The sequence below is a fragment of the Diadema setosum genome, chromosome 19, assembly GCF_964275005.1.
Source record: "Diadema setosum chromosome 19, eeDiaSeto1, whole genome shotgun sequence".
NCBI classification, from domain to species: Eukaryota; Metazoa; Echinodermata; class Echinoidea; order Diadematoida; family Diadematidae; genus Diadema; species Diadema setosum.
The window spans coordinates 31,709,681-31,762,890 of NC_092703.1; the positions used below are offsets into that span (position 1 = coordinate 31,709,681).

The 53,210-nt window shown below is 39.2% G+C and overlaps 1 protein-coding gene across 2 annotated transcripts; it reads left to right on the forward strand.

Moving 5' to 3' along the window:
• Positions 1-5,436: 5,436 nt before the first annotated feature.
• Positions 5,437-48,524, forward strand: LOC140242544 (uncharacterized). 2 transcript variants are annotated; one of them, XM_072322284.1, is made up of 5 exons: positions 5,437-5,662; positions 13,649-13,736; positions 20,170-20,283; positions 42,511-42,628; positions 45,023-48,524. In XM_072322284.1, the coding sequence occupies exons 1-5, from the start codon at positions 5,622-5,624 to the stop codon at positions 45,835-45,837; spliced, it is 1,176 nt and encodes a 391-aa protein (XP_072178385.1). In that variant the 5' UTR covers positions 5,437-5,621; the 3' UTR covers positions 45,838-48,524. The 2 variants fall into 2 exon arrangements, with proteins under 2 accessions (XP_072178385.1, XP_072178386.1); XM_072322285.1 differs by lacking the exons at positions 5,437-5,662; positions 13,649-13,736 and adding an exon at positions 16,929-17,137.
• The last annotated feature ends 4,686 nt before the right edge of the window (positions 48,525-53,210 follow it).

Sequence of the window (53,210 nt, forward strand, 5' to 3'; positions counted from 1 at the left end):
AATGATAATAATAATGATAATAATAATAATAATAATAATGATAATAATGATAATAATAATGATAATAATAATGATAATAATAATAATAATAATAATGATAATAATGATAATAATAATGATAATAATAATGATAATAATAATAATGGAGTAAAAAATAAAATGGTACACAGAGGAATAGATTGATATGAGAAGGGGAGGGAAGGGGAGAGGAAAAGAGATGGAACAATGGAACGAGGTTGCATTATTATTTAATTTTACTATCATTTCAGACTAAAGAAAAAATACATTGTACTTAAAATACAAAGTATAAACAGAGAAAGAAAAAAAAAACAGTAACGATGCCTGTCAAGAAGTGAAGATGACGCTGGCAATTTAATAAGCGAAATAATGACGTTTGACTTCCAATTATCTCGTTTTCGTCAACAAATCGACAGGCGTTGACATCTAATCAATGGATAGCTTCCGGCTGGGTTCAAGCTGGTTGCCGTGCGAATTTCAATGACAGCTATAGTGTAGCTCTCCTCGCAGACCCAATTACGCTGCACCCGTCAGCTTGAAAGTCTGCATTCCAACGTGAAAAAAGTAGCCCACAATTAATTTAACGTTACAAAAATGCATGATATTGAAATGACAGAACATGCAAAAATGCGTGGCTTAATACCTCTGCCGTACTTACACTTAGCGCGTGTGCCTTTCAGGTAGTCAAACAAAAGCATCTTCTTTTCAAGATAACTGCAATGGGTACTCGTATATCAAAACTTCTTTACCAGTTAATGCCGAATGAGTGGTGAGTTTGCACCTAAACTGACTACTGGCTTCGTTGTCTAGTATGTGTAGGTAGAAATTGCCAGATCTATTACTGCACCAGCGTGTAGGTATGAAACAGAAGTTATCATAATTATAAAGCGCCTATATAATCATTAGCATACTGTAGGGCTCACACCCGTAAATACAATGGAATGTCCCAGACCCCGGCCTTCACAAATTCGTACCAAAGATACCAAAATAAATGAAGAAAAAAATTTATTAAAAATCAATGATGTAGTTTGACAAAAAAACTGAATAGCTGTAGATATTGAGTATGAATTCCTCTACAAATTCCATTTTGGTTGGAAGATGAAAGCTTTTCTGGTGGAATTTGAGGGGACTATATTTCATTGGGTACGTGTACGGAAAATGGGTGATTTTTTGAGTGACAAGAACTCGTAGTCTGGCTTTGCGGACCCCTGGACAGAATTTGGACTGAAGAATCCACCCTGAAAATTTGATGGATGAAAGGGTATATCTCACTTATCCAGGTTAGTGAAGCTGAAACACCTCATTTCTCCCAGCTATTTTACAGAATTTTTTGAAATTTGATTTTTAACACACATCCCTATGGGGAAATATTTATGGGTGTGAGCCCTATAGAGGATGCATGCAATGCACACAAGTCTATGGGAAGTATTCATCCCATACAAACTCTGCTCGTTTATGCTGATCTATTGTGTCAGATCTCTTCCTCCCTCCCCTCTTCTCCTTCCTCCCCCTCTACCCCTCTCCTCTACCCCCCCCCCCCAACTCTGTTTGGCTACAATTTGTTTTCTTATTATGTTGTTGTGGTACTAGATCTTTGTACATAGCAGTCATCAGTATCACACAACTTTGAATGACTGTACTATTTTAATGTATTTCTTTGTTTTGGCTACCACTGAAACAGGTCAAAATTCATAAAGTTAGTCTGTTTGACAAAAAAAAAAGTCTTTTCAAGTACTTTGTAGGCAATAATGTGATGATGACACCCCCATAATCAAAGATTACTGCCTGCATCTAGGTATTCATCTTATATGAAGAACTGATCAACACTACATTTTTATTTAAAAAAAAAAAACCTCAAAGGGCATGAGTTTCACAAGTGTCCCTTTGAGAAGCTTTATAATCCTTGAATGTGTAATTTCCCATATGATGTAGGGGAAAATATCATCAAAAACACATTTATGATGTTTAAAAGTCAAATGAGAAATATGACCTCCACTACAGGGCTCACACCCGTAAATACAATGGAATGTCCCAGACCCCGGCCTTCACAAATTCGTACCAAAGATACCAAAATAAATGAAGAAAAAAAATTATTAAAAATCAATGATGTAGTTTGACAAAAAACTGAATAGCTGTAGATATTGAGTATGAATTCCTCTACAAATTGCATTTTTGGTTGGAAGATGAAAGCTTTTCTGGTGGAATTTGAGGGGACTATATTTCATTGGGTACGTGTACGGAAAATGGGTGATTTTTTGAGTGACAAGAACTCGTAGTCTGGCTTTGCGGACCCCTGGACAGAATTTGGACTGAAGAATCCACCCTGAAAATTTGATGGATGAAAGGGTATATCTCACTTATCCAGGTTAGTGAAGCTGAAACACCTCATTTCTCCCAGCTATTTTACAGAATTTTTTGAAATTTGATTTTTAACACACATCCCTATGGGGAAATATTTATGGGTGTGAGCCCTGTAAGTACGCCGAAGCAGAAGTAGTGATGTAGCGCCATCAACGATGAAAGGTGGCTATAGAATAGACTCTTCGGTTGACGAAGTTGTAAAATTGTCACCATGACTGTGGCAAGTGATTTTTGAACGCGCACGCACAAACACACAGACACACAAATCCATACAAACACACCCACACACATAAACACACACACACGCACGCGCAAACACACGCACACACACAAATAAACAATACATACATAAAATGACCGTAATTCAAGTGTGGGGTATGCCGCGACTAAACTAAGTCTTTTTCTATCTGTTTACCGAGCAGTGATTAAAAAAAAAAATCGAAATATCACATTTGATGCATTATTATATGTAGGGCAGTTGACGTGAATGTATCACAAAACATCTTATCATGTAAAAAGTTTGCTATAAAGCCTAAAATATAAGCAGACATCATTTTCTTTTTCACTGAGTTATATGTGTAGAAGGTTTATTTTATTTTTTTTTTATTAGAACTATTGTTCACATTTTGTATATATAACAATACTTAACACTAATTATACTGATTGAAATCTTTACATTGATTGTGTCTATCTCTAGCTCACGGTATCGAATATTTTAAAGCACTAAAGCTGGGTTTTTGTCATCTACAAATGGTAAATAATGCCTTTTGGATACGCCATGGTGGATAACTAACAACAACAACGACGAAAAAAGAAGTAGGAAATATTTATTACTGCGGAGATTGAGGAAAAATAGTGATTGCTTTGGATGTGTAAAGGATAAGCTAAGCTAAAACAGACAAAGCAAACAAAACGAAACAAAATGGAACAAAACAAAACAAAATGAGACTAAACTAAACTAAGCAAAAGTAAAGTAGACTGTATTAAACCGAACTTAACTAAAAAGTATACTAAAATAAACTAAACTTTACCAGAATTGACAAACATCAAATAAACTACATTGAATAAAAAAAAAAAATCAAACTGAAAATAAAAGAAAACCGCGTGGGAATTTCGAACAGAAGTGAATCCCCTATTTCATATCCTAATAATTAACAAGCATCGGGACTAAACTAACACTTTGAAGGAAACGCCAGGCCAAAGAGAAGACCATTATCGATCAAAACAGCAAAGCAAAAAATAACAACTCCGAAATGGCCACTGGGAGAGCAATAAATGTTTATGTGCACTCAAAAACGGGATACATGGCTCGACGTCCCTGAGAGTCACTAGACAATGACAATACAGTGTCCTTTTTTTAAGAGAAACTAAACATTTCAGGGCTTATGTTTGTTTGCTTGCTTATTTGTGTATATTATGTGCATTGTGTGTGTGTGTGTGTGTGTGTGTGTGTGTGTGTGTGTGTGTGTGTGTGTGTGTGTGTGTGTGTGTGTGTGTTCAGCAAAGATGAGCAAGAACCATCAAGAGTCTTTCAAAGTCACGTGATAAAAACGACAAATTGAAACTGACGCTGGAATAGATGTGTATATCTTGCGTATAACTACAACCGCTTTGACAAGTACTAATAACAATATTATTATTATCATTATCAGAAGGTACTGGGTAAAAAGCATAAATGATAAACGTTAGGTGTTCAGGGATTTCACCAGCTGGAAAGAGCATGTCCGTTTCGTCCAGTATTGTGCATAATTTGCAAGTTTTGTTCTTTCATTTTGTTTTTCATTACAGCAGGGGACGTTCATTTTCCCTGTACAATGTCTGATAGTTTACTCACAAGCAAACATCAGCCTATCCATCCCCACTACGTATTTGTGAACTAGATTAACTTTTTTTTTTTCACGCATGCGTGATGATTTCTGATGATGCTATAGATAGGCCTACTATAAAATATGTATTATGATACACTGTTATGAATAATTCTACATGGGACCGTAGGAATAAAATTAGTGGCGATATAAATTGACTCACTCCGCTGAAAGCTAAACCAAGAGTGGATAGAACGTATAAGATATGATATTCAAGTATCAATAAACGTCGAGGATGTTAAGCTATCCTACCAGGGAGGGGCTTCCCACCTCCCTGATTCTACTGAGCCATTGGCGATAGGTTTCGTGGGGAATGAATATTATACTGAGTGCGTGTCTAAAACCTGAGACTACCACTCTCCGGAACGAGTCAGGCACGCGTACCACTGCATTCTGACCGCGGCAGTAACAATAGGAAGCTATTGGGCGTCAGGCCGCAGAAGGACAGTTAGTCTATAAAATAAACTGTTGTAAATATCATCAAAGAAAGAAACGGCAACAACATCGTTTTTGTTTCAGATCTTCTGGGGCAAGATAGCTCAATGCGATATCAAATGCTGATTATGATCTGTGCAGAAAATAGAGGGGAAAAGTCTCGGTGGAATGCAACTCTTATGAAGATCATAGCGTCAGTTCTCTGTGAGAGGGAAAAAAAATCGATCGCAGTGGAATTATAAAGCACTGGGGAAAAAGACTGAGAAAAGAACCATGAATTAGAGCGTTTTCTCCCATCTCCCACAAGGCAAGGCACACGCCGCGTTATTACAAAGCCGAGTGGGGGAGCGTGGGTGGCTGGCGAGTGTGCGATCGAAACCAAGACACGCTGTCTTTCCCTCCAGACGCTGCGAAGCAATTCATTTTCGGTTGCGCTAGTGGCTTGGAGCAGACGGTACGCGATTTCCGTTTGATCGCAGTCGATTTATCCAACACATGCACTCGGGTCTTTGTCGGGGGCCCATGTCTTTTTCCAACTTGCGTACGGACAGCTCGTACGCACAAGCCGTAGGAGACCGTCTGCTATAGCTTGAGCTATCCCCGACGACGACACTGGCCTCAAAATCATCGACAGCCTGTCAAAAGTCAGCAAGGAGGGAAGAAATCCGTCGATTGATTTACTTTTCGCATTGGCAATTATTTTGCACCAGAGATTGTGCGATTTGCCCGCTCGCACAAACTGCTCATTAGCAAGGCGACGGATTTTGCTCCCTTTAAGTGTCACTGTTCGTTCGGATCTTAAAAGTATATCGAAATCACATTTCAGCAAGTGCAACATTTGCTGATCACTGCATCTTATCTTGCAATCAACTGTCTGGTATATACTCAACTTGTGGAGGTAAATACCGAAAGTTCTTGGATTTTTCTACGCTGCTCCTTGTCATGGCAACGTACGAGAGACACTTGACGAGTCGGAGACTAAGGTAACCTTTCATTTGCTCTCCTCCGAGTTGTAACAATAAGTCTAGAGCTATACTCTTCACTCTCATGTACTGGACGTAGAAGTATGATAAGTGACAGGTGTTTATTGATGGTCAATATCCAGTCTGTATTCGTTCTTCTTTCTTTGTCTGTTCCTCTGATATTAAAGCTGCATGCATCTGATGGTTCATGGTCAGCTTTAATAAATCTTTGCATATTAGTATTTATTCTCGTCTTTCACTCTCAAAGTAACGGGACACAGGGTCATTATGTCCGTCTAGCCCGCCAGCAAACGTGGGGATTCTGATAGATGAATCGGTTATCTTCGTATTTATGGTACTGAATTACTGAATAATGTTAATTATCTGCTGAATTACATTTGACTGAGAACTGCACCTCGGAAGAGACGAAGGCAATTAGCCAATATAGTATAGATGTATCGTAAACCACAGATGATATCCGAGCTTTAGCGGAGAAGTGACAAGTTTGTGCTAGGTATTCCATGCAAAGTACCCGGTCATTCACTACACAAAAGGTTCGGTCACAAAGACTTTTATCGTTTTAGGAGCGACTGTTTCACTCACTCTACACCGCTTCATTGTGTGGTGCCACAGGGCCTAAATAAAAGGGTAGGCTCCTGGGTCCCCGCAAAATTTAATGAAAGGTACAGAAAGCTCAAATCAAAACTGTATTTCGACTCCATTTACAGCCAGGTATTTTTTTCGACCACTGATGTTGCACACTCGGCACATGATATGGTCTCTCACTCGGTATACTAACTTCAGGGGGGCATTTCATGAAGGAACTTGTCGTATAAAATATCTGACAAGTCAATTATATCCGACAAGTTTTGAGAAAGTCTTTAGTCTGATTGGCTGATTTCTCTGAACTTGTCGGATATAATTGACTTGTCGGACATTTTATCCGACAAGTTCCTTCATGAAACGCCCCCAGAAGTCGCTATACTTTGTAACGTTATGGTTCATTTACGTTTACGCTGTTCGAGTTGCTAATGCTGTACCAGTAACGGTAAAGGACATTGTGTATGCATGTCACTATAGGAAGGGCTGCATCTAATTCTGTGTAGACTTCACACCTTCTTGTGAACGTCTCCCATGCATGATACTCACGTGAGTTGATCTGGCCTTAATAGACGGTGTCGACGGCGTCTAATGTCATCACCACCTGTCCCGAGATTATCAAAATGAGTGTTCGATCAAACGTTCAAATCAGTAGGAGTTAACGACAATTCATTAGCACGTGTCGCTGCTCTTAATGTTCTGCTTACATCCTTCTATCGATTCTGCGTGGACACCCTCTTCTATCAGTTTGTTACTTTCGCCCGAGTTTATGTTCTCGTCGTTATTTACTTTTTACACTGGTAAAAGAACTCTGCCTTTTACACCTGGTTTTTTTTTTTTTTTTTTTTGGGGGGGGGATGTTTTTATGGCTGTGTTGGCTTTTGAGATGACACTTCTTCACAACTTTATGCTTTTATTCTAGGCTTCTGCTGTTATTCAATAAGAATGCTCCCTCGGGCGAAAATAATGGCGATACAATTATTAGATAAAATAAGGTATAGAGCCTTTGAATTCAGTGTCTGTTATACAAAACAATTTCTTACGCAAGTGTGTACAGACTGCTGTTTGCATTCAGATAACAGAAGTATGCGACAGAAAATATTACAAATTCATCTTAGAAACACACGCAAGGTATCAGTGGAAAAGATGCCAAAAATCTTTGGAGATAGAGTTGAATCCTTGTGGGCGTATTTTGTCGGAATAATGAAATCCTGCACTTACAACAGGCTAACAGCGCTGGAGTAGGAACGACACGCGGAAGATCTTTTTCGTTGTCTATATAATAGGAGAAAATGATTACCACGGTAATGAGCATCGAGAAAAAAAGTGACATGTATACCGGGGAAGGAGGTGTGTATGTACTGTTTGTATGTAATTTATGGACATCTCTTCACAAATTGCTCTTAGCAACCTACGTGTGCGTCGGGATGAAATTTTCTGTGAATAATACCTGACGTCACACGTGGATGCACGCAAGCGAAGCAGGAAAATCTTGGGTGAACAATCGTGCATTGCTGTAAGTGAGTCCAGGTTGAAAGATATGCATAGATCAATAATGATCATAAGAGTAAAAGCCCTTTGTTACGCACGCAGTATTCCGTCGAACCGTAAGGACGCTGAAATATTCAACCTCTGACGCACAAAGGGAAATGATTCTACGAACATTCTTCCCATGTCGATTGCAAAGTGATTGATCTTCCCCTCCCCCATTTCTTTATCTGCCCCCCACATTTCTCTCTCTGTCTACAAAATACAATGTACGTTGTACTAAACTTGTAGGCTTACATTGTACAACCGGAAAGATGTTGCCATTCTGGTAGACGCACGGAAGATGAAACACACGTCAATTAGGATTTTTAATGGATCTCTGTCATCTTGAGCAGAATGCCCATCCCAATTATATCGTTAACCTTCGATGTACCTACTTAAATTTCACCCTCATCAGGGATTTATAAGCAAGCGAAGGGAGATTATATTCATGTTAACTCTCCGTTACAAGGTCTGTCGGTATCAGATACCAATACTGGTGCATCGCGAGAATAAAACTGGCTGTTAACAATTACCAGAGAGCACATTATACTACTGTATTGTTCTTATATCGAGATAAGGGCAGAAAAGTATTAGAAAATGGAAGAGCAAAACCAGTGGTTGTGTCGCTGTAGATTAGATAGGAGGCTACACTGTGCAAGGTTCCAGGGCAACTTTCCTTTTCACATGTTACTATGTATAGGGGGCTACGCATCGTTGTCGTGTGCGGGGTTTAGTTTCATGTTTCGATTTCAGTGTGCGGTAACAGGTTTTGGGCCCATAACTGGTGTACCTTCTTTGTTTAACTCAGTTTTTTCCCTTTTCTCTCGTTAAGACACATGCATATTATATATCCCGTAGGCCATCTCGGTATTGCAGTATTCCGTGACTCATCGGCGTTTCAAACTCGACATTTGCTCACTTACCTGAGGCACGAATTGCATGTGGTATTCTTTCCCCCTTTGTTTTGTTGCGCAGTCCGCTGTATCGGAGTTGCTTTTCATCATGTTCATTGTAATTGTTGGCTTTATTTGAGATAGCGAGTGGAAGGATCGAGTGCCTTTGGTTTGCATTTAGGCAAGGTTATCAGTTTCATCAATCGCCTAATATGCCATGTGTACCCCTGCGCATACTCGCATCACCTTGAAGCTATGCTCGGGCGGCTCGTAATTTCAGCGAGCGACGGTGTCCTTAGTCTTTGTCTCACGCCGGTTTGATTTTCTGTGAACCTATCCTGGACACACCATTTACATCAAACCAGGAATCAATACTCAATAATCAGATACGTACACTGTAATTATTGGTACTGGTTACATTCATATAAAAACCTATGATGCGCCCCTACATTCTCGGAAGAATGTGTAGATCATGTCATTACCAAATTGAAAAAGGTCTTGGCGGTATAGACTAATTCTACCCATTTCATCTGAAATATTTAACAGAACTTGGGCATGAAAGGGAATCGACTTGCACAAAATTGATAATGTGCGTTGAACCAAAATGTAAATGGCTAGAAGTATCCAAATTACTGATGTATATTACTGATGAGTGTGTGTATGAGGTATACGTATATTGAAGCGATCAAATTGCGTGTTGAAGAAAAATAATGTAGGCCTACTGATTTACATCAAGCAGTTTCTAATCATTTTTTTCTTTTACATTAAACAACCAAAATCGGACCGCAGTTCAAAATATGAAAATTGACATTTTGAAGGCTTATGATATCTACGGATAATTTAGTCAGATCGAAGTCTGGAAGTCATAATGCAAACTATCAATCAATCATTTAGAATTGTAAATACATGCACCTCCACATGCATAAGCACACACACACACACACACACACACACACACACACACACCGTGTGGTGTCACATTCTGCACTGAGTAACATCATGATATTAAACGGATCACCCACACGGCGTGAAGTGTACTCGACTGCGGGAAAGCAGGGTGACGAAACGTGAGTACAATGGGTTGTACACTGGAGCAATAAACAGTACTTTCTATTGAGAACTGTACCGCCCGCGAAAAGATTTGCTGGTTCATCATGTATGCACATTATACATGTACCAGCATAGTTAAAATCTCTTTTATTGGCATGGGAAAAATCTTCTGCTCGTTTCAGTATACAATATACGTAAGGCCCAGACAGTATCTGGAGAATTGTTTGCGTCCGTCGGTCTCTAGGACAACGATCTAAGTGTGAAATAAAAACAGGCGCTTTGACAACGAGAAAAATATTTGCTGGAGACATCTGATACGTTTTACGCAGACTTTGATTTGTCTGCTATGAGTTTGTGCATATTACCGACGTCCATACACGTAGGTTTAATGTCCCGAAATCTTTAATAACAACATCAGTTCAAACTTTGATAGTGCGATAATAGGTCCTACTCCTTGTGGCACGAACGGCGACATGCCAAAACTGAGATCGGTGTCTTCAAGCTTCCTGTTATTTTGTTAGCGCTATTGTGGTTATCATTTGCCCCCAACATCCGGCTATTTATCACATTAATTATCCCTTCCCCGGCAATCTCGCTGAGATAGCCTACGCAAACAAACCTTCATGCCCACGGACAGAAGGTACATTTTACTGTATTTCTATCTTCCACAGCGAATGAATGTATTCTGCAGTAAAATCTGGGTTGGCTCTCAATATCATTCTGCTCCATTGGAGCAAATTAAAGGGACATTCCAGACGATTTTCATAATTTCACATCATGTAGTACATAAATCGACAACTCCATGTATAGATTTGTGGAATTTATTGTGGTTCTTGATCAGAGAAACAATACTTTGAAAAACCTGAAACAAATTACACTGAACAAGGATGATGACATAGGAGGTTCACATATTTCAGAAATGCAGCAGTGTAATTCCATTACAATGCCGTTTGCTTGCGAGTTCACCTGTATATAATCTATGCATGCCTTCTTCTTTTGTTCTGCTTCCTTGAGCCCCAACTCGTGCATTCTTATGGTGACTCTGCCATGTCATCATCCTTGTTCATTGCAATTTTTTCTAAATTTTGAAAATATTCTTATTCTTCATCCCAGTTATCATAAATTCTGAAACTCTGTCCTCAGTATAACTAATTCATAGTTGTTCAAATGCAAAAATCTGAAAATCATCTGGAGGTCTCCTTTAATGTAGGAATAGGATGCATAACTATATCTTGGATCAAGGACGTATCTGATCACCGCAAGCAAGAAAAACGTTAACAGTCTTGCGGTCAATCATAAACTGCAAGACAGCATCACTTCACAGTCAAGTGTTATTTCGCTACGCCAAAAGTTTCCATGCTTTCGTGCACATGGTGCATTATGTGTCAGGTGTTTGTAGAGAACTTATAAGTTGCTGCCAGGGTTGGGTTAGGGTTGTCTGTTGCATGGGATTATCATCTTTGCCGATACTTCTGTGATTACCATGGTAACTTCGTCCCCAGAACAAGTTACTCCGAAGTTTGCCCAGGAGGAGAGGGGAGGGGAGGGGAGGGGAGGGGAAGATGAAAGGGGGGGGGGGATGCTGTCGCAAAACTTAATATTTCCCCCAGTAGTCTATGTAACAGACACTATCATTTTGCCCAGCACTGCAGTGTATAGACTGGTAGATATCAGGCTGGTAGATATCAGGGAGGTGGAAGAGAAATTCTCTCTTATACCACATCCCTGGTTCAAGCAGCTTTTCCATACCGAGAACGATGTCACCCCCCCCCCCCCAAAAAAAAAGTAAATGATTACATCAATCAATATACATATCGCGAAGATTGGTAGGTGAGAGATTGAAATCCGCGCAAGACCTAAAACAACTCTAACAAACACACTTGAAGAGACCAAGAAAATGTGGTTATTTTTTGCCCCAGCGTGTCATGTATAAGAATATCAGATTATCTTCAAAGTGTTAACTCAGCGAGCCAGCTATACAGGACCAACTTTTCTTTTGAAGTTATCAGACACAAATCAGCCAATATAAGGAGGTACGTATAGGACTGGCTGTGTCGCAAAAGCTGACTTTAGACATCAGAAAAGTGCATTCACTGCATGTGTGCGTCATGGTTCGTAGACCACTGACCAAGGCCCATTTGTGACACGATGATTATAATGACGGATGATTTAATTGCACTTTATAGCTCTACTCATTTACGCTAATTAATTGTACTTTGCAGTGTCGGCAAGTCGTATATAGCGGGTGAGGGAACTCTGATTAACAAGTGCAGGGAGGAGCGCGCGGGAATTTGATCTCTGTACACGCTATTACTTAAAGAACACTTTAAGCCGTCTCTGGCAGCGATGATTACACATGTAAATGGTTGCCATGGTAATGCATCTTTGACGATCTCTCTGACTCCCTCCCACTCTTTCTCACTCCATTTTTTATTTTTTTTTTGCCTTCTGTGAGTGCTCTCTTGCCAATTCGATGTGGCATTATAATGTGATCGATTAGACAATCCCATTGGTAGTTTATACGGGGTATAAGTTTCATGAGACCTTTGAATAAAACCTGACATCATTATTTTCTGTTGCTATGCATAAGTTGAATGTGTAATGGTGATTTTCATCCCCTTTTTCTCATCCACATTCCTTTGGGTCCATGTCTCCATTTATTATACTTTTCGTGACGTGTAATTGTGCTAACATTTTATCACCTTTTTGTCAGCACAGATATAGACTGGTCTGAAAAGCAAAGACATTCTATTGCGCAGGAATTAACTCTAAAATCTTTAAAAATATATCTCCTACAGATCTGCAGCAGACCGAAACACGTTTCATCTACAAAATGTCTGCAGAAAAACATACTTCTTTTCTGTTTTCTAGAGAAGCCTTTACGTCGCCTTTATAGGTTTTGATGAATGTTGTTTCTTTCAAACATTAAGTTCATACGACATGTACGGCGTCTTTGCAAGCTACTGAGGGAATTCCCCATCAGTATCCCTTTGACTTATTGTGGGTTTTTACACTTTCATTGAATCATATTTCTCAAATTTCATCGATAAACCTGGAAACACTCTCTGCCAATTACATCAGCTATCGGAAATCCTTCTGCAATGTTATATATCCACCTGTTTGTATTATTCAAAGAGTGTGGACAGTTCTGGTTGAGGTGAGGATTTAGCTTTTAACGTTTTTGAAGATACAATATTCAGAAACCACTCTATGAGATGTCAAAGAGCATGCACTTCTAAGTGGTATCAATAGTTTATATGATGAAAATCGGTTTTGAAATGGCTGAGATATCCAAAAATAAAGTGAAACAAAGAGATCCTAATAAAAGGCGTGGCCTGTCGCCTTTTATTGTTATCACTTTTTTGGATATCTCGGCCATTTGAAAACCAATTTTCATCAAATAAACGTTGAATCCTTAGAATTACATGCTCTTTCATATTTCATAACAGGTTGCTCATTATCTCACTTATAGGAATGTTCAAAACATGAATCCCCACCTCAACCAGAACTGTACAGTCCCTTGAAAGTCCAAACTAAACTTTCGTTTCTACATCCTAAATCTAATGTCTGTTTATCTGGGGTATAGTTGAACGCAGAATGATTTTTCAATATGATTTGCATCCAAACTCGTTCATGGTTCGCTGCTTTGAACCCGACAAATCATCCAAGACAATAACGTCCCCCAATATGTCCTAGCTTCAGAGCTACAGTTCTATTAGGGTGCGGGTATTGTCCCATGTATACACACATATAGTGGAACAATTGTAATCACGCCAAATATTCTTAGGGTCAGTTTGCTGACTTGTCGCGCATGTAAGTGTATTAAAGCCCCCCCCCCCCCCCCCACACACACACACACACAAAGTTTATAGCATATTCTGTCGGGAGTGAGCAGAAATTCACATTAAAATGTTGCACTTTCTTATCTTCACAGAAGTGGCTGCGTGCCGGTGGCAAAGGACTTAATGCCTTCAAAGGGAGACAGTCGCCGGTCGGTGTGTCGGTCAGCGAGAAAAGTCAAGGTACAGGTGATTCCGCAGATTTCGCAATATTTCCGTATTTCAATGTTTTTCCCCTTTGATCCACTTTAATCTGTAAGCATATCAATGAAAAATAGAGAGAAAAAGAAGAAAGAGAAATGTCTACAACTGTATCGCACAATGGTCTGTCTTCATTTTTCGTATTTTTTTTTCCGTCTTCAATTCAGTCACTTGTCTTCTCGTCGTCTTCGTGCAGTCTGCTTATCTATACTGATCTATCCATCTATCTGAGACCATCTCTATATTTTTTTTTGTATTGTGTATATGCTCTGAATTATCTTTTTTTTTTTTTGTATAGCTTTTGGTGTGGTGGCCAGGCAAATTAGATAATTGAGCCTCCATTCCAACTCTGTATTCACTGGTCAGTCCAGCAATCACTTTATTTATTCATTACAGTCAACCATCCATCCATCCATCCATCCATCCATCCATCCATCCACCCACCCACCCATCCAATCTGAATTTTGATCTCACAACTTTCTTCTAGATGCAAACGTATAATGATTAATCCTCCTGTAGAGTCACGCTTCGATAATCAACTTTGTTTCCAACGTAGGTTGACACAGTCCATCAAATCACAGCGTTCAAGATTTGTTACATTCATCTAATGATATCTAGATATTATGTTCGAAATCCTTCTTCGTCAGAAGTCACGTTATTCTTGGCACTATATATGCACAGATATAGCTCCTGCTTTCTCACACTTCCTCTGCATCACACAGCAGTTTAAAGGGACGGTATAGTTTTAGTTGAGATGGGGTTTCAGGTTTCCGACTTTTTTAGTGAGATGATGAGAAACCTCTTATGAAAAAAAAATAACAAACGTACAATTATAACTGGAAATTAAAAGTTTATTTGCTGAAAATTGATTTAGAAATGGCTGAGATATCCACATTTAAGGTCATGTTTACCTTTGGGAGCAGTGATTAAAAAATGTTCAAGATATCACTTTTGATGCATTATGTGTAGGTCAGTTGTATCACAAAACATCCTACCATACAAAATTTTTGCAATAAAGCCTAAAATATAGGGAGATATCACTAATTTTCCCATTAAACCATAACTGTAGTAGTAACTACTTATTACAACTATTGTTCATATTTTATATACTTAACAATACTTAAGATCGATTATACTGGTTCAAATTTTTACATTCATGAGTTGGTTGTTTCTATCCCTAACTCACATTTTAGAACTATCTTGAAGCACTAATGCTGGGTTTTTGTTTCATCTACAAAATGATGGTAAATTATGCCTTTAAGCCAACTCGTAAGAGGTCCTAATAAAAGGTACACGGAATCATCTTTTATTAGGACCATTTTGTTTTACTTATATCTTTGGATATCACAGCCATTTCAACACCGATTTTCGTCAAATAAACTTTGAATTCCTCTTAGAATTGTATGCTCTTTAATATTTCTGAAGTGGTTTCGAATCTGTCAAAAAGGTTAAAAGCTGAATCCCTAATCTCAACCAAAACTATACCATCCCTTTAATCATATGCGATTCCTTATCTTTCTCCATCCCCTTAGTCGGAGTTTACCCCAAAACAAGAAAGATGCCTTCATACCTGTTTAAGATGCACACTGGACGATTCTATACATACTTCACCAGTTTCCCATGATTGCGTTTGAACTTGAGTACCAGTAAATCTGATAAATTGCTACACGGAGAGGAAGTGGCATATAAAGCAGGCGATTTTATGCAGCATGCCCGTTTTGTTTGCACTCAATACACTTTTCTTCCTTTTTTTTTTCTTAATCCGCTAAACCCAGGTCCTCCATTCGCGGAGATTTCGTGTCGATTGTCCGGTGCGTGTGTGTGTGTGTGTGAACATAAACTCCCGAATATCGCACATTATGCGCGGAGCCCGTGTAATTTGATACTTAGCGCTCAGCCAGTGTAAATTATTCCAGGTGAGTCTGAATGCGCGGGTGTTCATAGGTCGCAGGTAAAAGCACTGCACTGAATATTCCATTTGCGACACTTATTCCAAGCGCTTGCTATCTGCGTTTGCAGAGCACCTGTCAGTATGCCTGCGTATTTCTAACTCGAACAATCAGCGCTGCATGCAACCTGCATGAATGACATTGTGTATACCATAGATATTTTGACAAAAGTTACTTGTATTCATGTTGGGTGTTTCATTGAATATGATGTGTTTTTTAAAGGGTGTGTACAGTTCTGGTTGAGGTGAGGATTTAGCTTTCAGTGTTTTGGGAGATATTCAGAAACCACTCTATGAGATGTCAAAGAGCATGCAGTTCTAAGGGGTATCAAAAGTTTATTCGATGAAAATCGGTTTTGAAATGGCTGAGATATCCAAAAACAATGTGAAACAAAGAGATCCTAATAAAGTTGTGGCATGTCGCCTTTTATTATTAGCACTTTTTTTTTTGGATATCTCAGCCATTTGAAAACCAATTTTCATCAAATAAACATTGAATCCTTCTTAAAATTACATGCTCTTTCATTTTTCATAAGGGGCTTTTCATTATCTCACTTATGAATGTTCAAACATGAATCCCCATCTCAACCAGTACTGTACAGTCCCTTTAAACTCCTCGACTTGGCACAAAGCAGAAAGCAAATGAAACGAAACAATTTGGTCATGTCTCGTCAAGTGAGCTTATCTCCAAAACTTCGTATCGTACAGTATGTTGTATACTTTCTCTCTGCTTAGAAACGGTTAGCGATGACAAATTGTAAAACGGGTTTTCTTGATATTAGCCTTGTTTATGATAAACCATGTGCACGACGCAAGGGGGAAACGCATGATGCAATGTTTTACTGTAGCAGCATCTCGAGGGTTTAGAACGTAGACTAAGTACACTGCCATACACTGTATAATCGCTTCCTCCTGACTGGGAAAGAGGCAGAATTCATTCATAAAACAGGTGGTGAGATGGGCTTGAATGTGAGGGGGGGGGGGGGGGGCGTGTAGGAGTGGCTGTGGAGTAGGGGTCGCGCGTGGGTCAGGGGATTCAAAAGAGGGGTGTGAGGCGTTTGGTATAGCTCCTTGGTAGAGGGGTACACCTTGGGGAGGGGTAAAGGGTGGGGTGGGATTCCATTGGTGTTGCAAGTCCGTACATGCTCGTCCTGAAAATGCGCGCAAAGATAAATGGACAGCCTGTTTTGGGTAAGCAAGCTCTATAAATGTTGGCAGCCAATAGTTTGATTTTGACAGCACGTGGTTGTGCAGCTACATTTTGTACATTCTTGGTGAGACAGTGCGGTGGAACGCACGAATATCTGGAGTGAAACAGTTCTCAAACCGGATTAAAAAACGTTGATTAGAACTTGATTTTGCGATCAACTTTTAACTGGAGCTAAAAGTTTTGGAGTGTCGTCGTGGTTCCGTCGTCAAAAGTTTATGATAGCAGGTAAGATCATGGTGGTCGATATGGAACTTTTCAATACTTTGGTACGTAGCACCTCATACAAAAGATAGATAGCCCGACAATTAGCCAAATCTATTGCAGTTTTCCAGTTGGCTTTTATTTGCAATGTATAGAGTAGTTGTTATCTTATTCTTGCGCTGTTGTGTGCGTCTTGGCTCGACCCAGTCACTGAGCGTGCAACATTGCATGGCATCCGTGCGGGATGTGTTTGATATTCATAGATTAAATGTCGTAATATTGCTGGACATGTTCTGTCAGCGTCATCTTGGTCTGAAAATAACAAGTAGGCCTACATATTGGTCAATACATAAGTCTATTGCCTCCACTCCGGTTAAAGGTAGGGAATCCCATTTGCACGCCTTAAATGAAGAGTTGTATATTTACAGGGGTATGTTGAAGAGAGTATCATTTTAGAAACTCCCATAAAGTACTGAAAGTGGAAGGTAACATTTAGTACATTTTTATTGACCGTTAGATTTTGAATTTAATTTTTTTTCGGGGCTCACCGTAAATTCCAGTACATTACTAGGCTACCTTTGCAGACTCATGCACTGCATGTGTGTCCATCATGTATATTTTGTGAAGAAAGTTCATCAAAACTTACAAACATTTCTATATACATTCTTGCCACACACTCTATTATGTTATTACATCAGCTCTTATACTTTAAGATTTGTGTTTATAGATAAAAAAATACAGAAGACTGCAACAAAAAGGCTTAAGTGTGGCTGACACGCAGAACTACTGAGTAGTTGAGTTTTGTGCATTATTCAAATTGTAGATAACTGTTGACTTCCAAATTTCTAAGCAGTGGCCTAAACAAGTCCCCTGAGGTTCATATTTAATGTTTTGCTGCATTTTTTGAGGTCTGTAAAAGGTATCCCCTACCTTTAAAGGGATGGTACAGTTTCGGTTGAGATGGGGCTTGAGGTTTCCAACTTTTTTTGATGATGAAAAAACAGATTTATTTGCCCTCGTGTGCTCATGATCCGTGATCGCTTCTCATTTGTCTCTATTCGGTCGTAAGTTCGTATTATATGCGTTGGTAAATGTACTCAAATACGGACCCTGTTACTACGGACCCTGTTACCTGTATTTAAACGACGATGCGTGCCCTTGTCTTTTTCTTTGATTTACATAATGCTATCAGATGAGTAAACTTTGACTATGACTATGTTTTGTGTGCCTTGTATCATGTGTATGGGGGGAGGGGCATTTGCATGTTTTGTTTTTGTGAGGTTTGCAACTTCAAAAGAAATCGACGGTGCATAGCCTAGATTCTCCAGAGAAAATGCGTCAGTCAAATTGTTCGAAATTGTTTCTTTCATTTTTCTGCACGGATTGCTGTGGCCTGTGGTCAGTGGTGTATACACATTTGCGTATTGAAATCTTGGGTATTCTTTTTTCCCCTTGATGGACCCTTCCACGAATGATGAGTGCTGCGACTATCTTTTTTTTTCTATCACTTTTGTCTTTACATTTTGTTTTCTTTCCTCGTTGTACAGTGTCAACTCGTTTATTTGAATGTAATATGTGCCGATAAATATGGTTTTGAACATGCTTTGTTTTGCTGTGTTATGTCTTGTTGGCCTTGTGTCACGTTCAACTTCAAGACAGTGCCGATGGCCAATAAACTGTACTGAAAGGCTGCCAACTTGAAAATCCAGGGGACATGGTATGTTTGTCCGAAAGGACTGTCAACAGCGACAATATCACCCCACCTCATCAAAACAGAGACAATTGAATAGACTGGTGATCTTTAAAAATGGATTAAAAGTGGAAATGTTCCTAACACGGCGAAAGACACCTGCAGCAAGGCTTCCTGTGGTCGATCAAAGCTCTTTGTACATTAAGAAAGAAAGAAGTGGCTCTAAAACGGGTCGGCAGTTACAGCCTCCCTGGTTGAAACAAGGAGTTAGTTCCCACCTCCCTGGTTGAAATCATGGAGGTATACTCTCACCTCCCTGGTTGAAATTGAACAAAAATCCCGTCCGGACGAGCTCGAGGGAGTCACAACAAGGGAGAACTCTGTTGTTATTGTCCTCTTGATGTCTGGACTCAGAAGACGGTCAAGTAAGGTCACGACGTTGATGACCTCTATGACCCCGTCTTCTTTTTTATCTTCGCGGCGAGGAATGTGACACAGATAAGGATGGAATAGAAACTCGGTCTTATGATGGAGTGATAGCACTGCCTATCCAGCATCGTAAGACAAAAAGTGTTTGACCCTTTTGGACATGTGCACGATTTCATCTTACCTTTGCTACACTGCAAAAAGTCCGGTGTTAAATAGTGAACACCGAGCTGGTGTTAAATTTTCGGTGCTCATTTATGGTGTTCAATTAACACCTCCGGGTGTCATCTCCAAATTTTAAACTGTTTTTTGAAGAGTTTCTTAGTAACTGCACTTCTTGTTGATTTTTAATTTAAACAAGACGATCAAGAATTTTACATTAAAATACTAGATTTTTGAAAAAAATGTGAAAATAAATTTACACCAAAGTAACACCAGCTGGTGTGGTCCCTTATTGAAGCTGGACGGGTGTTAAACCATTGATATTAACACCAACAAATATCAAATCAACACCATGTGGTGTCATTTTTGAATTAACACGTACAGTGTCAAAATAACACCAGGTACAGTGTCAAATTAACACCACGAAGTGTTAGGTGAACACTTTTCAACACCATCACAGTGCATTTTTAACACCTGTGGGTGTGGTCCTTTATTGAAGTTTGATCGGTGTTAGATTTAACACCCGTGGTGTTAAATCTAACACCGATGTTTTTACAGTGTATCTTGTCGATATTTTGAAATCTCTTCGGTTTATGTATGTATGTTCACCTGTTTCATTTCGCAACGTGTTCGATACTCATCTACTGATGCCAGTGGGATATAATTTCCTCGATTGCGCAATAGTTTCACTTACGAAGTTAGGACTGTTCAGCAATCAAATCCGGAAATTTTTGACCTTTCATGTTTTCTTCTATCTATCTCTTCTCTCTCAATTCAGACCATGAGAGCGCACCACCAACCAACACCTGCTAGTTGTGTTACCACAAGTTCTGGGAAAATGGAACGCATCGATAGAAGTCTGCGAGAGCTGGCCCAACTTCTAGGATTACAAGTAAGTCTTCAATAACTTTACCATGCAATTCTGTTTGGGTGTAGTTGTAAAGAATTGATACGATTGTTAACCTTATTATACAAGATGACACATTTGAGAAGACCATTGTAGACTGAATATAATAGAATCTTTAATTAGGGAGAGAGAGAGAGATAGAGTGTCATTTTATATATGAGAGGGGCTGGTACTGACAAGGGGCATTTTCGATGGTAACCGGGTTTAAGCTTTATTTTCTTTCTTTTTAAAGCGAATGCCAGTCACCAAGAGTCTTATCTCGTTTGTTTGTTTTACATTTTTGAGGTCATATCATCGTTCGTTATTTTCGTTCGTGCTCTTTCAATGGCTTGTAAATGCATAAAATACTAGAACGAAATTTCCAATTAAACATCTTTATGGAAGCACCAGCCTGTAAATGAATGAGTAGATCACGCAGTCACAAAATAATTTTTTCCGAGGTTCCCTCGTACTTCCTAAAGTAATTCACTCATGAACATTCAGAACATTGTGTCTGTTATACATTCCGCTATAGGGGCGGATCCAGGAATTCCGCAAAGAAGGGGTGGGGGCTTTACAAAATTTCCTTCATTTCTTCTTTTTATTTCGTTTGTTTTTTAACCAAAAAAAAAAAAAAAAAAGAAGGGGGGGGGGGGGCGGGCGTCCCCTCCTGGATCCTCCTGGATTTGACTTTATCCATTTGATTAAAATTTTGTCCTCTTACTTGTGAATCTCGAAAGTACAATTCGACCGATTTCAGGAAAGTTCCTTGTGAGATGATGCTTTGACTGACTCATGAAAATCGTAAAGTTATATAGTAGGTTATTTATACAACTTTAACTTAAAACCGTATAATAAGTAACTCGACACTCCCGATTCAGGAGGGGGTCTCTGTTCGTAGACTTAGAGGGTAAGGCGTAATTCGCGCCAGAAATGTCGGAAGTTGTGCTTAGAAGTCGAACGTTGCAAGTATTTTTGCTGATAGTTCATCGTTGCTTGAGGCATCCAGAAAAACAAAATGTGCGGTATTATTATTATAGTCACGGCTTTGTCGTCTGCTCCAATCAGTTTCCGCCATGCTGTTTCGATAGAATGCTGCATTAATTTTTATATCTGCCGCGGTTTGAGCGATCGTGTGGAGGCGATAACACCTTATCAGAACACTTGAAAATACTTCGTATATGCATTTTCACTTTCTGCGCTTCATGTGCGTGGTTGGGGGCTATGCCCATATATGGACCACGGACAACCTGTTAGACGCTCTTAATCTAGACGAGATGAGAGTCCACCCTTGGATTGGTACACGCATGTTATAGAAGGAGTGAAAAAACAACAGCAACAGAAATAGTCGAACAAAAAATAAAAACACAACCGAACGACTGATACATATTTATGATATCTTTGCATGAAGGCGGGAGATAAGGCGATCGAATGGATTCAATTGATATCGCTTGTTATGTGAACTGACAAGCAAGGAAATCTGGTCTTTAGTTGCCCGGCGGTGAATACGGGCTAAAAAGAAGAAGTCTCTAAAGATTTTTCTTTGATTTTTTACTTTATGGGGAAAGGAGGGGGGGGGTGGTGGGGGAGAGAATGTTGATCTTGGACTTGTGGATTCTTCATTTGGTTTCTGGGTACAAAATAAACTATGGTATTTATCAGAATTCACAGGAAATTGTCACGACAACTATTGACACCAGAAAATACTTTTCGATACCCAATCCACTGTCTGCAGGCCAGTCTCTTCAAAGATTGGTGGCAGATCAGATTCTTTATTAATGTTATCTTTTTATACGTGTAGGCTTTATGATTATGATGCACAACTTTTTTTTCTTTCACTGATCGATACTTTATTCATTTTCAGAAAAAAAAGACCTACTGCCTACTGCAAGCACGCCAATTTTGAATATTTTTCATCGTATATAATCAGAATTTGAGACTATTTGTTTTCTTGTATATTGTATAATACAAATTATATTCAAGCAAATAAAGAGACAAAAAGGATGGACAGATCAAAACATCAATATTATCATATTGTTCACTGAGAAAGGTACGCTATAATGCATGTGGCCTTTTACTGTCTCTGGCTGTATTTTACGAGTCAAATTCCCTTCCTATGGTTGTTTCAGTTTCATATGACTGCTTGGTGTGTATTTGTTAGAATTCTTGGTTGGTTGTCTAGGTATACTCTCATTATGTAGGCGAATGAAGGTCATTGCTGTGAGTTGGATCCTTTCTGTAACAGTTTACTAAACTCGTAGGGAGTTTCTTATTCATAGTATAAAGATGACAACTCGGCTTAATGAGCTGGATGTTTTATTTTATTGTATGTTTTTATTCACTAAAGTACAAAGGTTGTAGTTCTAGAGAATACCCACACATAAGCGATAGTACATTGTAATATGACGACTGAACAGATCTTATTTAAAAAAAAAAGAATGATAATGGTAGTATATGTGCGTATTTATGTGCTTAGTCAACATAATTGCTGATTTCTTTAACTGAATTCAGTTCCTTAACACAGTTTGTGAATGAAGTATTCCTTTTTTAAGGAATGTTGGCAACCATTATAGTTAGTATTAGTGACGAAATGAATGGTCAGAATTTATGAATTCGCTTGATTTGATGAAAGATTAGAAAAATTAATGTACGTACTTCAGACCACACGTGCTCGACATTCTCAATGATTTTGAGTGAGAGTCGGTTTTTTGAGAGCTCTTTCAATTTACTGAATGGAAATATATTTCTTTTGCATACCGAGTCTAGAGATATGCCTTCTCCCCCCCCCCCCCCCGCCCCTCCCCCCGACAGAGATATTACTTTTATGACTTATCTTTAGAAACCTAACAGGAGCAAGCTCATGTGAAGTGGCGTGAAAGTCCCGTTTGTAAGAAATGTCCTCACTAGTATGCTTCCGTATTGCGGATCCTCCTCCGTTTGCAAATTGATTAGATCCTATGACAAATGAGTTGAACCTGATGTGTATCCGGTGTGATATATTATGACACGAATTCAAGCATCCGTAATGCAATCCTGGATAGACAGCTCTTAATATACATTCCCATTTGCAGAAGAAACAAACCCAGCATTAGTGCTTTAAAATAGTTCCAAATTGTGAGTTTTAGATAGAAACAACCCCTGTAAAAAAAGTGAATCCGTATAATCAATGTTAAGTATTGTTAAATAGACAACATGTGAACAATAGTTATGATAAAAATGTTACCAGACTAAACCGTCTACACTATGGTTTAATGAGAAAAATACCGATATCTCCTTTTATTTTAGGCCTTAGTGCGAAAATTTTATATGGTAGGATGTTTTGTGATACAACAGTCTTACACATATGCATTAAATGTGATATCTTGAACATTTTTTAAATCACTGTTCCCAAAGGTAAACAAGACCTGGAACAGGACTGATGATGAGAATCAACGAAAGTAGTCCTTCTCACTTTTTTTACATGTTATCTTTTTCGTAGGTTTTACCAGAAAGGACAGCGATCATGTGATTATTTTTTTCCTTCGTTCATTTGTAGCCAGACTTCGTTGTAACCTAATTTACATGGTAGATATCACTCGGATTTTTTGCTGTATCAAATACTCACATTATTGAATTTTGTACATATCAAACATAAATTTGCCCTCTTTTGATGGAAAACGTGTAAATGTTCCTATCAAGAACTTGTCCGGAATAGCAACTGCTTGTATGATAACATTCGACATGACATTCAACTTCAGACGTAAATAAATCACAAGATATCCAAGATATTTGCTTGGTATAAGGCCCTATCCCCCCCCCCCCCCCCAAAAAAAAAAAAATAAAAAAATAAAAATAAAATAAATAAATAAATAAATAAATAAATAAATAAAAAAATAGAAAAAAAAATGAATAAAAAACCCCCCAAACAATCAATCAATAACACATGTACACACAAAACAATTAAGGTTACGTAGACATAGGACGAATAATTAAAGTAAATCAGTTTGTTTTGTTTCATTCATTCATTCATTTATTTCCATATCAAAACATAAACATCTACAAATGTCAAAATACAATTGCCTTAGAACATTTATACATTTTGAATGGAGGGATCATAGAAAGCACACAAGAGGCTTGTTGGAAATGATCCCCTACAAACAATTATCAATACATTTCAACTAAACAATTATCATACAAATTCATTTGATAAAACAAATGTCAAAGATACTATGAAAAGAGAAGAAAAGAGGCAGAGGTGGAAAGAGGCAGAGGTGGAAACAATGCATACTTATACTTACAGTTTCAGATACATTTCATCAAAAATATGTTTTTTATAAAGCCTTTTAGATTGACGTAAGGTCTTGCTACTCTTGAGTGTTGGAGGAAGAGTATTCCAAAGAATAGGGCCATGGTAAAAAATGGAGGATTGAGTTTTTGAAATCCGGTTTAATGGTGTGTGAATATTTTTTGCATTCCTGGTATTATAATTGTGTATAGAACAATTCAAAGTGAAATGGTTGTTTGTTTGTTTTTTTTTTTTGGTTTTTTTTTTAAATCTTGAATTAGTTTGGCCACTGGTATGTAGATACAGCAGGGAGGATGCCACAGTCAGAAGTTTTGAAACAATTTTTTGGCATTCTGCATTTGGGATTGGTGTTCGCGATATTTTGTGGTCCATCGCAGCCGCGGTGTGGTGGATATCGTGCGTGAGCGCGATGTTTGTCATGTTTGTAGCATGAAAGAGAAACGATGAGCAGTTTTTGCATGTCCCTGGCTCCCCTGAGCATTAGTAGCTTTGAGTTGGCCCCACTATTGTGGTGATCCACATGACACCGGCTTGATGGTTCCCCCCATTCATACGGAACCCATCCGCCACAGACCCTGCACCTGCTCCAAGCTCTTGGGTCGAGTGGCGTAACAAAGGGCAGACATCATCATGTGTCAGTGCCGAAGACGACAGAATGACTGAAATAAAAATTTAATTTTCACTTTTCAAACCGCAGAGTAGACGTAGCAGAACATGCATGCGAGCAGTATTTTTGCAAGAAGCAACTTTCTCTCTCTGTGTCTTTACTTTTAGATGCATCGATATTTCCTCTTAGCCGATGCAGATGGAAAAGTCTGTGACGCAAGTGAAACGAAATCCGGAGATATTCTACCACAGCTGCGTGTAATACCATACTGCTTGTGACTCCGGACTTGACCGTTGTCGAACTTCACTGTACAATTTGCTCGTTTGTAGAATGAAAGGGGGGGAGGAGAGACAAGCAAAGGTAAAGGCGCACGAAATGTGTGACACGTGCGATTGACTGTGTGTCTATTATCCTAGCGGTCAAAGGTCATGATCTTTGTGATTTACAGTTGGAGCAAGGGTTTGGGTAAGCAAACATACGGCATCACCGTTCGACATTTCGCATTTTGGTCGCCGCTGACTCCACGGAGGGAGATCGGAGCTTTTGCAGGTAAACGGAGTGACGCGATGTATTATGCCTTCTACCACCTGCTCAGCGATCTTTCGTAATTGGCAATGATTTCCGAGAATCCTAATCTAAACTTCCTGAGAAACTCCTCGTCACGTCTCTCGATTCTTTTGGTCTGCATCTTTACCAGGTTACTACAAGCGAGGAAGTATACTAGTAGTAGTACCTCCTTGCAACAAGTGAGACTCTTAAAAGTACTATGTAGGCCTATAAGATGTCCAAGTGGCGGTAATGTCCCATTACCTTTTATTACCTCACGCCCGTTTCTAGTCACGGTCATCACGGTTCTACCAAGAAGGTACAGCCTCCTTGGTTCTACTACAGTTGTAGTAGAAATGCGGGGGTCTTGGCATGCTTTCTAAAATGTTTATCATCGATGATGCTTCACCACTCGAGCGGGAATGTCCCGTAATGTTACGAGGATGTAGGCCTATCAGAATGATCATCCGCACTCATGCTGTCTCGCCACTCACTTCTCTACCTGTTGAACGTCAGAATCACATTTCACACTGTTTACATTGCCGTTGGTATTTTTTTAACTGTCTTTTCTGATTACCGATTTCATCCTCATCGCTCCTCGAGAGCCAAGGGTTGTTGCTGTTGTTGTTGTCGTTGTTGTTTTGTTATCGTTGTTGTTTGTCATTAATGTTGAGTTCTCGGTCTCCTTTGAAACACAGAATAAGAAATTCCACTCTGAAAACGCAAATGTTGAATCAACATTGAAAAGGGCCGAGGAGCATTTTTTGAAGTGTGGCATCCAACTTTTAAAATAACATTTTAAATGTTGAATCTAGCAGGAAAACCAACACTTTGAAAATGTTGTCACTCCTCGGCCCTTTTAAATGCTAATTCAACATTTGTGTTTTTAGAGTGTCGGTTGCTATATTGAAAGATGAAGAAGTCGGGTCCTGAAGAGTTCTGAGAGATTGAAGGCACGCGGGAAAAAATGCGGAGAATGCGAATGTCGAAATAAATAACAACAACAACAAAGAAGCAAACTCCAACATTCGTGTTTGGGTTGCAAAAGATCGCCAAACCAGCGCGAGGGTTGGGAAGCGTTGTCAGTTGCTCGCGGGCGTCGTTTTTCATTTTGTGAGAAATGAAACAAAATGAAAGGAAATATCTTGCAAACGTTTCCAGTATTTCAATGCTCGTGATTTGTTCTTGAAAGTGTATAAAAAGCTTCGTCTTATGCCCACGACTGGCTCAAGATGTGGACGATGTTCGCAAAATCTTCGTGAAACTCCAAACAGATCCGGCCTTTTTTAAAATGTCTCGCATATTTTGTCTCTTGAAAGATGTGAAGTTCGTCCGATCATTTCTCGACCTATCCGCAAAGTAGATTTTGCATACTCTTTTGAGACATTCTCAGGAAAATGTGATGCACTATGTTTGGGGGCAAATCGGCAACACGAGACAACTCATCTTACGTAGAGCTCATGACGAAGTTGTCTGGCTTCCAACTCGCTTCATCAGGAGAAAAACAAATCTCGAATGTTGGACTTTGCCATATTTTCAACATTCGCATCCTTTTTTTTCACTCCATCCATCCCAAATCATTCGCGTGCCCCGTGGAAGGCAAGTTATATTGCTACGAATCCAATACCAAGGCGAGTCCGTGAGCATGCGTGAATGAGATACGCTGCCCTGTTTTTGTGCATGCCTGTAGACCGGTAAAATAGTGGCGTGTGGACAAGACGCGAGCAAGCGCGCGTGACCCCCGTACCGTGCAACACCCCTGGCTCGTGGCAGCTTGTTAGCGAGTCTTCTATGGCGAAGAGCTCCCGTGAGAGTAGTAACATGGTTAAGGAAAGAGTGTGGATTATGTTTGTGTATGGTAAAGCGTATGTATGTGATTGTGTGTTGTTTGTGTGTGTGTGTGTGGGGGGGGGGGGGTAAAGGGATGTGTAGGGTGCATCGTCTGTGCAAGTTGTGCGTAGATAACTACCATACAGGACAGAAGGGCGTGGTCCCTTGGCTTGTCTAACAATGAGAGGGAAAGGGTGTCTCGTCATGTGGCTCGCATTGAACAAAGCCATTTACACATGAAAATAGCGAGGTGTGAATGCAGGGAAACAGATAGAACTCAACATCTTATACCAAAGATCAGCAGAAGCTTTTGCAAATCCGGCTTCAGCTATTGAAATGTTTCAAACAAACTTTCGTAAGTTTTGAATACGACTGTCAATGCTAGGGGAAGCTGATGGGTAAGGCCATAGAACTTATAGTCCATACTGAATGGAACTGCAGTTGGTGGAGGAAATAAAAAAAAAAAAGAGTGCATGTAGCTTCGTTAAGTGTTGTCGAAGAGAAACAGCAGTAAACAACACACACACGTACAAATGAAAGCTAGTCATGTCAACACCACAGCCACAAGCGAAACAAACATCGCTGAGCACAAAACGTAGAAAGAGCTTGTACTCATAAATATGACAAAATGTATCATTGGTAATAGAAACAATGGCAAACTCAGCAAGGAAATTTTATTGTCTAGAATTTTTGCTATTTAACTTTTTTTTTCATTTGTCAGAGTTGATAACTTTCTAATGAAGATTTGGTTTCGAAGGGATTGTTAATAAATATACAGCAGCATGCAGCATAAAATAATAAGAAAGGTAGCAAAATATGAATCTCAAAAGAGGATAATGCATAATATTCTATTTGTTTCCTGATCACAGAGAGACTCTATACGACGTGATGTAATAACAGGTATCAGCGCAAAATTCAAGAGCGCTTTTTCATTCTAACTGGCACGGTTTATTTGGACTAAAAATTTGTACCATTTTTTGTATATATACCAATATCTGAGTTGGTACATTGTTGAGCGTGCATGGTATCAAACAAAAGGTTCGAAGATTCCTTTTTGATTTTTCTTGTTCACTTTCTTTAAAAGACTGATTTGGGATTTGAATCACGGAGATGCGGGGAGACTGAAACAGGTGGTGGATGTGCGTGGAGGCACTCCCTTGCTTGGAGAGTGGGATGCAGCTTTAGTTTAAGAGATTCTCAAGCTGATTAAAAGTGGAAGCCCTTCCGTATAAGCGATCAACCTTTAGTCTTCTTTCTAGCCCTGTATATTTATCTCTATCTCATGATGGAGTCGACGTGTTGAAACTCAAAGCATCCCCTCCCAATTAACAAACCCTAACCAGACAAGTTGAAAGGTGGGAGAGCTCAACAATTGCTACCAGGATAAAGCGCCTGGGATAAAGGGGCAGCTGAACGCGACAATGAAATGTCTGATAGAGGTCAGAATGCCTCGTAGTCGTAGCCACAAATTTCTACCAGATGAACTTATAATGTTTTCTTTATCCAGGGTAGCTACCTCTTCAGTGTTGCCACTGCTCTACCAGAGGGTCCTGCCATTATTATTACCCTAGAGTTGCCAGGTAGCCATTTATACACCTGGTTCGAGGGGGACGTTGTAGCTAAAAAAAAAACCATCTTGTCCAAGGACTTAAGCACTGAACGGGAATCGAACTCAGGTCCTCCGATTGGTAGTCGGGAGTCTTATCCACTATGCCACAGCGTCCCCACTGAATGAATACCATCATTATTATAGCAGGAAAATGGATCTTGAAAGAGATGCACACAATCAGAGTGTGTGCCAGCAGCTCTTCTCTCTTCGTGGAAATTAATAAATGACATCACCTGAACTTGATTGTTACTTCTCGAATTTGACAAAATACGCACTGCGAAAAACAACTGAGGATCTTTGGCGATGAAGCGACTGAGTCCCATTCCGACCCTGCCCCCCCCCCTCCATTTTGTTTGAATATCGAAATCCAATATCCCAATGTCCTGCAGTGGAAGAATCGAAACAAACCAATCCTCTCGCCTTTACTCGTGTTTACAGGGACGGCGTGTTATGCAATAGCTGACAAAGGAGATCTTCCCACGCGCAGAAGCTAATCCCCATGTCTGTCCACTTCACCATTATGTTGAGCACGGGACTAACAAATAGTCCATCCAAATTCTCGACCCACGCGCCACAGGTTGAGTGTGTACCTCATTAAAGGGAATTAATCAGCTACGCTTTCCTGCTGGCGCAACCAACGCAAAGCACAAAAGCAGCTGCTATATACAAAGAGTATTAAAAATTGACACAAGTAGTTCTTTCTCTCATATCACCACACAATGCACGATTATGACTTTACGTAAGCATACGTATACAGAATGTGTGAATATAATGTGGAATGTGTGAATATGATGTGCATTATTGATTCTTTATTCCTTAGGCCTATTCCTTTGTTTCATTTTTTTTTGTTCAGTCATTTTCTTCGCTTCTTCGTCTTTGTTTTTCAAGGAGCGTTCAACTCCGCAGCCAGTGACGGTTCTGAAAATGTTTCATCCGATAATTACGATATGCAATGTCTTTTTAGGATCTGATGTATGTCTCCTTAGCCGGTTATATAAGCATGCTTAATGAAATTCGAATCACAGCCAATACGATAACTTATGTTAGTCTATGATTACCTCTCGGAATGATATAAAACGTAGAAAAAATAAATTTGACAAATATGAATGATTATTACAGTGGAGAAAAACTTATTGCAGCGTCTATAAAGAAGTACTTATAAACGACGGATTTGGCAAGACATATCGCCTTTTATCCCAGTTACGATTTTTTTTTGAAGCTCCACTCTATACTAATTAACCTCGTCGAGTTTTGCGAAACTTACATGACAGGGTTAAAATGTGCCCAATTCCGCGAGACGGTACTGATGTGGGATAGATATTGTCAGAACAATCACCCTATAAAGTCTTGTATTTCCACAAGTCTTGAACAAGGCATCCTCACGCTATTTGAGAGTGGGTGTAAGAGAAATCTGCGTCATCTGTTAGCGAGACAAACCCGTCCCTTTAACTTGCGTAAATATTGGACATAGCCGTATTTACCCTTTAGTTGAGGAAAGGAAGCACAACGAAGACACGCATACACTTATCTTACTTACGCACTTCATATTGCACTATACTGGTAACTGCGTAAGATGCAAGCACACTAATGACGTAGGACACAAACCGATAGTGCAGTGTTGGTGTTGATAAGGAAATACAGTAAATTTTTAATCTCAGTCCTCGAGATAATTAGCTTTTAAGTTCACAATAGGTCAAATGAAAAAGCTTGTAGAAGTAATCAATTAAAAGCATCGCTTTTACTGCACTGTCACATAAGAAAACATGAAAGCAAGTTCGTGTAGAGCTGATTCAAAGCGAAATTATGAGGCTAGCAAAATGCATAAATTACGTTTCGCTACACAGCAGAAGCTGAAAGTTATTGCGATATCCATCAGAGCTAGCCTCTTCGTCCCTTCAACCAATGCAGAATAGATGAGACAAAAGCCTACAACCACCTATCAGCGCAAATGGGAAATAAGCTTCATTTTTAACTTATATAATTTCGCTTTCAAGTTTTGGATCTAAGAAAAATATGATTTTAATAACGCAGATAATGTGATATTTATACAAATAACACTGAAATACATTGTAGTATTCAGCGTTGAATTGGGAAACTTTCTCAACAATATCGGTCGTGAAGGAACCTTCATGTTCCGTGGAGTAACAAGGTCTAGCGGGATAGTCAAACGTCAAAAGCCAACAGACATGTCAGTGAAGTTGAGACACTATCTACTTAACACCAAGACATATCAAGTAGCAGCAACAAGCTACTCCTCCCTACGTTTAATTGTCCATTGTCGTAATTGTGTCTTCATCACAAAATAATTATTGTCCAGAAACTAGTCGTCTTCGTACATTTATATGATTATGGTACGACAATGTGGTGTCAACTAAAAGAAGAAAAAAGTTTGAGGGAAAAAAATGGGAAGGATAATCGCAAACGTGAGACTTTTTGAAGTGAAAGTGAGCTTTCCGGCTTTTCAAAGTCATTGATGTGTCGTAATGGCTATGAGGTAATGTAATGTGGGGCTGTTTGTGTTGGGGAGGAAGAATGAGCGAAAAGTCGTGTTTACACATAGTTTGACGTTTTATCCTTCTTAGTGCTACATGTTGTCAAAACTGAAAGCTCCGTGTTTCCAAACTGCCATCCAGTAATCGATTGTGGCACAAATCCCTGCCTGTTTCGTCTGATCGATATCCGGGGTCTTGTCAATCGATTCCCGGCTCGGTTCAGGAGTGTGTGATCACAAAAGAAACGGTGCCTTTAATATCCCATCGTGTTCGCTCCCTCCCATGCTACACGACTTCATCGATTTTCCGTTTTAACCTAAGACGGGACCGATCGACTTCACAAATTGATTGTATAATCTCAGAATGTAATGTTATTTTCCTCTCGTCTATTATGTATAAAACGAACTGTCGTCATGCAAGTCTGGCAGCTCGTAGCCTTCGTAAAAGACCCTCCCGCTGAAGTGAGGCAAGCAGAAGGGGAAGGGGTCTCAAAGAAAATGTATTCTATGGACAAAGCAAAATTTATTGCAGTAACGATCTTGAAGTGTAGCACCGTTTACAACGATACGTTTAGTGGACAACGGAGATCGAGAGCCCAAACTTGCACAAACTATACCCGCTTTGTTAGATGGGATTGTGTCTATAGTTGTGTGGCGTAGCGAGCCAGTAGAGAAGCTCCCATGCAGTCGCAATCACTTTATAACAGTGATTGGAGAGCTGGACCCTGTTTTGAGTCTTTACACCAAAGCTCGTGCTGCGGCCGAGCCGCGTCGCAGCCACGGTCCAAACTTGCTGTATACAGTGCGAGGCCAAGCCGCGGCCCAAATTGGACCAGTCGTCTTGAGGTGATCTCGGCATTGGCTAGGCCGAGGCCATATCGCATATGTCTTTTACTTTTCTTTCTGTATTTTCCCTTTTACGTTGATTGCGTCTTCTGTATAATGGACTCTTTATGTCATTTTCGTGCAATACTCTATCGCGTGCGTGCGAATCTGTGTGTTGTTTGGTAAATAATGCCAGCTCTTAGTCTTGTAGGCCTACGTAAGCTAGCTACCTTTTTGCCAAACGCAACAGAATACGAAGGGAAAGTGAGGAGCATCGACCGTCCTCATTACTCTAGGGCATATCCTTTGAAAAATTCTTGTGGGATATTCTTTGATGCTCTTCTGGTTACCTGTCGTTTTAGATTTTATCTATATCTATCCAGACCTTTGCCAACTGTAGCCCATTCCACACACACAAAAAAGTGCCCCCTCCGCGGGGACGAAGTCTTAACCTGCTACTTCTTTCATCGTTAGAGGGCGCTAATATTCTGGGAAGCAAAATAGTACTATAAGATGGTCTGGAAGTCAGGCTAGCTTTTGGTGTAAATGGCGCAGTCAAAAGCCATAGCGGATCGTGTCAGCACGAGGTCATTTAGAGATCTGCGATTTGTGATTATTATTCTTTACCTGGAGAAAGCCTTGCCCGTGTAGAAAGTTAAATTTCTTACTCACTTTGTCACTTCGACTAAATGAGATTTGCTTGATTCGGCCATCGGGCCTTCGTTACGATATATAGATGTATGCATGGACGTCTTCGGAGGGCACTGTCCTGGTTGGTTGTGGATATTTGCTACCAAACTCTACATAGTAGAAGAATTTGGTATTTCTATGGCGTGAATTGAAGAAATTTGGACAGATATTTAGAGACCCCTAGCTGGATGTTGCTTCTCAATGGTGGCTTGACTAGTCTCGCGTAACGACCCTCTGCTTACTCCCCTTGTAATATTAGGGCCTACTAGAGCGGGACGGTCTTCGACAAAGGTTAGTAGAAAGGCAGCATGCACGTCCGTTCTACGGAAGGCTTTCTGTGCAGCTTCATGCTAGTAAGATTAGCAACGCGCAATTAAACGTCAAAAGATGTCTTGCACTTTTCTACATGAAATTTCAATTTAAAAAGCAAATGTTATGCATAGTTTAGGTACGTACACTTCGCTTGGCCGTTGAAAACTTCCGTTTCGGCAAAATGATCGCATGTTGGAGTCATCAAGGAAATAAATTTACCCGAGCACTGCGGACGTACTACACTCGAGGAAAGGAATTGACACGTTATAAACGAAAGAGAAATCGATTGCTATGATACACAGCGGAAATGAGAACTAAGTTGAGATTGAATCACTGAGCTCTGCTGCCATCACATTTTATTGGACGTGGAGAGCATTTTGCACGTGAAGATGTTAAAGAGATCCACAAGGATCATCTTCCTGTAAATAAACCAGAGAACGCTTTGTGTGTATGTATGTATGTGTGTGTGTGTGTGTGTGTCAAATTTGAAATCAATATCGGAACGAGAAGGGATTACGAGTGGTATCATTCAAAATAATGGTAAGGGCAACGCTGATCACAGTAAACATGTTTCAGATAGGGCACATAATAATGATAGTAGTTGTCCTGCATGTTCTAAAGATAAAACAGTAAATTTCAATTGACAGGACCTACATTTAGATTCAGAACAGGTGTTACTGACTAGAATTTTGTAAATGTATTGAAGAGAGAGAAAAGACCATGCTCAAATATTATCTTCCCTGCCAAATAATGTACAACTGTATCGTGGTATAGTAAGTTGGAAGTCTTGTTATCATACGTGTTTTTTGCCTTAGTTCAAAATTATCAGTCATCACATTGTTTCAGCAGAGTGGTTAGTCACTTTGGTTGAAACAAAAAGGAAGACAAGAGCCCCACCCTGTGTTGGAGTATCCTGCTTGAAGGTATGATCTAATGCCTTATTATTCTGTTTTTAAAAAGATCGAAATTATGTCAGACATCAGGACAAAAGAATACGAAACTGACGAAGAGTAAGTACGCCCACAATGTACTTAGCATCAGCGTATGTATCGTGGGATTGTTAATTGTGTGATCTGTATCAGATCAATCGATTGTAACAATATTATGACACCATGGCATTCACAGATAAAACCGATGAGACTGACAGGCTGATAATCGGTTATATTGCTGGGAGGGTGTACGAAACAAGCTGCTGCACTCTCCGTGCTGAAATTCCTCCATAAAACTCCTTTGTTTCCCCTGTCAAACTGACGAACGGGAGAGCACGTCTTTGGCAGTGGGGTTCAAAAGTAGAACTCTCGATTCTGTTAGTATGAAGATACTTATTCCACGGAGATCATTTTCAGCCCCTCGTGATGATCGAAGAAACAACAGAAATTGTCAAATCCCTTGATAGTGTAGTCCTCCTAATTGCATTAGCGCGTCATTCGCTCGATGCCATTCTGTTAATTAATTTTGGCGTTTCGGTGGAGTTAAGTGACGTCCCGCGCCAGGAATAAGGAAGAACGAAAGAAAGTGAAAGCTATTATTATTATCCTTTACGTTTTATCTTCGCGCAAGTTTTTCCTTAAAGGCAGCAGCCATTTTGGCTCGTCCTCCATTTATCAACAGTTTTCAACTGTGGGGCGAAATATCAGATTTACAGAGTGATTAACAAAGAAAGATTTAAACACCCCTTGAATTTATTCGCGTTTTCTATATAACACCTTAGAAGTTTTTGATCGCATCGAAGCAATGTTAACATATACCGCACTGACCAACTCGGGAGAGTTGTCATGTGTTAACCAAATTTAGCTTTTCATTATTTGACATGCATAGAAGTAAATACTCTTTAAGACCGCAGTGTTTTTTTTTTTCTAAGCTGATGAATTATTGGTTATATCAGTCATCATTGGTTATACAACTATGTATCATTATGGCAAAACGCATTGTATATCTCTGCTGTAATTTGCTGATGTGTATAGGCCTTGAAATCGATTATTAGAACAATATATCGCCAACAGAGGGTGCTATGATAGATAAAGAAATGTTTCGCTATGGATAAGCATGATGTATGTCGATAATTACTTTGGTAATAGGGCAATTAATATATAATAAAATCAAGAGTGTCATTAGAAAACATCGCAATATTCCACGGCCCAAGTTTTGATGGTAGTTTAAGTTCAAGATGAAGGCAGTATGGCACATAAAATACTCAGATATCCCTAAAAGTGACGGGCGGTCGTTATTGTGGTTAACCTCCTGCACGGGACATGAATATTAGGAGCGGGTAAAAGGCAATGTTGAAGTACAACAAAATACTTTCAGTGATAAAAACAGAATGAGAGGTAAGTTGGTGACCAGGGGTCTGTTTTATGAAAGTTATGAAAGACTTTTCGCTCATAGGACACACTTATGAGAGACTGCAGGAAATGGATGTGAAAGTATCACATAGCTACATACGAGCGAGATTTATGTAAAAACCTTTATGCGGTGACTTCACGAAACGGCCCCCATGGTTATAAAGGTACAAAACTGAAGCAAAATAAAGGAAGGTAGAAAGACCGAAGGATGGAAAGAAAGAGAGCGAAGGAGAGAAGTCAGTCAAAATGACAGTTCATACTCAGCATTGATCAAGCATCCTGGTTAGGTCCGCAAACTTCGAGAAGGTGATTGGGGTGTGAAAGATGTCGGCAAATGACACAGCACGTAACAAGACAAAATTGGAATACAAGCGACAGAAAGGGAGCATGACGTCTCCATGGGCGGTATATCTATAGTGCCTTTAAAGAACGCTTCGTGTGAATCATCTCCAATCGCCACAGTAACGCGTTTAACGAGTGCAGGAAAAATTACTCTATCCAGCTGTACCTCGTATATGCATGCGCTTTCTTTCTAGCGAGACTGGAAATTTGCTTTGAAGCTGATGTACGTATTACTTTCAACTCACTTCTCTAGTGTAATTCCTCTTTCTGTTGGTTCATTCCAATCAACTTGATCGAAGGTTTAATAAGGTAAAATCATTCTGAAATACAAGCACATACACTGTAATACATTCAAGTGATATGAGCACACATTTTGTGCAGATATAAAAAATGATGCTGTGTTCGCTATTTTCTACTACTAGATAGAAAGTGATTTACATTCACGAGCATAATTTAATAGTTATTATCTTGCTTTGCATTCGCGCTGTTGATGGTGCATGAAATGTGCATAGCATAGATGTCACTGTTTCGCGAAAGGACGTAATTTTAAACACTCGATGATTACTCACTTAAGTATGATTTTCTAACTGAATATTTAAATATACCTTTTATGCTTGATATCGTTTTTTGTCAAAGTCAACATGAAATTGAGGCTATATACCTTTAACTCAAAATCGAAATAATCAACCTAATTTCTTGGTGCACATAGTTGCAGGCATTTAAGGAGAACAAGTAAGACTGTAAAAATCTGAAGAGAAATGCTACTATAGGTCAAATTTCATTTTCTCCTCGTTTCTGCCGATTTGTTCCTTTCAATTCTCGGCTCGACAACCACTTACAGTAATCACACCTCACTTCGCTTCGAGAGGAGAAATGAAGCGGTTAAAAGAAAAAAAAAATCGTGAAAAAGACGACAACGGCAAAACTGTCCGACGCAGGAGGGGAAAAAAGTATGGCGGGAAACGCATTGAGGTGTTACGGTAGCGTTGAAAATTGGGTATCTCTTCTTTTGTTCTGGGCACGTTCGATGTCATCTTCTGCTTGTTTTTTGTCATTTACGCACGATTGGGTCTAGAGGCAGAAGTGCATTGTGTATCAAAGGGAGGGACACACAACATCTATAGGAGTAGGCTCCGCTCTAATATTTGTCCATGATATCGATTGTACTCTCGTTCGTTTTCTCCTTTTTTTTTTCAGTTGTCCATTTGTACATTTTTGTTCTCTGTTATTATGTGCACGTGTGTACTTGCACCACGGTGCAGTCGCATGATCGGCGTGTTAATGCTCGATGTGGTCTTGCTCAACCAAATTCAAAAGATGGTCCGCATTTGTTACCGAAGTAAATAAGACAGCGGTATAACAGTGGGAAGAATGTGTTTTCATTGCAGCAGCGGTATATGCAGTAATAGAAATAGTAGGAGTCGTGGTATAGTACTCATGGGGTTGTTGTAGCTGCATAGTAGTGGTACAGTAAATAGTAGTAGTAGTAGTAGTAGTAGTAGTAGTATAGTAGTAGTAGTAGTAGTAGTAGTAGTAGTAGTAGTAGTAGTAGTAGTAGTAGTAGTAGTAGTAGTATAGTAGTAGTAGTAGTAGTAGTAGTAGTAGTAGTAGTAGTAGTAGTAGTATAGTAGTAGTAGTAGTAGTAGTAGTAGTAGTATAGTAGCAACAGCAGCAGCAGAATAGTAGCAATGAGAGTAGTAGTGCCAGTGGTATATTAAAGGCAGCAGTAATAGTGAATAATCACCTTGACACCTTCCCCTTTAGCCTTTAAGATAGTGTGTGCATATACATGTAGTTTGAACGTTGCTCGCTGAAAGTATTTTCATTTTTTTTTCTGCTGTTCTGTACCCCTTCCTCTTGTCGTCTTTTCTTTTATATTTTAATATCTATAGACATTTTCTGTTATAATTTACCAGCAGTTACTAATTTGTTTCCCGCTCATGACTTTCTTTATCATGACACATGAATGAATGAATTGAATAGATAAAATGAAGTACATAAAAAGATCCATATAGAGATAATGTTGGTCTCAAGAAACACACTATTTTTTCTCTCGATAAAACGTTCATTGCATTTGATGCCTGCAGGAGAAGTTTGATTTTAACCTGTTTTGACCCGTTCTTCTTCTTAAAACAAGCAAAAAACAAAACAAAAAACAACAAAAAAAAAACCCGATGCATTGCCTCTCAACCACCCACTACTGTATGATGAAGTATCTCACTATTGCTCGTTTTATATCAAATATATTTCTTTTTATAATTTTGCTCCATGGGCCCCGTATTTACACGTATACCACAGATGTATAGCATGGCAGAACAATTAGTGCAGTGCCCCAGTTTATGATCATCTCGCTCAAGCAAACGCTTTGTGTTTATCACTAAAAGTCTACAGCGCTGAGAACATGTACAGATGTATAGAGACGAAGGGAGAAATAAAAAGCCATGTTTGATAATGTTGCCAGCATTGGTAATCTCTGTTTAGGCTGTCTCTGTTAAAGGTACTGTTTACCATTGGGAGCAATGCTTTAATAATTGTTCGAGATATCACATTTGATGCATATCTGTGACTCAGTTGTATCACAAAACATCCTACCATTTAAACAAAAATCGCAATAAAGCCTAAAATATAAGGAGATATGACATTTTTTTTTTTAATGAACCGTAACTGAAGACGGTTTAGTTTAGAAACATTTTTATTATAACTGTTGTTCACATTTTGTATATTTAACAATATTTAACATTGATTATACTGATTCAAATTTTTATATTGGTTGTTTCTATCCCTAACTCACATTTTAGAACTATTTTGAATCACTTTGTCTAGAGCTGGGTTTTTGTTTCATAGCAGATGGTAGATAATGTCTTTAAGCTGAAACCATCGCTACGTTTCCATTAAATCATTTATTACACAAAATTCAGACAAGCACGTCTACACGACATGCTTCGGGCACTTTGTGCGCCATTCACATCTCGTTTCTGAATGCGCTTAATTTCCGTCATGAATGCACTCTAATCAATCTGTCTTGCACAGCGAATAGAATTGAGGGAGGTGGAAAGACGTAGGCCACACGCTGATCTGAGTGGGTTGAAATTTCAGCTAAAAGTAGAAATTCCCCAAAGATGGAAACATAATCTGAATACCACAATATGGATGCTTGAGAGGGATTTTGAGGGGGGAGTGAGTAATCATAATCGTACATTTACTGAGTGATCTCATCAATAGAACAATATGACAATAAACAATTAGGTAATTATCTACAAAATTAACCATCTCATGTGAAAGGGGAAAATGTCATAATACTTGCATTAAACACGTTATTTCGCTCATAGGGCTTATATACAACATTGCCGTGCAGACTTCGCCGCATAATGAACGAACGATTGCTAAGAATGAGTACAAATCATATAGAAGGCTCCGTCCGTCTATCGTTTCCAAGGGAAGTCACGTTTTATTTGGTCTTATATCAAGGCAGCAAGTCGTAAAAATCTCGCCTGCACAGAGGCGTAGGTGTACGTGACGTTCCACAGAAGGAAGTGGCATGCACGGTTTAAATAGCTCCACCTACGACTCCATCGCAACTTGTGTCACCTGATAACATTGATCGAAATAACTTATACCTTCTGATAGACCTATCAATTGCTGTATTCTGATTCTTAAACTAGAATCTCATACTTCACTAAGATAGTTCTCGCTATTCCTCAGAGCTTTCACGAGATTCTTCTGAGGTCTATGCGACGAGCAGCAGTAGCTAAATTTACGCAAAATTAATCTTGCCAACAGAATAAGCCAGTTCGTAGTTTCACTTTGCACATGAGTAACAAGGTCATTCGGACCAACAGGCGTGTTGGTTTTTAAATTTGTAATGATTATTCATGAAAATAATACTTATAAATGCTGCTTGCCAGCACATCCACCTGACAGCAAAAGTGGTATTTGGCAATATCAATAGAAAAAGAGTGTCAATAGTACATTCAATGCAAAATAATGAAATGGAAGCTTTCCCAAGTGTAAATTGACGGATCATTCTGCTCATCTGGTCTACGTAACTCTATTCTTTGTTTGAACAGGATTGATGAATCCCATAAAATGAACGTAAAGCTTATGCGTAATGTCGCTCTGAAAACGAGTGAAGTGCCCCTATAACCGACTGTGAAAAGAGAAAGGTCATTCGGACCAATGCGCCCATGAGCTAACTCCGAACTGGCTTATTAGTGGCGAAAGAAAGGAACGTGAAGAATTGATATCTTTCCCACAATCGGCATATCATTCATTCATTTATTTCTATATCGAGGCATAATAAGTAACATTTACAAAAGTCCAAATGCAATTGTCATGGCATACGTCTTGAATGGTGGAATCATAAAAAGCACATGAGGAGGATTATTGGAAACGATCCCTTTGGTATTGTAGCAGTAGTAAATCTGATTTGCTTGAAAATCGCAAACATTAATTGTCGAGATAACATAGTGATTAAGATTATTACAGGATTTCGTCTTGAAGCATGATAAAGATGGACAAAATGTCATGATTTTTCACAAAGTAATGTCTGCCCATCAGACACCGAATCCCAATTAAGATTTTTAATGTGAAGTGGTCAACGCTGCGCGTCTCGTATCGTGTTCACCATTACTCGCGTGCAAAATGTATGACTCAGTGTGAGCAATGGGTAGAAGCCTCGACAGCGCCACTCTCGCGTAACCATGAACCTCGCATACTATACAAAAGCCCCTTGATTACACTCGATGGAATTCTGGACAAAGAGACGTGAATTTGTGCTCTCTGCGTGTCGAGAGGAGGTATAGCTTTTTTCATCAAGAGAGGAGAAACGGCCTTAACTTGTGAAGCGATGAAATGAAAGGTGCCGTATTCACGGTACGGGCGATTTGCTCACGCTATTCTTCAGATCGAGTGCAGCGGGCGTTGCCACAATGATGGAACGTTTGGTTGAATACAGTTCGAAACCCACCCGCGTGTACCACTGTTATCATTACAAGGTTTATTCATCTCCCCACCATTTCTTCCATCTTTCCATTCATTAACGAATAACAGAAATCGATCAGTATTATGGCGAGTTTCATGACAATGCACTTTTCCCCCGTAGGCTCGGATTCGAATAAAGAAAGCATAACGATGTGTTATCATGTAGGATTTTCAAAGTTTCCAGACTCCAGAGTTTCTGCTTTGTGGCGCTGTATTTCATGTAAGGTGTCTATTAATTACTATAGAGTGAAGTATCATACAGCGAGTAATAAATCATATAACAGGAATTGGGCTTTTACGAGAAGACAGGCACGATGAAACCATGTACTTTGCTGTTAATTGGTAGGCTATACGTTCACATTACGACGTGGAATAAATTGGTTAGTCAAGATTAAATTAGTGCGCGGAGGCGAGGGGGGGGGGGGGGGCTAGGGCTAGAAGGCACGATTTTTTGCGGAAGATTGATATTTGCAATCGCCTATCGCAAAAGTGGTCTCAATAAGCCCTTCCTTCCAAGCCCTTCATTCCATACAAGGGTAAAACAATATGATGATGATGATAATGATAATAACAACAACGGCAGCAGCAGCAGCAGCAGCAACAACAACAACAACAACAATAATAATAATAATAATAATAATAATAATAATAATAATAATAATAATAATAATAATAATAATGATAATAATAATAATAACAATAATAATAATAATTGATAATAATAATAATAATAGGCAAATAATGATAATAAATAAAGTCTTCTTCATCCAGGGTAGCCTCTTCAGTGTTGTCACTGCTCTACCAGAGGGCCCGCCATTATCATTACCCTATCGTTGCTAGGTACCCATTTATACACCTGGGTCGAGAGGGACGTGGTGGCTAAAAACATCTCGAGTAGCACTGGGCTGGAATCAAACTGTGGTCCTCCGATGAGAAGTCGGAAGTCTTATCCGCTTTGCCACAGTCACGACTACACGACTACACTGAAAATGATGATAGTAATAAAGATAATGACGATGAAGAGGGTGACGATGAGAATAATGGATGCAATGATGAGGACGTGGTTGGATGAGACGATGCGGGGGGGGGGATGGTGAAGAAAAAGCAGAAAAAGAGAGAATAACGAGATGGAGGGACGGGAGAGCAAGAAGAGTCGTAAATAGTGAAAGACTCGTTATCAGCCCTTTCTGCATTTGAAATTATAGTAAATGTACTTCTCGATACTCATTCCTTAATTCTGTTGTGTGGATTGTGAAACATGTTGTTTACATATTTGATAAAGCAGGCCGATAAAATCCTGAGTGCAAGAATGTCGTAGGATCCTCTTTCACGAGATTTACCAAAGATATTTCTTTTCTTTCAACCCCAATCAAGACTGTCGGTGTTGATGAGGCGAGTCTCTTGGAGACAACAGTGGCTTTCTTCAGGTCAGCACAAGACGAACCTGGAGGTGGGCCCGGCTCTCAACGTAGAGGGCGACGTCATGCATTTGGTAAGAGTCTCACTTTGGAAGGAGTTCCTGCAATAACACTAAATTTGGAATGCACAGAAAACCACATAGCGTTGCACACACTGTTCAAAGTCTCTAGTCCAGGACGGCATATTAAAATAGACTCTTTACTGACTGTACTACCAAAAGGTACCTTGAAGCAAGCCAATGACGGCTATAATAGAATGCAAAGTAAATCATAATCATTGTTAATTTGATAACGTCAGTCATGTCAGTACGGTAAGTTCAAATTTAATCCATAATGTTCGAAGCCATTTAAAAACTTATCTGTTTGTGCATCAAAACGTCACAACACACACACACACACAAACAAACACAGATATATATTTTTGAAAGGTTTTTGATAAACCCTACACTAAAGATAAATCCTCTTAAAATACCAGGATAAATATGAGATGAAATTATCTACGTGGATATCAAACGTGAAACTCTCTGAATGTGTCGTATAATCATTTCACCCCGCCCCACCCCCCCCCCCCCTCAAAAAAAAAAATGGCGTAAGAGATTACATGTATTTTATGTACGTCAATTATTTTATAGTCATCTGCCAGTTATATGTTTCTCTGATGTTTTTAAGTTTTTAAAATCTTATCGCCTCCATTGTGCTGTATACCTTCGTTCTTGGTCTTTGTGGCTTTCGAATGTCTCATGGGTAGTACCTGAAATCAATTTTTATCCTTATTTGCTGCTTTACGTGTTGACAAGTGCATCATATGCCATTTCCCCTCACCAATTCCTCTAGTGGAATCGAAAGGGGCAAATCCTTCATTTCGACAAATTGTGTGCGAGGAGTATTTCCCTCCTCAGTCTGTGGACACGAATCCTCATCTTGAATAGGCAAACATCATCTCTTTGCCCATCGATGGATGGCGAGGGTTCCCGGGGTTCCTGCCGCTCTATTGACACACTATTCTCTCCCGTTTCCTCCGGCGAGCGTCGTGTGTTTGACAAGGAGGCTGGAGCAAGCGCGGCAGACAGGCAGAACGAGTCATGATCGATAACTCTGGATGGCCAAAGGGGCAGTTTTAGCGCCGTCTTCAGCTTCAAGATTCCGTTGTGCACTGCCGGCGGGGTACTCTTTCATTTTCTTCCCAGGCTGATTTCACGCGCTCTCTCCTTGCGCTTACCAACCTTGTAAACGATGCATAATGGGGGGAAAGCTCCACAAGAACGGCCACTCGATTGTCGCTTAGTAACCCCTGATAAACAAAGAAAGTAGAAGGACCTGCGCTAGCAAGCAGCAATCAATAATTGTGACATACACGACGTGGTTTCTTTGTATATTGAACATCTTAGACCCAATGTACTCGATTATTTCCCCACATTGTCAAGCCGACATAGGCCGGTTATGTAGGAGTTAGGTTGTAGGTTCGTTTCGATAGATCCGGCCAAAAGCAGCCCCTGATTTCCTTTCTAATCAATCCCTAGGCTGTGGAGATGCTCCAAGCATTTGATTGCATATGCCTTTGAAGAAGAAAAATTAAACAAACCAATGTGTAACTACTCATCTTTTGGAAAAAAAAAAGCAAAAAGCAAAAAACAAACAAACAAACAAACAAACAAACAAACAAAAACCAAGAACTCTAGCTTGATGATTACCGAAGAAGCAGTGCGTCCCATGTGCGTCCTCTGTTATTATCGCAAGGTGCTTGTTTTTTGTCTTCAAGAAGTTCAAATTCAATTTATCATGTTGTTGCTGTGTCAAATGCTATTACTCTTTCAAGCAACTACACGAGAGTAGGAGGATAAATCAATCCTCGAACATTTTCAGGAGATACTAAATATTGTATCAGCCTGAATATCTAGCCTTGTACTGATTTTGAGCCTTTGAGTATTGAGCCTTTAAAGGGATGTTCTCAACAAGCATGAAGACGCTTCTGCGACATCGCGCCCTCTATTGGTAGAAATTCAAACAGCTTGTGACGCAGAGAATTGATTTCAATATAGACCTACAACAGTAGGTCTATGATTTCTAGAATGGATCTTTGCGTAGGCTAAGTGGTGTCATTGTGACCTACAGAGCTCATTGAGTGAAGTCTCACAACTACAACAGAAAATACCGTTTGCCGATTATTGCTAGTCGCCTGGGGTAACCACCAGGGGTCGGCATCATTCGCCCGCTACGAAGGAGAAGAATGAGCAAGCCATTATTCTAGCATCCTTGCTATCTGTATGGTGACAGTGTGTATCTTCAGTAACATGGAGAAGCGGGAATAGGCCTATGTCGAAAGATGAGCGTAGTTGAAGTCTTCGTATGTATGATCATAATACGTGACTGAACTCCATCCTTTGATACAAGTCATAACATGGGTTGTTGCTATTGCAACCAAAATAGTTAATAAATTACAACGTCCATTTTTGCTTTGTTATTTCCAGGCTCGCCTCCCGACATGGACCAGACCAGCAGGCCACCTGAATCGTCTGAAGACGGCTCACCTACCGATGCCATTCTCGCTGGATTTCAGGATTGCATGGAAGAGACGATTAGGTATCTAGTTGACGTCGAAGGGTTTTCCCCGGACGACGAAGTTGTGGTCGGTCTCACTGCGCACCTGCTGCAGGTCAGGGCTACGCTTGACATCAACAATGATTCGACAGCTGCTGCTTCGTGGTCGGGTCGCTCCAGAGACGGTGAGGGTCCGACGGAATGCGAGGCGACCACCAGTACGCAGACATCCCCGCAGGAGAGTAACACTCTTTCCCTTGCCTTGGCCTCGGAGAGCAGACAACCATCGGCTGTGACAAGTGCCGCCAGAACATTACAGGGCGGAATACTAGCGCGCGGCCTTCCGCCCGCCCACTACATGACACCACTGACTGTAGATACTAACCAATATTACGCCTTGCCCTCCCCGCTGAACCGCACGGCTATGGCCTGCGCCATGAAACCCTCCGAACCCCTCCTCACTGTGGCACAAACCAGGCCGACACACGCGACCCCGACCTATAGTACTGCCGCTGTGGCGTCCTCCTTGAGCGGCCAGTCCGTCACGGCCACCACGTCGTCAGCATTTCCCAGACGCTCGGGAGCGGTGACCAGCGTTCAGCAGCAGTACCAGTCCGTCTTGCCGTCCAATGGATGTTTGATCCCTTGTGTCCCCGCGTCCGCCTCGGCGCAGAGACCGTATGGATTCAACCTTAACTATGTCGCCCCCTACGTCGTGGCGTGGGTGAGACCAGTCCAGGAATAGGATATGCAATGCCACAGTGAGGTTCTTTTTTCTTTTGAAGTGGACTCACAAAAACAAACTAACTCAAACATGTGAAATAGAAACACAAGAAGAAGGAGCTGACATTTCCATTGCATACATTTTGTAACTTGGGGAAGTAGATCACCTTGATACAGTATTTCCAGAACTGTTAATTAGGGCTATGTGCCAAATAATATGTTTTGACAGTACGCATATCCTTGATGTCCGCCTTGTGTTATTCTCTAGAATAAAAGGCGTTCTTTGTTAATGGTCGTGCCTGCTTATTTCTGGACTTCCTCATTATTTTTCAATGAGAATTATTCACAAAGTCTGGAGACAGCAGATATCCTCCAGCTCATCAAATCCAGCACAATATTATCTGTTTGTGAGCACTGTGCAACATACTGATTAGTGCCAATTATTACTTGTAATCAGCCTCTCTAAAGGTTCTGCAAGGTTCCCCAGATTTTGTTCTTGTTTATGTTATTAATTCACTCGAAATAAAAGTACTGACGTCATGATACAGATCTCACAGAATCATTCGTGACGGCAAATGTCTGGAAGCATTTTAGTTTCACGTACTCAAAAAGGAGGTTACATTTTCAGGCTACCGTGAGCTGGTGACTTAGGAGACAATTTTATCGGTGCTGCTCCTGAATATGGACTGGCTTGTATTTCCAAAGATGTGAAATGGTTGATGAGTAAATCAATTATGACATCATAATGACCTCGGATTATCCATGTTTCAACCAACTACAGCTGATATCCACGATCTGTTTCAACATCGATATAGTTCACAGTGGCCATGTAATATCTACCTGATAGATAAGATCCTCCTTATCGATGGAAGTCAGCAGATACCTTAAGAAATAACGAAAGGAAAAATAAGAGAATACCTAGGGTACCCATAGGTATCCAACTCAGTTTCAGTGTTTCTTCAAACGACATGGTCAATAGAATTTAAGGTCACATGTAAGGCATCTGTTGTTTTCAAGGCTGGAGTGATACTTTGCATATTTCATGTCGATCTGCAGAGCATTCATTCTGCAGGTTGGTGTCGTTTTTTCAGACACTAAGCGTTGTGTGACATCGGTACAGAAGTTCATAAGATACCGAAAGTTAATCTACATTTGCATTTTACATTTTATATACGTTACGATTCCTCGATACCATGACGGTAACTCCCGTGGTATATTCCTTTCCTTGGGAGGGACGATTTTTGTTTCTTTGACTGAATTTTTTTCCGAAATGCCTGAAGAGTTCTCCTACTTTTTCAATGTATCGTCGAATATGGCGCAAATGATATGATAAAAGTAGTGTTTATTTCATCTTCACGTTTTAAATATTTTCTGGAATATGTAATTATTTTCTTAAAGTTCCCGATCTATATAACAACATTTTCTCGATGCCAAGTTTAGCTCTAAGCAAAATGTACTCCTTGCAGCAACTACGCCCTTCTTTCGCCTTACGTCGTTCTTACTCATATGAGTGACATCATCACAAGCGTCATCGTATTGACAGTGCTATTGAAATTAAATGTTAAGCTCTAAAAGATATAATCACACATTAACTGACGTGAAATAATCTTCTCCTTGTTGAGACTCGGTCAAATAGTCGCTATGACAACATACCGGTACACGTAACTGCGAACTTTGCAAACCAAACAGATTTTTGTTTTTGTTTTTGTGTGTTTTTTTGTTCGTGTGCATATGTTTAAAGATGCATAGAGACAGTGCAAGAAAGAGATCAAGATTTTGACGTCAACTTACCCATTCAATATTTGGGTACCAAAATTGAACTTTGTTAGCATGTGGAGTAAACGTCTTGACAAAAGTTTCTGTAATAACACAGGAGAAGAGTGTATTTGAAGAAGATAGATATTCGTCATACCCCACACTATCACTAAAAAACCTTTTTCCGCAGAAGCAGCCATTATGTAAAATTCTTACGGAAACAAGCTGAGGGCTTTCTAAAACAGATCACGATGTAGGCCTACTAAATGCCACGGAACGTATGCAAATGAAGTGATTAAGCGACGCTTTTTTTTTCAATTGATTAATTGCCCGATTGCGATGTCAGGATGTCTGGATAGAAATAATTAGTACTGATTACATGTTACTGCACTTGCATGTTGCTCAGATTGGATTAGAATATAACAACTGAGTCCTTTCTTTTCTTTTGTTTAAGGCACAAAATGGTAGTGATACCATTGTTGAATATGCCAATACATGTATGTCATTTTAAAGCCGGTTGTTTTGAAGTTTGCAACCTGAAACTCGGAACTGAGTCCAAACAGAACACTTGAATCCACTCTAAACCTTACTGAATTTCGACCATGGTATTCTGAACGCTGGGTTTTGTCTTTTTCTGTTGATCACGTTGTATATTACTAGTGAACTTTAGATTTGCGACGTACGAATAGGTTATGATGCGCGTCCTTCCGGATTGGAAGCAATTGGACAGTGGGAGCAGTTGTTTCACGCATGTGCAGAACATGATTTTGTTGCCTATAGCCACGTCCGAGGATTTGCGTCGCAGATCTAAAGCTCCCTGTAATGGTTGTTAAATAAACTGTTACTGGTGTTTATGTTTTTACACGTTACATCGTTGTGAAGTTTGTACAGCATGAAGACATGCCGGACTGCATGCTTGTAAATATGTAAAAGAACCTTATTAAACATTGGGATTTGGACAAAAGAAAAATGTGTGTTTGTGTAATGGTGTCAAACGTTTGGGAAACTGTTGTGGTTCAGCTATCAATGAGGAATTTCTCACAAATATGCATGTTTGTGGGTTCGGTAAATGCAGGAATTTCGTTGGAAACGTCAGTGAAGTTCGAGTAAAATCTGACAATCCGTTCAAATGTTATGAGTTTATAAAGTTAGGTTGGAGCAGTGTGCATTCATCGCTGGAGAATTATGAAGACTACACAAATTATCCGTGATGTCAGAGTAGGTCAACCATTTAAAGAAAATGTAACAAAAATTCCACAAATTTCGGCGTGTTTTTTATGAAAAGAAGAAATTCCCTTCACAATGACATAACATACATGTATACAATGTATGTCAAAGACAATATTATTCCCCTTGCCTTCTGAAAGTGGTTAAGTACGATGTGCATGCTCTTTCATTGTGCTCCAAATTTCATACAGCGTGATTACTGTTGCTTTACAAAACCTTAAGTCATTACGTCATGATGTCTCCTTTTTATTATGATCAAGAGAGAGAGAGGGAGAAAGACAGAGAGATGGAGAGAGAGGAGGGAGGGAGGGAGGGAAAGAACACAAACACGCCAGATTTTGGTTCATAAAGTGACATTTGAATGAAACAATAGTTAATCGTGCGTTAACCATATTTCCTCAAGACAGGCCTTACTAGGACTCGTATTGTGATTAACTACACTGCGAAAAGTCCGGTGTCTAATATGAAACACCGAGCTGGTGTTCAATTTTCGGTGCTCATTTGTGGTGTTATATCAACACCTCCGGGTGTCACTTCAGAATATAAAATTGTTTTTTTAATACTTTCTTAATTACTGTTTTTCTTGTTGATTTTGAACTTCAACAAGACGATCAAGAATTTCCGATAAAGTACTTGATTTTTGAAAAAAAGGTGTGAATACATTTACGCCACAGTAACGCCAGTTGGTGTGATCTCCTATTGAAGCTGGGCGGGTGTTACACCATTGACATTAACACCAGCAATATCAAATCAACACCATGCGGTGTCATTGTTGAATTAACAGCAGCGCAGTGTCAAAAATATCACCAGCCATGCCAGCTGCAGTGTCAAATTAACACCATGAAGTGCCAGGTGAACACTCTTCAACACCATCACAACATACTTTCTACACCTGTGGATGTGGTCCTCTATGGACACTTGATCGGTGTTAGATTTAACACCCATGGTGTTAAATCTAACACCGATGTTTATGCAGTGTACAAGATAACACATGTCTGTATTTCACACACTGAATTTTATACTTTATTAAGCAGTACCATTTTTTACAAAATCATATGTCACTACACAACACAGTTCGAATTCGCGCCTATTTTACAAGCTGCTAGTGTCTAACAAGCCATACAGCAACACATTATCACCTGTCAACTCATTTAGTGCCTTGAATTGGAGTACATTCGAAACATTTTCACACACTGAATTTATATGTTACTACACAATACATTTCGAATTCGAAATGGATAACATAGTGGAAAACCCATCGTTAGGGACATTATAGACATACTATAGACTAATCAATAGATATGTATCACACAAAGATATAATGATACTTGTGATAATCTTTCACATACAGAAAATGATATTTACCATGTTTATTTAGTGTATGGACTCTCGTTATATGATGAACGAATAAAATCACCATGTCATATCGGTCTTTAAAGAGGAAATCCAGTCCAAATATAAGTTAGTCTGATAAAAAAAAAAGAGAGTAAAATTTTACGAGTTCAACTGTAAAAATTTGACTGAAATCGGATAAAAAAGAAGTTATGAAATTTTGAAGTTTTGATAATTTCTCCGAAACAGTTCTTGTACAGTGGGTATGAATATGCAAATAAGTGAGCTAACCATGTCATACCCTCACGATTTTGCATTGATCGTGTGCAAAAAAAAAAAAAAAAAAAAAATGACAAAGATTCAATATTTCTGTCATTGAAGTCTGAAACATGACGTTATTCCTGATTGAATAACTTCAGAATAGTGATCAGTTAGATATAATATGAGGATTTGAACCTCGGGTATAATTGCGTTTGAATGAAAAACAGGAAACTTCCAAATTCTATGTTCAAACTATGTAGGTAAGTTGTGAGGGAATGACATGCTCACTTTGCCATTTGCATATTCATATTGACTGTTCAAGAACTGTTTCCCCCGAAAATAGCGAAACTTAAAAATGTCATATTTCCTTATTTTTCATCCGATTTCGATCAAATTTATACCGTTGAACTCGTAATATTTTACTCTTTCTTATCAGACTAACTTATATCTGGACTGGATTTCCACTTTAACAAAGATAAACACATCGAAACACATACATCGTATTAACTTCATGACACATCAATACATTCGTAAATTGGTTTCTTTCTTAAGATTTTTTTTTTCGGATAATATACAGTATGTCCCCCCCCCCCCAAAAAAAAAATACAATCAGATTGTCGCATTGATAAAACCCAATATGATCAAATTGTCTAAATGCCACTTCAGGGTCTAAAATGTAACATATTAGTTCTATTTTGCAGAAAACCCCATTCAATTTGGTTAAGCAGTCACAGAGAAATGTGGATTGTTGTAAAGCATGTCATGAGTTTGATTCCAAGTTTAGCACTTGGATGCTCATGTGTGTGAACTCAATTTATAGACAGAACTTGGAGGGAAGAGATCCTGACATGCTCTACAAAACTCCTCATTTCTCTTTGACCACTGAAGCAAATCGAATGGGGTTTTCTGTAAGATGTGGGCAATGAGTTATAGTTTCGTATACCCTGAAATTGTATTTGGATTGGTTCGCTATATTTAAAGTTATCATTGCGGAGGGTCCCGTTGTATTTTTTTTTTTTTTTGGGGGGGGGGGAACATACGGTATTTATGCGTATACAGTGATAAATACATTCATAGTAAAATTATTAAATCAATTAATTAATCAATTCATTCATTCATTTTTATTTTGCAACCAATCCATATACATGCGTTAGATCACGTCTATGCATCATATAAAACATATCATAAATATATAATAAAAATGTAAATAAACAAAACACTTTTTTTTATAATACTCTTTTCCACACCATAGATCAATATAACTTGCACATTATGTATTATTAAAATTCAATGAATTAATGATTCAACAAAGACATGATACAATGTAAGTAAACACACATTTTCGCGAAAACAGAAATATAATCCGTTTAAAAGCTATAAAACTTCATAGGGATTTTCATTAAATTATATGTGTCACCCTTTCTAGATCCGAAGATTACCACAATCGCTGATGACACTCACATTACGAGAACAATAGAGAAATGTGTGAAACGTCATTTCCAAGAATGAATTTTTGTATTACTTGTATATGGAAGAGCGCTTGTCTCTCCTGTATAAGCATGATGAATGACAATAACACGATACTATTTCAGAACCTATAGACGAGAACTTATGTATTTCATCTTATGAGTTGTTGATTAATAGCCTACAACATTGACCACTACATCATAAAAGATACAAAAGAAAAGTAGGCATGAATAAGAATTGATGGGAATCTTTCATCAATCCCCATTCCAATCTAGCCATTTATCCCCATGACAAATTTATTATCTCACAAGATAATAAATGGACGATGACTTTTTTGGTAGCACCTGCTGCTCTTTCTCTGAAAGCTACACAAGATGATGTCACGAGAGTCCTTTGAAAATTCTGTGGGATTGTAGAATTTTGTATAGAAAACAAATGATCAAGCGAAACAAACAAACAAACAAACAAACAGATATTTACATATTTTCATCAAAATCAAACAGAACGTTTGATAACACGCACACACAAAATTGGTCACATTATTAATTGGTATTGATGTCTCCACCTAACAGGTAATATGATTTTGCAATTGTTAGAAGTGTTTCTTTCTGTGGTATTTATTTAAAGGCATAATTTACCATTTGCAGATGAAACAAAAACCCATCATCAGTTCTTCAAAATAGTTCTAAGATGTGAGTTATTGATAGAAACAATCAATGTAAAAATCTGAATCAGTATAATCGATGTTAAGTATTGTTAAATATACAAAGTGTGAACTATAGTTACAATAAAAATGTTTCCAGACTAAACCGTCTACAGTTATGGTTTATTGAGAAAAGCAGTGATACATTGTATCTCCATAATGTTTTATACTTTGTCGCATAAAATGGTCATGATGGTAGGATATTTTGTGATACAACCATGACAACTGGGGGTGTTTCATAAAGCTGATCGTAAAGTTACGAACGACTTACAAGCGACTGGTGATCAGTTCTTGTGCTGAATTATGAAAATTCTGATAAGTATAGCACATCAGAACTGATTACCAGTCGCTCGTAAGTTGTTCGTAACTTTACGAACAACTTTACGAAACAGGACCCTGACCTACACATATGCATAAAATATGATATCTTGAATATTTTTGAATCACTGCTCCCAAAGGTAAACAGTACCTTTAATCATTAACCCACAGGTTTTATCGCATTATTAAGGAACTGACATTCAGACATTTAGCACTGGCGTTTTTGTTTTGATTGTTTTGTTTGTTTGTTTGTGTTACTGTGATATTATGTGTGTCTGCCTGCTTGTGTTTCTGCGTGCAAGTGTGCATCTGCTTTTGTAAAAGTTTGTTGT

Bases quoted from the DNA above. Each gene is read 5' to 3' on its own strand.
- LOC140242544 (XM_072322284.1), top strand. From the start codon at position 5,622: ATGGCAACGTACGAGAGACACTTGACGAGTCGGAGACTAAG. The intron at 5,663-13,648 runs GTAACCTTTCAT...TTATCTTCACAG, and splicing joins TTGACGAGTCGGAGACTAAG to AAGTGGCTGCGTGCCGGTGG. The intron at 20,284-42,510 runs GTAAGTCTTCAA...ACCCCAATCAAG, and splicing joins CCCAACTTCTAGGATTACAA to ACTGTCGGTGTTGATGAGGC.